The 72089-nt window shown below is 45.3% G+C and overlaps 1 protein-coding gene across 1 annotated transcript; it reads left to right on the top strand.

The window, feature by feature from the left end:
• Positions 1-35646: 35646 nt before the first annotated feature.
• LOC135906970 (arylsulfatase B-like) lies at positions 35647-71136 on the top strand. The gene is made up of 10 exons (XM_065438611.2): positions 35647-35813; positions 45033-45141; positions 45875-46034; positions 51040-51152; positions 54150-54260; positions 54940-55065; positions 56337-56463; positions 67730-68023; positions 68907-69343; positions 70448-71136. The coding sequence occupies exons 2-10, from the start codon at positions 45037-45039 to the stop codon at positions 70583-70585; spliced, it is 1611 nt and encodes a 536-aa protein (XP_065294683.1). The 5' UTR covers positions 35647-35813; positions 45033-45036; the 3' UTR covers positions 70586-71136.
• Positions 71137-72089: the final 953 nt, after the last annotated feature.

The raw sequence follows: 72089 nt of genomic DNA, 5'->3' as shown, positions 1-72089 counted from the left end.
AATGTCACCTCACCATGCTGCCCTGAGGCGAGATTCGCTCCCAACTCGGACGCACTCTTCGTTTGCCCCTTTAGCGTCCACAAGCGGCATTCCTTCCTGGCCTTCTAACCAAACCGCGCCGGAGGACCGCTTCCATCTACGTCACGAGCCCCGCCTCCTTTTCTTCTCTTGCTTTTTGCTGCGCGGCGCACCTCCAGGGGCGGTTTCGTGCGTGTGGCGTCGATTGATTTACCCAACGTCACATGCCCTAATTGGTGAAGTCGCAGGAAGTCCGTCTGACGTAGAGGGGTTTATGCGTGTGGCCTTCATTCTCTGGCAGGAAACGGGGCTGCCTCGAGAGGATGGGCGCACGCATAGAGCTTCCTACAAAAATTACTATAGGGAACTCTTGCACTCATGTCCGCGGGCAGCTGCAAACATGGCGCTGCAGACAGCATGGGAATGTGGTTAGTACGCTTGGTTGAGGTACATGGATTTGCCTAAAGTTTGCTCTTCTGGCTTCAAGCAGCTTTGTTATTTTGCAAATATTGCGTTGTAAATGCAAGAATCTACAGTAATTATGTATGCATGCCGATACTTTTTGCCTTCTATTTTTAGAAATGCAGGATTGCTTCAAATTCTAGGCAGATAAAGGCAGATAGAGCGCATTAAGTAAGGTTGCAAGATTGCTTCAAACCACATGTACGAAGATCAAAACTTATGCACTAACCATAATTCCCATTCTAGTCAAACGATTGCAACGCCAAAGCTCTTTCTAGCAATTTTAATAAAAATCTCTATGAGCGCACGGACTTTCCTTTGAAATTTCAGCTATCTTCGTGCAGTTTGCTGAGTGTAATACTTTGCAGACATGTGCTTGCGAGTTTGCTATGGCAAAACCTGGTAAGGGGCCCTTTAACGAGCCCTAAGACACTCGTTGTTTATGAATATTATTATTTACTAGCGTCCCTTTGAAACCGAATGGTGACAAATATACACCAAAATTAGTGCGGAGCACTCCCACCCCTGTAGTTTACAGTACAGCAGTTGGAAATTACACAACAAGTAACAAATTAATTATATTGGGCTGACTGCCTTGACAGCGTTTTCGGTTGGTGTCTTGCTGGTGAGGAGCGATATGTAATTAAATGTTACGATACTTTTGTACTGATGACAACCACGCATGTCGCAGGATTAAAAAAAAAAGCAGGTTTTCACCAGGACAAAACATTCTGCGCATTACAGGTGCTTTTCTCAGCTACACATCGCATCCAATTGCATTTGCTTCGATCTTACAGTACTGAGCCGCAGAGCCGACGAAAACGTAGTAATTTGCTCAGGCCGGTGTTTTAGGCAACACAGGCAACATTAGACGGAACAAGTCAGCTGCAGAGAGTTGAAGAGCTCGACAAATGTGGTAAAGGAAGCGAACGGAACAAAATGGGACCAGAGCCTTCACTGAACGAAGAACATTCAGTTACACAGAGGGTAAGAATTGGGCAACATGAAATTGAAGGAGTCGGCTAGAAGGTTATGAAAAAAAAATAAAAAAGAAACCAGCAACGAAGGCAGCCGAATGTTGAGCGAGGAATCTTGAGCTACAAAGAAGGAAAAAAGACGAGAAGTGGGGACATTTCAGTATACATAAAGAAACCTTTGCATATCACCGACTCTCACGTATGCGTGGGATTCGCCAATTATTTTGCCCCTCGCAAATCTCGATTGTTGCAATAGGGGCACGTTCAAGTAGTAACATCATACAGTATTTTATGTAACTGTAGCGCATCATGATGCTTTGCATTTCGGAGTGTGGTTTCTTATTATGTCGAGTTTCAGAGGAAATGAAATAAAGAAGTCTGTTGGGTTGTAACGACAAAAGGGATCGTTTCTGTGTACTCGTCAGCCAAATGACATTTCACCCCACGTATGCACATAACAACCTTAGGCTGAACTAATGTTCTAAATAAATTAGATGTTCAAACAGAAGGGTTGAAATCTGGGCCAGTTGGTACGTATTTGAACGAAAAGAACCAGTCAAGAACACAAAGGACAAGAGGAGAGGCTCCCACCACAACGACTGGTCTATCAACTGACCAGTTGATAGACCAGACCAGTGATCAACTTCAATTGATAGACCAGTCGTTGTTGTGTGAACCTCTCCTCTTGTCCTTTGTGTTTTTGACTGTTTTTTTCGTTCAAATAGATATTCAAAATTTTACGCAGCCATTTCGGACTTAGACATAGGCAAGTGAGTGACTCGGGTAAAAAGTCTGAAGCAGCGATTGAAATTGTCAAAATGGTACGTCCTGATGGGCATCCCTTGCAATATTCGTGCTGGTCAGGAGGACTGACCGGCTGGCCGCTCGTTATATTTGTAGTGAAAAGTGCAATACACTGTGAATGAAGAAGAAAATCGTGAGATGCCCTAGAGCCTAAAGTGGAACCCAGAAATAAAATAGAAAAAGAAGGAAGATCGCTTGAACAGAGAAAAAAAATTTACTCCCCATCCTGGCCTTGCGATAGTGGATGTCCAGTAACGTCGATGAAAACCACCACTACACCTGCTGAGGGGGCATGCAATGCTTTATTGCTTTAGAGTAACGGTAGTAATGGTAATCTTGGCAGCACGCCGCTGCTGACCGTATTGCTGTTCCTTTTATGCGTTGCATATTGCAATCACTCAGTTCAGCCCTTGGGCGCGGCCGGGCAGCCACCATTGACCTTGAGCGCAACCACGTGACGTGACGTCACGACAGCCGGAGGAAAAGCTGGGCCCCAACTCGCGCGGTCGCGCGCGGCCGCAGCCACCACCTGACTCCCGCTAGGGGCGCTGCGCCGGCGCGTGACGCGAACATCGAGTGCCGCCAAGCAATACCTCGCCCTCAAAAAAAAAAAAAAAGACCGCGCAATATGCAACGCATTCTTGGCTTAACCAAGCTAAGCCTGGCCATTTTTTTTCTTTGCTGCTTCTCGTATTCACGCTGCTCCTTGTGAGTGCTCACTATGCGTTGCTTACCCACAGGGTAGTTGCGACAACAATGAAATCAGTTTGTAGACTGGTTCTCCAACATATGAACAGCCAGTGACGTCACTCCTCCACGTGCCAAACTGCCGTCACCGCGGCCGCTGGTGCAACAGTAGTTTTTACCGTGAAACGTGTGCAGGGAGCGCTTTATCATCAATGATGTGGTTTGGATGCTTGTTTTGTCCTTGTTCTTTATTTAAACAAATGCTGTGCTGTATGTTCTACGCGTGATACCAAAGAATATATGCACTTTTTGTTTTAAACGCGGAATGTTTTTTACAGGGGAGCTATTTACCGCTACACTACAACGGCACAACCGTGTCAGCGGTTGTGCCACTGCAAAAGCTATCATCATCAGCAATAGCTCACACCGCTACCCCCCAACGGCACAAAAATCTACGCGCCCAGAGAAGTGAGAGCAAATACTATCGTCATCAGCAATGGCTTATACCCCCATAAGCAAGCAAAAAATGCCTCCTAGAGAACATGTCGAAAAATATGATCATCAATGGCTCATCGCGCGAAAGCAATAGCTCATACGCCCGTAAACGAGCAAAAAATGTAATGGCTCATAGGCGCGTATACCACAGTATATCACAGTAATAAGTTTATCCGAGTAATACGAAGAACGTTTGCCAAAGTTTACTGTTCGTAGGTGGTGGTTCCCCCACAGCTTCGCAGTCCAACCACCTCCTTCACAGGGTGGAATGGGCCCTAATGTCTTTTAATCGCTTAACGTATTTTTTTTCCTTAAGGACGCGCCGCGACTAATACCGACCAACCAGAGGATAACAGTTTCACTGTAATAGAAATAAGGATGGAAGACGGGCGCAGTGTTTTGGAAGATTATAATACGACGTGGTGTCTCTAACTAAGATCCCTGGATATCTGGCATTCATTGGTTTGCTTTCTTAAAAAAGCGTATGCAGGGACTTACCCCCGTATGCAGAGATGCAACTTAAGTCGAAGCATATGCTTGACTTGATTTAGATGACGCCTGGCGTTAACGTGCCCAAAGACGCTCACTGCGTTTCCTTCGGCGCGTTCCCGATAGGCGTCACTCGGATCAAGTCAAGCATGTGCTTCGACTTAAGTTGCATCTCTGCATACGGGGGTTAATCTCTTAGAAGAATTGGATTCTTGGCCTCTATTCAAGACACCTCCTATTAATTTTCTTTAAACCTTTATCGATATGTTGAGAGTTCGAATGAGTGAGATACTTCCTATTTGCTGTGATATTAATTCCTTTCAGATTCAGTTTTACGAATTTTTTTCTAGCAATGCAATGGTTCTATCCTACATTAGTAACATTTCGGTGAGCGCTAGTTGGTCCATATATAGAACTAATGTTGACCAGCCCGAATAAAACAAGAACACAAAGAAACAAATACCACATATCACATCTTTTGTCTGCGGCATTTGTTTCTTCGTGTCCTTGTTTTATTCGTGCCGTTTAACATCAGTTCTATCTTTTATCTTACTTAACCCACTGAGGATACCGGCAAATGTGGTTATTGCTACTGACACTTGCCAAAGTTAGGAAAATAATGCTGTTGGCGTGTTCTCCCTTATTTACGGATGGTCATTCTTCCTTCGCATTCCAGATATTGTACCCATATTTCCTGAACAATTGCGGCAGTATACTTCTATCTCTCAATGAGTCAAACCTATTAGTAGATTTCACAGCGGTCGTCATTGGTTTTTTGTCTTTGTGTAGTCCCCACTGCTTTTGGTGACACATGTGCTTTGCGAACGTTCAAATTATTAGTATATCCCAACTAATATCCGATTGGTAAGAGTGCCTGTGGATAAAAGCTTATTTTTGAAAGTAACTGCAGGTCCATTGGCAAAGGCGTCGCTAGGTGGTTCGTTTATTGTAAAACTCATTTAAATCAACTTTCATAATAGCGGAGAGATTTTCGAGACATATGATGTGGCTTAAATATTGTGTCCCGTCTTCTGTACACAAAACTAACTTCCTGATTTTAAACGCCCATTGAGTGCCTGAAAAACTGAAACAGACTCCACTGCAGTGGACACCGACGTAATGTGAAGCAGTGATGATTTGGTAGAGAACGGTTCGTATGATTCACTAAACTGTTCTGCAGCGAACGATAATGCATTTGCGACGAGTTGGGAACTGATGCGGAGTGCAACAGTTCGAAACAGAGCGCATGCACAGTTGCTTGTCATTCTTTTGATATTCAAGTTGACGTCAGTGAGGTTCACTGAAGAGCCGCACATGCCCATTGGAACGTACATGGATTGAATTGAATTTTGGGGTTTCACGCGCCCAAACCACGATTTGATTACGAGGCACGCCGTAGTGCGGAAGTCTGGATTAATTTTGACCAACGTGGGATCTTTAACGTGCCCCCACAGCACGGGGATACGGGCGTTTCCGCATTTCGCCCCCATCGGAAGGTGGCCTCCACGGCCGGGATTTGATCCAGTGACCTCGTGCTTAGCAGCGCTACACCATAGCCGTTAAGCCACCAAGGCGAGTCCAGGGGCCCTGGCGGCATGGTACATACATAGCGGAACGTAACCAAGTTGGCGTCAAAGCGGTTCGTTGAAGATCGGCAAGTACTCAGCGGCACATACCCAGTGACCCCTGAGGCGCGCAACGAGTGGCAAAGGCCCACGGGAACGGCCCACATAGTAGTTACAGAAGCCTGTGTTTAACTCCCAAGAATGGTTCGCATTAATGGTAAACTCCGCCATACAAAAAAAAAGAACATGAAGTAGACATCACTAGCCTACACTGTTGCACACATCCCATAAAATTTTACTTACCCTTGTCAGGATTGGGGGCTAAATCCCATCGTCCGTGGTCCTTTGCCAAGATTGGAGTACGGCATGAATTCGAACGTAGCTGGCGCATGCCGTCGTCCAACTTATTTACGCTGAGATCGTTGATGAAGTGAAGAACTGTTTCTCAGCGAGAACGAGGAAAAGGGTTTATTTACAGAAATTAAATCAGTCTAACATGACTGCTTGAGAAAAAGAGTATTAGTCCAACAGGACTGCATGAGAGAAGTGACTCAGTCTAACATGACTGCTCAAGAGAAGTGTCCAGCATGCCCACAACCACAGTTTTTATACACTCGATCCGCCGGTCCTACGACGCGGCGACCGCTCGTCCACTCATCACCAACGCGCCGCTGCTCTGCAGACCAGTTTACGTACACAAAGGCAACCGCGCTCTGTACACAGAGGCAACCGCGCGGGGTGCCGTTCCGGGAAACTATCGGCGCCGATCGAGGGTCGCTCGTTGTTCCGTGCTAGGCCGAAGCGTGAGACGCTCCAAAATACGTCGTCCCCACGGCAACTTGTCCATGCGTGTCAAATCAGCTCCGCGTTGGGGAACTCTGGAATCATTGTCCACACACCGAACTCGTCCCGTCACAATGTCGATGGGGCTGGAGGAAGGAAGCGGGTTTTCAGCACAAAGGCCGCTTCTTTGCACGCCTCCCAGCTGCAGCGACGGAGAGGGAGAGGTGCGCGTCTTGCACCCCTTGTCGTAATCGGGTGGCAAGGTGGCAATCTTGCTTAACGGCTCGCCATTCTTAACAGCGCCTCCATGGCCCGAAAAATCTCGACTGTCTAGCGCTGACAACCGCTAGGCAGGAAGAGAACGGCTGCTGGTCAGGGGGGGATTGATGTCTTGGCTCGCAGCGACCACTTGTGCATTGATGTCACCGCCCCAAAACATCCAACAAGGACAGGCAACTGCAAAATGAACCCCACAACACGGCTCTGCGCCGAGATGACGTGCATTGGCTCTCACTTTAGACTCGCTAGGCTTCAAAAAAACAACAACAACATAAGTGCAGAAACAAAAAAAATGCTGCATTTCACTATGCCAATTTCTGAAGCAAATTCCTGCTGACAAATTCAGCAATCATGGAGGGAATCCTGCTAAAAGAGAGGGGATTTTCTTCGCCTAAAGAAAAGCTAACACTAGTAACCCTAAAATTTAGGCGGGACCCTCAAACGCAGAATTCAAATTAGCCTGCTCAAACCATCCGCATTGCTATGCAACTTTCCCTTCTTATATCTAACAGAGAAGTTGTACTCTTGGAGAGTGAGGCTCCATCGGAGCAAGCGGCCGTTTTTGTGTGACATTTGATTGAGCCACGTCAGAGGACAGTGGTCGGTCTCGAAGATGAACTTCGCTCCGTACAAGTAACACGACAACTTCTGGGCGGCCCAAACCAAACAAGCGCATTCCTTCTCTGAAGCGCTGTAGGCTTCCTCTCTTACATTTAGTTTACGGCTGGCGTAGAGGATAGGATGCTCCTCGTTATCGTCGCCGACCTGACTAAGTACCACGCCCATACCTCTGTCGCTTGCGTCGCATTGAACTATGAATTCCTTTGTGTAGTCTGGCGCGCGAAGCACAGGGCGAGAAACCAATAGCGTTTTCAAACTTTGAAAAGCGTTCTCTTTGTCCTTATCCCAGTGTACGTTACTCGGTGCTCCCTTTCGGAGGGCGTCTGTTAATGGACTTGCCAATTGCGAGTAATTCGGAATGTACCGTTGATAGTACCCCACAAGTCCCAAAAATGAACGAAGGTCCGTTTTCGTGCGCGGCTGAGAAAATTCTCCAATCGTAGCTATTTTCAGCTCAGCCGGCCGTCTCATGCCCTGACCGACAACATGGCCCAGATAAGTAACCTGCGAACAACCAAACCTACACTTTTCCGCTTTCATCGTTAAGCCGGCTTCCCTCAACCGTGAGAACACCTGTTTGAGGTGCGATACGTGTTGTTCCCAGCTGTCCGAAAAAATGGCCACATCATCAAGATAAGGTAAGGCGAACTCCTGCAAGTCCTTTAGGACAATATCCATTAACTTAGAGAAGCTAAACGGCGCGTTCTTCAGCCCGAAGCTGAGTGCGAGAGGGCGAAAAGTGCCTACAGGCGAGATGAATGCGGCATAGCGGCTGGCACTTTCTGAAAGGGGAACTTGCCAGTACCCCCGCACGAGATCTATAGTTGAAATGTATTTAGCAGCGCTAACTCTTTCAATTCGTTCCTCAATGTTGGGTATCGGGTACAGCTGATCCCTAGTGATGGCATTTAACTTCCTGTAGTCAACACACGGACGAGGGTCCTTGTTAGGGGTTTCTACGAGTATTAGCGGTGACGTGTAGTCACTCTCAGCGGGCTCAATAACTCCCAACTCTAGCATGCGCTGTATCTCTGCCTCCATAATCTCTCTCTGTCTTGGAGACACCCTGTAAGGTTTTGATCTTACTGGTTCGGTAGAGGTCAGCTCAATTTCATGCGTTATCAGTTCGGTTCTACCCGGCCGATCGCTGAATCTGTCGAGATATTCCCCTAACACCCCTTTTAGCTCATCTAGCTGCTCGGGTTTTAGAGCGTGCGAGCTTACCGAGTGCTCTACTACTTCTGCTAGGCCGATTTCAGAGTTGGAGGTCGCCCTGTATTCGTCAAACTTGGTACTAGTGCCATCCGGATCTTTGACGGTATAGTTAACGACTCCGCTCCGCTCTACATACGGCTTCATCAAATTACAGTGATATATCCTCACTTCCTTCCTGCGACCGGGCATTCTCAAAGCATAGTTAGTATCTGAAAGTTTGTGCAACACTCTAACGGGCCCGTCCCAGTGAACTTCAAGCTTGTTCTTTCTTGAAGGTTTGAGGATCATTACCTGGTCTCCGGCGTTAAACGTACGAAGCCTCGCATTCTTGTCATAATAGAATTTGGCGTTCTTTTGAGCTAGTGCCATGTTCTTTCCGACTAGTTCTTGGGTTGCGCTTAGCCGCTCCAGTAAATTTAGCACGTATTCAACCACGGTTGGACTCTCCCCTCTTTCCTCCCACATCTCTCTTAACATTCTCAGTGGAGACCGGAGTGTCCTCCCATACACTAGTTCTGCTGGTGAGAGCCCTGTCGCCTCATGTGGAACCGTTCGCAAAGCAAACAAAGTTGCCGGCAGACAGTTCTCCCAGTCCTCCTTGTGCTCGTAACAGAGCGCACGCAAAACTCGCTTAAGCACCGAATGCCACCTCTCTACACTGTTTGACTGAGGGTGATAGACAGAACTGTGTATTAACTTTACCCCGCACTTTTGCAAGAACGTGGAAGTCAGTGCGCTCGTGAATACTGACCCTTGGTCTGCCTGAATTTCGGCTGGAAACCCAACTCGTGCAAACACTGTCAAAAGCGCGTCTACTACTTCGGTGGAGCTGAGCTCTTTCAAAGGGATTGCTTCTGGAAACTTGGTAGCCGGACACAGCATGGTAAACAAGTACCTGTAGCCTGATTTTGTTTTTGGAAGAGGCCCTACCGTGTCTATTACAAGCCGTCTGAAAGGCTCTGTTATTAAGGGCACTACCTTCAGTGGAGCTTTCCAAGTCTCTCCTGGTTTACCAGAACGCTGGCAGGCGTCGCATGATCTTACAAAGTTTTCTACATCTTTGAAACAGCCAGGCCAGTAGTATTCCATAAGCAATCTTTCCTTTGATTTGTTTATGCCTAGGTGGCCGGACCACCCATTTCCATGACAAAGACTCAAAAGGTCCTCCCTATACTTAGTAGGTATGACTAACTGATCTAAAATCTTACCCTTTCGATCTCTGTAATGCCGATACAACAATCCTCCTCTCTCATGTATCGTTACGTTGCGCCTAGCAATGCCTTCTTTAGCTGTGTCACGTAATTTAGCTAAGCTCTCATCATTCTTTTGCTCAGCTGCCAGTGACTCTCTATCCACGCGTAAGAGTTGATCGAAGTTCTTTGAGGCCGGTGATAATAACGACCCTGTCTCACTTGTGAGCGCGTCTGCTTGCTCTTCCTGCAGGCTAGAACTCTGACACTCTAGTGCTACGCTCTCATTGAGCTGGTCAGCTGGCAGGCTCTCGTCAACTGTTCTTTTGTCCCTCGGGCCTAGCTCGGATTCGGGTATTGAAGTTATGCCCTTTTCTGCTTCCGCTGGAGGAGCTTGAGCATTTTCAGCCGAAAGCGCCGCGATCTTACGAGCTTGGTCTCGGGTCAATGCCTGTACTATGCCCTCTCCCAGTTTGAGCCCTCTGTCACGCAGTAACTGATTCGAACGATTCGAAAAGATGTAGGGATACTGCAGTGACAAAAATTTGGAAACTGCAGCCTCAGTCTCTAGCTCCCCGAATGGTCCACTGATTTTGACTTTGGCCATGGGCAGACACACGCTGTGTTCTTCTACAACCTGTTTTATCCACGCTACTTCTCCGGTGAAGTCATCTACCATCACGTAAGACGGATGGACAATGTCCAGCGTGGCGGCACTGTCTCTTAGCACTCGGCATGGTTTTCCATTAACTTGCAGGTCGTGGAGATATGGACTTAAAAGTTCCATATTCTCATCTTTTTCCTCCACGTAGGAAAAAACTACGCTAGACTTCTCGCAGTTTACAGCTATATGTCCCAGTTTGTGGCATTTGTAACAGCGAATTGGTCTAAAAGATCCGAACTTTCTTTTCTGTTCTTGTGCGGTTTCTCCGTTAATTTTCTCCTCGCTCTTTTCTGCGGGCTTTTCCGCCATGTCTACAGGCTTCGATCGTCTAGTTTGCGCACCCTTTTTGAACGGAAATGGTTTCCGCGGTCCATTTCGACCGTCCCAGTTTCCCTCCTCGGCGTTCAACTTTCTACGGGTTGCGTACTCTTCGGCTAATTCAGCCGCCCTTTCCACAGTGTTTACATTACCTCTGTCTTGCACCCACAGTTTCACAGCTTGGGGGATGGTTTTGTAAAACTGCTCTAGACACATGCATTCAATGATCATGTCTCTGCTGTCGTACGCTTCCGCGCTTTTAAGCCACTCGACTAGGTTGGCCTTTAAGCTATACGCAAACTCCGGATAGCCCTCGCTATCTTTCTTGCCTGTGCTCCTAAACCTTTGCCGAAAAGCTTCGGCTGAAAGGCGGTATTTCTTCAGGAGACTAGCCTTAACTTTTGCATAATCATATGCATCCTGCACACTCAGTCTGGCGATTACTTCCGCCGCCTCACACGGCAACATAGACAGCAACCGCTGTGGCCATGTACTCGGGCCGAAGTTCATCTTCTCGCAAGTCCTTTCAAAATTGCTTAGGAACAAGCCTATGTCGGTCCCGACCTCAAATGGCTTTAATAGCCTGTCCATGCGGTACGATTCTGCCTCACTTGATCGACCCAGAGCGCCTTCACTTCCTTGAGGCAACTCCAAACGTTTGCTTTCAAGTTCAAGTTGCATTTTTCTTAACTGAAACTCGCGATCTTTATCGCGTTCCTCTCTCTCTCGTTTTTCTCTGTCCCGTTCTTCTCTTTCTTTTTCCCGTTTCTCTCTCTTTTTGAGAAGTTCCAATCCCATTTCAATATCTTCCTCACTGGCCCGATTGGAAATTAGCTCCAATAATTCCGATTTGAGCATTTCCTTGCGTACATCTTGGCCCAGTTCCTCACCAACAATCAACAACTCGTCTCTCAGCAGTGTCCTTAACTCCATGACTGCTGTTTTACTGCCTTGATTCTGCTCTCTAAATCAAGCTAGGTAAACACAACCTAGCTAACACACAACAATCTAGCTTCCCTACTGTTCTAAACAGAACAACCACAAAATGAAGCCTAGAGAGTCAAAGCAAAAACCAAGCACTCACCGCAGATACAGCACCATGTCGCAAAGTCCATCTCACCGCTGTCAGCCAGTTGTCAGGATTGGGGGCTCAATCCCATCGTCCGTGGTCCTTTGCCAAGATTGGAGTACGGCATGAATTCGAAGGTAGCTGGCCCATGCCGTCGTCCAACTTATTTACGCTGAGATCGTTGATGAAGTGAAGAACTGTTTCTCATCGAGAACGAGGAAAAGGGTTTATTTACAGAAATTAAATCAGTCTAACATGACTGCTTGAGAAAAAGAGTATTAGTCCAACAGGACTGCATGAGAGAAGTGACTCAGTCTAACATGACTGCTCAAGAGAAGTGTCCAGCATGCGCACAACCACAGTTTTTATACACTCGATCCGCCGGTCCTACGACGCGGCGACCGCTCGTCCACTCATCACCAACGCGCCGCTGCTCTGCAGACCAGTTTACGTACACAAAGGCAACCGCGCTCTGTACACAGAGGCAACCGCGCGGGGTGCCGTTCCGGGAAACTATCGGCGCCGATCGAGGGTCGCTCGTTGTTCCGTGCTAGGCCGAAGCGTGAGACGCTCCAAAATACGTCGTCCCCACGGCAACTTGTCCATGCGTGTCAAATCAGCTCCGCGTTGGGGAACTCTGGAATCATTGTCCACACACCGAACTCGTCCCGTCACAATGTCGATGGGGCTGGAGGAAGGAAGCGGGTTTTCAGCACAAAGGCCGCTTCTTTGCACGCCTCCCAGCTGCAGCGACGGAGAGGGAGAGGTGCGCGTCTTGCACCCCTTGTCGTAATCGGGTGGCAAGGTGGCAATCTTGCTTAGCGGCTCGCCATTCTTAACACCCTTCGAAGGCTTCACGTCATCAGTGCATGTTATCTTTTCTTTTTTTTTGGGGGGGGAGCAAGATGAAAGCACGGAACATTATATATTCTTTGTTGACGATGGCATATTGTACGAAAAAGAACGTTCCCGAAATAGCTTCGCCATCAAGGGCACCATTCAACCGTTCTTATTTCGCTATTCACGGGTGTCTCGTTTCTTGACCACATATTGGCAAGGTTTGCTCACCCATTCCACAATTTATTTCATGTGGTTTCCTTACTACAGTGAGACTAAGCTACTGTTCCTTTATTTTTAACTATATTAGGTTCGATTTTTATCCGTGCATTGAACATGGAATTATTTTGATACGTCGATAGTCTAATTTCAGAGATGGAAACCCCTACAGGATACCCAAGAGCGAATTTTTGGTTCTGGATAGTTCAGGAAACCAATCACTAATTAATTTATTAGAATAATACCACAGTTGCTACCTAAATGGCATTTCATTATTTTTGAAGAATTGTACTGTTCTTGGCAAGGAAGCAAAAGATGGGAAGTTATTTTCATTTTTCATTATGGGGAGCTGCGCTTCGTATTCACAGGCTGTACAACTTTTTCTGCATCAAGAAGCATTATACATGATGCGGGGCTCCCCCGCATAAAGCTCTCTTTACCGGCAAAAGGAGGAGCGAGAAAAAGCGAAAAGACAAGTAACTTTTTCCGGGTGCAAATCACAATAAAAAAATGAGTATCGAATCGAAATTGCGCGTAGCCCAAAAGCGAGCAGCTATAAATCCATAAGTATAAGCATCTAAAAGTAACATAGATTGTAGGTAATAGAAATCAACATCACAAACCAAAGAGCATATTAATTTTACATAGAAATGTAATATACGAAATTTAGTAAGCGTAACATAAGAATCCAAGTAATACAAATCATTATCGCACGGCAAACAACGTAATCACCAATAAGGATTAATAAACAAGCACACCATTGCATAACGACATTAAAAAAACAACAAGAAAACGCAATATTTATCAGTGCTACGGAATGCAAACTATAAGTTTGCATTCATTGCATTGCAAACTTTTTTTCCAGATAATGCAAGGGGCATTAAAAATAAATAAAGAACATTATGTGAAAGCGCCTCTAAAACGTGGTTCACGAAAAAACCATAGCAGGGTACTGCAACCTATTAACACACGTATGGATGTGTATCGGTATTCCTTTTTTCCTGATGTAATTGAACTATGGAACAAACTGCCAAGTGATGTTGTGGAGAGTATGAATGTGCAACAATTTGAGATGGGTGTCGATATGTTTTTGAGAAATGGTGTACAAATTTTGAATTCTGATTCATGATTGCTCATTGAAGTGTTTATGAAATGTATATGTTCTTCTTCCCTCCCTGTAACGACCCTCACTGGAGGGTTAACAGTATGACCAAATAAATAAATAAATAAGTTGTACTTCGAAAGCGTTATGCATTTCTCAAAAAGAGAAGAGCTCAATGCTCATTGCTTTACTCAGTAACGTATATAAGTGTCAAGAAAGTATGTTTTGTAACATTTGAATGCGGTGTGCTTTAATTCAACCCTTCAATTTGAACTTAAATCTATATTCGGAAATTTTTTTCTTCGTATTCTAACCAGCCTATACGCTACTGTTTGATTCATTTACATTTAAAGATACTCTAACTTCTTAGATTTGTCTTACCCAAGTTTTGGCCAATCCACCGGAGCGGGCAAGTCCCATTGACACAAGGAACTATTACACTACAACGTGGTGGCAATGCGCGTACAGGAAATAGACGTGACCCCAAGAGCGAAGGAAGCACACACACTTCGGAGAAGAGCAAGGTAGAAGGAAGGAGCGGCGGCACTCGCTTGCAGGCATCGACGAAGGCCGCAGGGTGCAGGCCTGGGTCCCGCCCCAGCAATGACAGCAGTTCAAAAGTCGACCAGCCTCACGACCCGGCTCGGCCAGGCCTCAATATTGATCACTTTTCACAGAGCGTTGCACATCGTGACCTGTTCCAGTGAAGGGACATCAAGCAAAGTTGACTGGACATTCGCTGAAGTTTGCATTCGCACCGAGCTTCCCAAGCCATCTCCAAGTGTGAGTTTTCGAGAGGAGTTTTTTTACGTGAAGCCATGAAGCCGCGAGAGCTATTTCTTGTCTGCAGCACACAAGTTGTTTTCAAAATTTTTCGAGAAGCTAAGACAATACGGCTGAGACCAATGTTCTGTATCTCCGCAACATTTCTGCGTTCTTACTTTGTTCGGTCATTATCCTTTGCTCGCTTCTGGGTAGTGCAATGATATGGTTCCCGTAAAACTAAAAAAAAAAACCGCCGTGGTAGCGTAGTGACCCCGACGTTGCGCTGTTATGGCTAAAGGCGCGGGAACAAATTCTGGCCGTGGCGGCCGCATTTCGCTTCGGGCGAAATGCAAAAATTCCCGTGTGCCGTGCATTGGGCTCACGTTAAATAATCAAGGTGGTCAAAATTATTTCAGATTGACTTATTACGGCGTGGCTCACAGTCATATCGTGGTTCTGGCACGCAAAACGCGATAACTTAATTAATTGTGCTGCTAAAATTATTGTGTTCATTTCATTCGATCAAGCAATGCAACGGCCAGCGTGACAAGCTTACTGTTTCGAAGTGGTTATTTTGTTCATTGTACCAAGGAAAACACAAAGCAAAGTAACACTCATGGTTGAGCGATGTAGCGTCCCAGTGCAGCGAGCAGGTATAGACGGTTTCACTCGCGCGATAACTGCAGCGAGAGTGCGCGCCCAAGAAGCTTCCGGCCACGGGTCTTATCAGTATACTTCCCGGGAACAGAAAGCGCGTTTTTAAGTTGTTTTACTATTGGAAAGTCTTTTTTTAAGTTTTCAAAGAAAAGACGCGCATTACGCTTCAAGACTGATACATAAAATTTTTTTTGTAACTTAGGGCGAGATTCACTTGTAAACGTGTACGTATGTACAGAGGAAAAGTGTTGAAAATCTGTGGACTTACACTTAAAAGCAATCTTGCTAGCCAATATCGCAACTAATGCCTTTCTTGATCGCTAAACTTAGCGGGCTTCGTCAAAGAGGAAAACCGAAAACCGTCCAGGACCTATGTTTACAAACAGTGAAAGGGTCCAGGAATAGCAGTGTTGTAAGTAAAGGTTACCGACACATGACTAAACTAGAAAGATATTATGCGGTTTTACCGGCCAAAACCACGATTTGATTATGATGTAGCGGGTAACTGCGGAATAATTTGGACCACCAGAGGCTGTTTAAAGCGCCCACCGAAATATGGCCACCGTGGCCTGGATTCGATGCCGCAACCTCATGCTTAGCAGCCCAGCACTATATCAACTAAGCAACCATGACTGGTGACAAAGCGGGAACGAGCAATGGGATCTAACCCCTACAGAAGAAGAAGAAGTGTATCTGTTCGGTCGCTGTTTTTATGTGGTGCTCTGAGTTTTCTGGTTTTTTGGATAGTTACGGTTACCTTTGACGACGATTGATTAACAAGACATCGGGTGAAGATTCGACGAGCCAGGCGCCTTACAGGTACGACATTTCTTTTTTGAAGACCTGTCTATTACCCGGCCGCTACGGTGGTCGGAAGCCGAGAACATCGTCACGAGCCTTATGCTCGTCCAAACGTAACAAGCCATATGAATGACGCTACGGGCCGTAATGAAAAGCCTGGAGCCTTGCAAGCGTCACAAAACTTCATAAAGCCGGCACGTTTGGTTCACCCCAACTCAGAATCAACTTCAGCGAATTCAGGAAGGATGGCTGATGGTGAAGCTGAGACCAAGAAACCTCGCCTAGAAGACGGCAAGTACGATGATAGAACATCGACTTATGAGCTAAGTGATGAAGAAGATATGGGTGAAGATGCACCATTTACTGTGGTCACGTATAAGAAAAAGCGAGCCGAAGGCATTCCGGTTGTCTTTCGCCCAACAAATGAAGGTACTACTTTTTGGCAAGTAAATCCAAACCGAGTGTCTGCCGAAATAGTTTCTGCTGCCAAAGAGAAAGTACAGTCTTTCAGGACGACCAGAGATGGAAGTTTCAGTGTTAGCGTTGCTTCCTTAGCATCGGCGAAACGCCTTTTGATGCTCTCAAGTGTAGGTGGCCTGGAAATCAAGCCATTCATCCCAGAGTCGTACACGCGAAACGTTGGGAAAATAAAACATGTGCCTCTGCAGTACACAGACGATCAACTCCTAGACTTCTTGAAAGACGCAGGAGTTATATCGGCACGCAGACAGATAAGGTATTCCCGCCAAGAAGATGGAGCAGTGAAGTCATATCCACTTCACACGGTAATCCTGACTTTCAGAGACGACCGGCCTCTTCCTAGAAGAATTTACTTGGGTTTCACCAGTCACCCTGTCGAGGAATACCTAGGACCCGCACTTCGCTGCTATAATTGCCAGAGATTCGGGCACATGGCGAAAACCTGCCGTAGCACACGTAGATGCAAAATCTGCTCAGAAGACCATGACCACAAGCAGTGAAAGTCACTTCTCCAACCTAAATGTGCGAACTGTGCGGGGAACCATGCCGACTCCTTCTCAGGCTGCCCACAGAAAAAAGCAGCGGCGCAAATGCGTCGACATGAACTAATTCATGGAAGACAACCGCGACGCAATGAACCCGCGCCAAACCTCGAGATTGTTCATCCAGTGCCAGATCACCCACCTCAGCGGGCACCGGAACCACCACAGCCAAGAGCACCAACAAGATATCCCTCCTCTAGAGAACAACCAACAGTGCAATCAAGAGACCAATCAAGAGGATCACAGTCAAGCGCCCAGTCCTATGCATCAGTACTACGGAAACCCAGAGGACAACAGGCAGAAAGTAATACACAAGAAAGCTCCTGTACTACCACACATTTCTCGCAGCGACCTCACGCATCTACTGCAGAAGTAACACTAGCTAATAGCGAACATACTACAGCATCGGTGACACAACTGATTTTGCCAATGCTTTTCGCAGCTCTTAAGGCAATCCTGTCTGCTTTGCCGGAAGCAAACAACCTACCAGAAGTAAAAGCCGTATTGCCTCTAGAAGCACTATCGTGTCAACAATCCGGGCCGCAACTGCGGCAGGCACTACATGAATAACCGCTACAAAAATGTCTCCATATTTCAGTGGAATGCCAACAGTCTTCGAAGAAAGTGCGCTGACTTTCGTAAACTGCTTGTGCAATACAACTTCCCAATACTTTGCATTCAAGAGGCGGGAATCACTGACGACTTTCGCCTCTCGAATTACGTGATATATAAGACTTCTCGTCAAGGTGCTGCTAGCAGAGTGCTCCTGTGCGTCAGAAAGGACCTACCATCTTATCAAATTCAGTCCAGTGATTCAGACTTCCCGGAATTCATCGCATGTAAAGTATCCTTTGGCAAGCTCTGTATAACAGTGATTAATCTATATCTACAACCTTCAAACCGGATTTCAGTAGAAGCGCTAGTGGATATATTCAAAATAGCTCATTCTAATGTATTTATATGTGGCGACTTCAACGCACACAACATCATCTGGGGCAGTGATCACTGTGATGCACGGGGTAATGTTATTGAATGCGCCATAGATAAATGCAACTTGACTGTTTTAAACGATGGGTCGCCAACATTCCTTCGTGGATATAATTACTCAAGCTGCATAGATGTTACCCTGTGTTCACATGATCTAGTGAATGGTGTGGGATGGACAACAGATATGGAAACGCGCGGAAGTGATCATTTTCCCATTCTTGTTAACCACTCTAGCATGCACTATGATATCAGGCGTTACAGCAGACTAACCAACTGGCAAGCTTTTCGATACCGCCTAACGGATCAAATTAACCAACATGCAACAGTGGAAAAATTTACAGAATTTTTGCAGGATAATATGAACATATGCACAAAGAAGGTCCCAATACCAAAAGACTATGCTGCAGTTGACGGAGAATATGAACACCTAAGAGCCATCCGACGCCGATCCGAAAGAGCTTACCGACGGAACGGAAGTTTAGAAGCATACAGAAACGCTCAGAAAATACACAATGTAATGCGCAGACGAATGGAAAGCTTAGGCAAACGGCGCTGGCGCGATTTCTGCGGCACGCTGTCTCCTCACACGGCTGTCCCACGAATTTTTCTAGTAATTCGTTCTTTAAGCGGACCTGTAACACAAAGCTTCCCATTTCGTGCTGTCGCTGTAGCCCGGGACACGTGTGAAATAATAGTTGCAGATGAATTTTGTGAGCTAATTTCCAGATCTGCCTTTTCATCACAATGTACAGAATTTGATATTTCAGTAGAGTTGGCTAAGCGAAAAATTACTGCTTGCTACTGGGCCCAACATCCTCAATTAGATCACACTTTCACATTAAACGAGCTCCAATGTGCAATTGCATCATGTCGCCAAAAGTCCGCTGCTGGGCTGGACGGCATTACGTACAATATGCTAAGAAACCTCGGACCGACAGGTACAAATGCGCTCTTAGACATCTATAATAACTTATGGATAGAGGAAACTGTACCTGACTCTTGGAAAGTCGCTCGAATCATACCAATTTTAAAGCCTGGTAAGACGCCCTTGTGCCTTGAATCCTTCCGCGCCGTTAGTTTGACAAGTTGTTTATGCAAAGTAATGGAGAAAATGATTGACGCGTGACTTCAATGGTGGTGTAATGAAACGAAGGTGCTGTCCAACTACTTAGTAGGTTTTAGAAAACATAGATGCACAATGGATGCAATATTAGATATAGTAACCTGTGTGGAGCACGAGCGCGCACGTGGAAACATGACGATAGCAGTATTCCTAGACATCAAGAGGGCATTTGACACCGTTAGTCACGTTCATGTTCTGCTAAGCATGTTGGAACTTGGTCTGTCTGGCAGGTCCTTGCGATGGATTTGTGGATTTTTATCAGGTCGCAATATATCTATTTGTTCAGACAGGTGAAGGAAAGACTGCTGAACATGTTGTGAAACAAGGAGTACCACAGGGAAGCGTACTCAGCCCCTTCCTTTTTAACTGCGTCATGGCTGATTTAACGCGAAGACTGCCATCACAGTTAAAGTTTTCACTGTATGCAGATGATGTGTGTATTTGGACATCTGGGTCTAAAGCTCAACTACTCCAGATGGCACTGCAAGACGGCATAAATATCATCAACCAATTTTTGAGAGAAAGAGGAATGGTACTATCACATGCAAAGACTGCTGTATTGCCCTTCACTCGGAGGGTGTTAAAAAATTTCACTCTTAATCTGGAAGGACACCCTCTAATGATTGTCACACAGCATCGATTTCTTGGCATAATACTTGATAGGCAGCTATCCTGGGCACCCCACTTAAAAAAACTCGAAAACGAGGTCAATGCCATAGTGACTGTACTTCGCAGGCTTGCAGGCACATCATGGGGCGGATCAGTATCGTCCATGCTGACTGTTTACAATGCATTAATACGACAAAAAATTGCATATTCCGCGCCCATCTTACACGGACTTTCCCACACGTCAGAAGAGAGACTTCAAAGACTTTTAGCTAGAGGACTACGCCTATGTCTAGGAGTTCCTCGAGCGACTTCGAGTTCTCTTGTAATAGCTGAGGCTCGCCAATCACCATTTCCAGTTATGCGAACTACAGAAACATGCCGGCATTATTTCCGCCTTCAAACCCAGCATAAAAACCACCCAGATAGAAGTTATGTTCATATAGAAATTCAAAAAAATCTTCACATATTGCCAGAAAATGAATTTTGGAGCTCAGATATCGAATATCCTCCATGGCTGCTTACAGTTCCAAAAATTGAATTGTCAGTAGAAGGGATATTCAGCAAAAGAGACATGTTCATTCAAGCTGCTCAACAACTAGCACTATACCAGATATATATGCGGTATTCAGGATACACACACGTCTATACAGACGGCTCCAGTACAGCAACCTCTTCAACTTCATCATTCATTATACCGCACCTCAACAAACAAGAATCATTTAGGTTATCTCGTGCGACTTCGTCCACAACGGCTGAACTGTTCGCAATCCTATGTGCGCTAAAATTTATATTGTCAGCAACAGAAGCGCAAAAATGGGTAATTTTCAGCGATTCACAGGCGGCTCTAACATCACTCTGCAGCACAAAGGGGAAAACATTCAGCGACAGTATAATATATGAAACACTTAAATACCTCACAAAGGCAAGCGAAGCAAAACATGCAATAGCATTCCAGTGGATACCAGGGCATTGCAACATTCCTGGCAACACAGCAGCCGATGAAGCAGCACGACAAGCGCACCTGAAAGATGATACGGCTCCACTCCCAATATCAAAGAATGAATTACGCTGCATTATAAGGACAACGTCTTTCAACATGTCTAGGAACACTTGGTTTGACCAGAATTCTAAGAGCTCTGACTTATATCATATTGATCCATTTATTGAATTCAAATTTTCATTGTCATTAGATAGAACTATGGAAACGCTTATTCATCGATTAAGGCTAGGCACTGCCTACACAAAGCATTTCTTACACAGAATTGGCCGAGCGGCAACCCCCGAATGTGATTGCGGATTTGTAGATGAAGATATATATCACCTCCTTCTAGATTGCCCACATCACGATACACCAAGATGCCGACTTAAATCAGCGCTAAGTAAATTAGACCGCAGACCTTTCAGTTTAAGGAAACTTTTGGGCCCTTGGCCAACAACGGCCTTGCAGAAGAGCGCTTTAAAAGCACTAAAGACTTTCTTTGAAGACAGCGGCATCGCTGGACGCTATTAGTGCTTTCATTGTTCTGTTCATTTCAATGTGACTCTATATATCCATCTGTTTGGGAATTATGTTATGTTGACTGCTTTGTTGTGACTGTATGTGCTAATATATTTATTATTAGGCAAGTGTTATTAGGCAACAGTATCGTTTGTACTTTTGAGACTTTCGACTTTGTTGTGACTGTATGTGTTAATATATTTATTATTAGGCAAGTGTTATTAGGCAACAGTATCGTTTGTACTTTTGAGACTTTCGACTACATAAGTGTGGAGACATTTGCCATGTATATTGTATGTACCCGCTGACCCGCTGACTAGAAAATGTGTTATTAGGCGACAGTATCGTTTCTACTTTTGAGACTTTCGACTACATAGGTGTGGAGACATTTGCCATAGTCTTTCTGTGGAAACGTTGCTTTATAAGTCCTGGTGCTTGTGTGAAATGATTATTTGATATGTAACCGTGAACCCTGAATGATGTATGACGGAACCACCCAAGAGATAAGGAGTAGCCGGCGCCTTAAATTGCGCGCCAACATCTCCTTATATCATATCAATAAAAAAAAAACCCCTACAGCAGAGCCGACACGCGAAACATTGCGCAGAGCGCTGCTCTGGATGCCGCAAAGTCTCGCGCCAAGGTATTTTGATGTTGGGCCACGCTCTGTTCACATATGGCTGGATTTGTGCCCGACATGGCAAACTTCCTGCAAGTTTGTCTTGTACTCGGCGCACAGTGCATGTTCTATAATGAAGCCCCCCCATCCACCCCCCGCCCCGCAGAAAAAAAAAGTATTACGAGAAAAAACAAAATATACGAGTCAACGGATGAGCCAATGAGTTTCTGTAGAATGCTTGCCTGAGTTAAATCTTCAAAACAGCGGGATGTACTTGTCCGGCTAGCATTATAGTAGATTGGTGCCGCGCACCTGAGCTGTGAGAGACAGTGCATGTGCGGCATTGCGGAGTTTGATTTTTTATTTCCCTGAAGGCGTAGGCTGCGTGTTTTGCTCGGAACACATTTTAATGCAATCGTACGTAGGATATAGCAGAATTCGACCTGTTCAGGCGGGCTGCCTGAAGAAGCAGAAATTATTTGGACGATAGGTCGCATTGTACAGTTATCTAATTAAAACATACAGTAGTCAAGTTTTTTTTTACTTTCCCACTGTGGAGCCATGTTGTAATAAGAGAATTAAAGCCTGAGAAATAGTGAAGTCATGTAGGCTTAGGAGAGATTATGACAAGCACCACATTCATGATATCCTTGAAATGTGTTACGATACATTGCGTTAAAGTGAGCAGTTTTCCAAAATCGCTTTTCTTCGAACTCGAGGTGATATGAAGCACCAAAGTAGTGCTAGTTTTACGATTACTGTTAAACAGACAGGACTTCACTACAGCACGGGTTCAATTTCGCTCTAACAACGGGCGCTTTATAAAGAATAATTATATAGAAATTCTTTAGTGAATGTGCAGGAATATCTACCTCAACATTGCCATTTGTCATGGAGGTAGTTTCTGACTGTTCAGCACACTGACCGCGAAAGCGAGAAAGCGCTACCTGTCACAGGCGATCTCTAGAAGGTGTACGAGCTAAAAAGAGAAGAAAAATAAAGAACAGACTGTACATTGTAAAGCAGAACTTTTGGAATGAAACAACAAGAACAAAGAAAAAAAGCAACGTGGTGACTAGGAACGCACCAACCAATCGTCAAAGCAAAAGCCCCGTTCAGTGCAACCGTAGAGCAGCTGTAAAGTCGAGGCGCTCATTAAACTAAAAAAAATAAACTGAGCGACGTCGATACAGGTTTTCTTCGGAATGCTGAGCACGTATGTTTCGATAACGTGTTGTTGCCGGTAGGAAGTCTCGAGACGCCGTTAAGGTATGGCGCCCAATAAACATTAACTTATTCGTAATAAATCGTGGCGGGTGACGCAGTTATTACGGACAAACCTTCAGCAGATGCTTTTAACACGCATTTCGTAAACTCGTTACAAGCATGTGCACTTGCCGTTCTTACCAGCATCTAAACTAACTATCCTGTTTTAATTCGACAAGCCTGTCTTCATTATCCGTTGGTGCGAAGTGCCTGTGAATTTGCATGGCCCCTCGGTACCTCTTCTTCTCGTTCAACCGATTTTAAGGCTCGTTCGGCGTTTATTGTGAGTGGTAAAGGCAGAGTTACTGATGGAATCGAGATTCAATTAATTTGTCTCACAAAGTGTTATATCTGTGTTCAAATACATTTTTGACGGTCTGGCCTGCGGAACATTTCCTAATGGTATGATTACGCCAAAGTTGTAGTTCTGTACAAATCTGGCAATGAAAACTGCTAGCACAATTCCGATCAGTTTCAGGGTTGCCTGTATTTTCCAAGGGGTCTGAAAAAAATATTTCTACGCGTAAAAATTCTTGATCTGAGAAACCGTTCTCGATACTGCCTTTTCAATGGGGTTTCAGGGATATATCGTCCAAAAACTGCTAGAGCAAAGGGGAACTCTTATTAGCTATTTTGAAGACAGAGAATCCATTCTGGGGAATTTGTGGAGTTTTCGAATGTTTTCGGTGCAATAAATCGTCAAACATAATTGAGAAGATTAGAGCTTTACATATTTCCGTGGCCTAGCCTTTAATTTTCTGACCTAATACGTTACCAACCGAGAGCAAGCGGAAAAATGATGAATTTTCCGTGATAAAATTTTATAGGTGTGTGTGGTTCAGAACAGTGCGTTAGGACCGTTATTATTTAGTTTGTATGTTAATAATATTATATAAATAACAGATCAGGCCTAATTCGTAATTTTCGCTGATGATAACGAATATTTTTCATTTTCCGATAGCGCTGACAAGCTCTGCTAGCGCAAACATTACTCTTGAGAAATTGATCATAAGTATGTATACTACACTTTAATATTAAAATCGGTCTACACAATGATGAATTATTCTAAGATGTTGAAGTGCTTTGCATAACACTTAACAAACGCTTGCTCTGAAGGACTCAAATTAAATAGCTTATTCTAACTGTGTCTGGAAATGTTGAGGTGCGGTGTAACGTCCGATAAGTATTACTTGGGGGTACTGAAGTTTTTAACGCTGAGGTCACTATTTTTTCTGCCCAGGTAAACTACAGCTCGTTATTCTGGGATATGATGTCACACAAAAATATAGACGTGACTTGCAAGCTACAAAAGAAAGATCGTAATCAAAGAGCAAACTTTTCCTGGGATGTATTGTCACACCAGTCATTACGTACGAAATATTACCTTCCAATAACTAAGCACAATTACTATCCCGATATAAAATGACCTTAAAGTAGAATTACATATCATTTGTTTCAATTCGCAACCTAAAGAGCGCTCCAGAAAGAGTGTACTGTTTTCGAAAGACAACCTGGCTGGGTACGTTTCTGTAAGCCAAATTATGGCTACAACAGCATAGAAAAGTAAAATTTGGCTGAAATAATTTATCCCAGGATAAATGATCTAGACATGAGGCAAACTGGTCTCAATGTATGTTTTTAAGAACTTTTCTACTTCATACTATGGTATCATCTACTTTGGCTAATTTCTATAAGACTTGTGAAAAGTGAAAGCATCTTATTTTTATTTGAATACATCCCTTTATTAGAAGTGCATACTTTTCGTATTTCGTAAGTGATATGTTTTTGCCTTTTTGTTAGTACCAACTTTTCATGCTTTCCCAATTGTTTAATTACTATTAGACGCAAGGGTCGTGCTACGAATTACTGTCTGTGAGGGTACAGACGCCGTCAATATGTCGATTGACAAGCATTTTGTCCTGGCTCCTTCGAGTTCTCGTGTACGAAATGCAGAGATGAATGCTGTAATATTGCTGTAATACGTGTGCAGGCGGTGACAGTGTTTTAGGCAAATTTTTCTGTTTTGTATGTTTGCACTGGTGCTGCAGCCTGTAGGATCAGTTTTCCTGCTAGACACCGGCTTCGGCTAGTGAGTTTCATCATGCTTCAGCGTTTCGCTGTAGTTGCAGTTGTTACAACGTTGGAAATAAGGTTGAGCCCATCTTTGCAAAGACGAGCTGCTTTGGTGGCAACCAATTTAACTATGATTCTGGCTACGATTGGGCCTGAACCCCGGCATTTTAAGGTATAAGGCGCGGAAGGCGACTTCTAACCCGATGCAGCGTTTAGAAGTTTCTCATCTGTACTGTCCTCCTGGGTTGGAAGTACCCTAACTATGTGCTTTTTCGTATTGTAAACCCAGTGTTCTCGGCCAAGCTTAATGGTCTGTCTCTACTGGTGGGATGCATGAATATGCTTACCTCTTTTTTTGTGCAAGCTCTCTTTGCTCGTAGCACTCCTGTGAAAAAGACCGCTCTGGAATTAGACTCGGGCGATCCCAACACGTTCCGTAATCTGGTTCGCGGGAATCAGCATCAAAATAGTGTTGCACATGGCTGATGGGCTCTGCTAAAGAGGCTGCGGGAAATAGTTGACACTCCACAGGAAGTGTTGGGCATAATATGTTTTGGCATAGATAGATGGAGCAACTTTACTTCTTGGCTGACGGCAAACTAGTTCAAGTAAAACTCTTGCTTGGGCTAGTTGGTTCATTCTTGAATTAGTAAAGGCAAGGCTCAGAAGACCAGGATTCAAGATAAAACAGGACCGACAGGACCGGCGCCAGAGTCGTTTGGGCTTCATCTTCAGTCCTGGTCTTCTGCGCCTTGCTTTGATTAATTCAAGCTAGTTCACCGCGACATTATTGCAGTGTTCAAATGATGGAGGGATCACGATCTCTTTCGAGTGTACGTGGAAATAAAAGAAACGTGAAATGTTTTTTTAAATATTAGGACTGACGCATACTGTAGTATTTAACATTTGAGCTAAAGTACGGATGAATGGACTCGCTGCCACAAAAGCGATAAAGAATACTTCTAAACGCGACAAACAAGAATGAGATAGCTGAATAACATATTGGCTGCAATTTAGACATCATTTTTATTATTTCTTTGTGGCCAACCAAGATGTATGCAAAACATGCAAGTTGTCCCGAGTGAGATCTCGAAACCTTAACTGCATCGAACATTTATCTCTTCAGTACTTGCATGACGTACGGATTCTCTCTTTAATAGGTGTAGACGGAAGGTGGCATAAGTAATTCCAAGCGGCTGGGTTCGCCACCCTTGTCCAATCTCCTCGTTTTTGACGCACTACCCGCAAAAAAGCACGCAGTGCACATATGAAACTACAGATGGGCGAGATTGGAAACAGGTTTTGTGCTTGTGGACTATATCTCACGCACGCACGCGTACACACACATGCACACGCCCACCCTCCCCATATGCGCGCGCGCGCACACACACACAAACACAAACACACACACACACACACACACACAAACACAAACACACACACACACACACACACACACATCTCGTACAAACTAAAAGCTTTGTAAATGCGGCCACAGCACTTCGGCGCATCTGGTTGAGAAGCGTATTGTTTCTGGCTTTTTCAATGCCAGACAACTTTTCTGACCATGGATACGATTTCGCAATTCACGATAAGGATTATGTGAACCGACGGGCTCGGCTTTAGTCATGTGACTTCTATACGAAGTTAACAGATGCCGTGGCCGAGCTAAAGTTAGCGAAATGACAAGTGTTTTAAAGCAAATAGCTTTCTTTGACTTTTTCAGCCGCTTTAATGGCGGGTCGATTTGGCAAACTAACCATGAAAAATGTTCGTTCGTTCATTCGTTCATTCGTTTTATTCGTTCATTTGTTCATTTTATTCGTTCATTTTATTCGCTTGCATTGACAATCATCGTCAATGGTCCCTGCCGAATTCTTTAATTTGACTGCAAACCAATATTAGAGGAATGACAAAGTAGCGTTCATTTACGTCTGCAAGAACTCGACGTGAAATAAAAGAAGAAAAGAAAGCAGGCTCACAGCCAGCTGGTAGGCGGCGAGCGCTGGTGGGAGCCAAGTGCACAACTGTAGGCGGATGGCATTCGCAGCGGGTACACAGATAACACACCTGGAGCAAATGGAAAACGATGGTTCTGCGCACAAAACAGGAAGAACTAACGAAACCTTTTTAGCGCTGTACCTTTCGCCATAGCAGTGGTCATTTCAGACAGAAAATGAAGCTCGCTCACATCGTTTACAATAGGTGCATTTTTTGGAAACACTATTTCATTTTCACTGCTCACGCAGCTGCGAAGACATCATCATCACCACTGGCAATTATTGTATAGGGGGAACCACGCGCCTGCAGAAGAAACTTCTGCATGAAGTTTAGCGAACGTGAGACTATCTACCGGACTACATAATATGTCTTATGCCACCTACAACTAAATTCGCTACGTCGCATGCTGCAGGAGATTGTACCTGTGTGAGTCGGTGCGTTTGTGATGCTGAAGGTGGTGAAGCTCCATAATATTTTAGCTTCCAATTGTTAAAGTCTTATCCTCGAATGCACGCGATGCTCCTACCAGGCATAGTGAAATGGGGGGGGGGGGTATTAATTGTAAAAGAAAAAGTGGAAAACGGAAAATCAACAGGAGCTTACGGATGCTGGCTATCACATTTATAGAGAAAACACTTGAAAAAAAATTGGAGAGGGTAGAGTGCTACAGTTTTGGCGATGAGCGTCATAGACAACGTGGAGCTGTTATATCGCAGGCAGCAGTGATAACAATTACGTAATTACATTGGCATTGAAATGTCTTGAGCAGATTACAACGTAACAAGCCTCACCTAGTATCAATAAATTTTGTAAGAATGGGGTTTACTGGCTGACACTTTGATATACGCTTCAGCGGCAACTGCAGCTACATTTCCCTACTAATTCATTTTTTGAAACAATATAGCAGAGTGGGGGTGTACGCCATTTGGTGATTCATGATATGGGAAGTTACCGCAAGGAATAAACGACACGTAGAAAGGGACCAACACGAAGCAGTACTCACAACTGATGATTTAATGAAAAGAACGCCAAACTTATATAGATCAGACACACATGTGTATCACATGAAAAGAAACGAAAGTTCTTTCTCAGAAACACCAACTGACGGCGAGCTAACGTAATCAACATCTTTAAAGCGTCGCATGGCCACTGCTTCTACAATCTCTTTTTCCAAATGACCATTTTGTCTGACGATAATCTAGTTCTTTTATAACGAAGGAGTGTATGCCAAGCAGCTACGGCAATAAATAGCTAAGTTCAACCCTCCAACAGAACACAGGGAACGCTCATGCTCACGCAAGTGAATGTTAATGTGCCTACTACTTTGTCCTATATAGCATCTGCCACACGTGTGATTTATAAGATTCCAATTAAGTGCGGCAGATGCTATATTAAAGAAATGGACAGGTGCATTGACATTCGCATAATATCAAAGACTGATATTATCGGCAGAAAAAATGATCGGCTGGAAATAGAGACTGTAGAGGCAGTGATGCTTGAATGATGGTGATTGCGTTAGCTCGCCTTCCGTTGCTCTTTCTCAGGAAGAACTTTTGTTTCTTTCCATGTGATACACACGTGTTCAGTGCCTCAGTAGTCTTCAGCGTTTATCTTAGCATTCGTGTCGCACACCTGTTGAAGGTCGCTCTGTATTTTTTATTGTTTTCTTTCCGCTGGTTTTCGGGTGCTCACGTGTGTATGATCTATATAAGCTAGGTGTTAGTTGCATTAAACCATCAGCGGTTAGTACCGCTTCGTGTTATCGCTTTCTTCGCCTCGTGTGTTCCGTGTGGTAACTTCTCAAATCATGTTTTACATGAGAAGCATTTCTTGGCGAACTTTTGCCAGTTTGACAGCATTTATCTAGCGACCTACATCTTGGTGCTCTCGCTGTCGTTTGGTTAACTTGGTATGTACCAAACAGGGCCTAGTATCACAAGAGTATAGAACGAACACAAATGATAGGTCATGACATGATTGTCATGAAACAGCCGCCTATGTCTTGATTTTCTCATGGTCGTTTCGTTAACTTGGTACATACTTATATACCAACATTGGCATAGTATGACAAGTGTGTACGACCAACCTAACTGATAGGTCATCACATAAATCTCACAAGATGCATGTCATCTATGTCTTGCAACAGTCACCTACGTCTTTGTGCTCTCATGGTCGTTTCGTTAACTTGGTAGGCTCCCCGCACACTGCTTCGCATAACATCGATTCCCACAGGGCTTGGGATCTGCCGGATGTTTTACATTGGATAGAACCGATTCGACGTCACAACCTCGCGCAAGAACCGTAAAATTGTGTAACGGGGGCCAGTGAAAAAAAAATCAGGCATAGCAACAGTTAACATGCTTTAAAAAAACAACACAGAAAAGCGACTCTTTCGTCTCTTATCAATATCAAACAGGATACAACTTGCTGAAGAAACAAGTCACCCAACGATAGACCCCCACTTTTTACTCGACGAAACAAATTTGTCCTTGATGTTCGCTCCCACGTAGAGAACCAGTTAAACGTGGCAAAGATGCGGTGAAATCTTTCAAAGCGCTTACCTGTGCAATACATTGGCTGCAGAAGATGCATACTTTTTGCAGGCATAAAAGCATTACAAATAGTGGCACGTCAAAAAATCGACAATTCACGGCCACCCCATGCTTCAGCCATGGCACGCATTTATTCCGTTTTTTCCGAGCCAGATTGACTCGTTCTCACGATACATATCCAAAGGAACCCCCAGGTAAGTGCTAGGTGTCGTGAGCCACTGGATATGTTCAAGTACACCGGGCGTGGCATTCCAATGGCCATGCCAGAGAATAATATTGTTTTGCTTAACGACTTGACTGCCGCTTTTCTCGCAAAACCTAGCTAACACTCTCCCTCTCAGCAGCAAATAGGAGAACGTCATCAGCATAAGCGACAACACGCACTTCACACGATGCTACCTTAAGCCCTTTAATTTCTGTACTATTAACTATTAACTATTTTTCTACAGAACGGACTACGCCACACCACGGACGCATGCATCGACAAGCTGCATTGTGAATTTCTTGCCTGCAAGTTCAGACGCTTCGCACGTTTCAATTTGGACACCTCGACAAGTTGAGTGGCTAATGTGTTCGCAGAGCATTCCACAGACGCGCAAACGAAAAGCCCCCCCCCCCCCCTCCCTAAGAAAAAGATGAAAGCCAAATAAAGCCCGCAGATTCCACGCCCTGTGGGAATCGATTTCTACCAAGTTAACGAAACGACCAGGAGCGCACCCAAACACAGGCGGCTGTTTCATGATCTACATGCCACACATGTTCTGACATTCATATCGTGACCTGTCATTTATGTTTGTCATTAACTCTTGTCAATGCCAATTTTGATTGAAGAAATTGCGGTCACTGACCAAGTCAAGGTGAAAATAACAGAGACGTTTCGGGACCCGTACGGGTTCCTTGATCAAACGTCTCTGTGTTATTTTCAGCTTGACTTGGTCAGTGACCGCAATTTCTTCAATCATCATGTTACCTGACCAGACGAATTTTCGTCGAACTCTTGACTATATATGCCAATTTTGATACATAGCAAATTAACGAAACGACCATGAAAGCACCATGACGTAGGCCGCTGCTTCATGACCTACATTACGCACATGTCACGACATTGACATATTATGTTCGTTAAACGCTCTTGTCATACTATGCCAATTTTGGTACATACCAAGTTAACGAAACGACCATGAGAGCAGCAAGACGTAGGCGGCTGTTTCATGACCTTCATGACGCGCACGTCATGACCTGTTATTAATGTTTGTCATACACTCTTGTCATACTATGCCAATTTTGGTGCATGCCAAGACGTAGGCGGCTGTTTCATGACCTACATGACACGCATGTCGCGACATTCACTCCACGACTTCTGATTTATGTTCGTAATACACTCTCGTCGTACTACGTCAATTTTGGTAGATACCAACTTAACGAAACAACCATGAGAGCACCAAAACGTAGGCCGCTGCTTCATGACCTACGTTACGCACATGTCACGACGTTGATATATTATGTTCGTTAAACGCTCTTGTCATATTATGCCAATTTTGGTACATACCAAGTTAACGAAACGACCATGAGAGCAGCAAGACGTAGGCGGCTGTTTCATGACCTTCATGACGCGCACGTCATGACCTATCATTTATGTTGGTCATACACTCTTCATACTATGCAAATTTTGGTGCATGCCAAGACGTAGACGGCTGTTTCATGACCCACTTGACATTCATGTCATGAGCTGTCATTTATGTTCGTCATTCACTCTTGTCTGAGTATGCAATTTTTTGGTACATACCAAGATGTAGGTGACTGTTTCATGACCTACATGACACGCATGTCACGGCATTGACTCCATGACTTCTGATTTATGTTCGTAATACACTCTCGTCCTACTACGTCAATTTTGGTACATACCAAGTTAACGAAACAGCCATGAGAGCACCAAAACGTAGGCGGCTAGGAAGATAGATACTGTCAAAGTGGTAGATGTTCGTCAAGAATATCCGGAGGATGCTTAAGCTTCACCTTTACGAGTGAAACGCGAAATCATTCAAAGATCTTCAACTTCTTCTCATGTTTCCTGCCAACTACAGACTACATAACCGCAATGTTTAGCGGGAAACGCTGGCGGTGAGCGCTATGCACGAAGGCGACCTTTCAAGTAGAAACATGACCTCTGGCGTGGGCTGCGGATGTGCGGAGGCGAGCGCCATCTGGATGGTGTTGCAACGAACCGGGTGCGACGCTCTATGAATGCTAGGAACGTTGGAAAAGGGTTTCATGTTTGAGTTTACGCGTAACAGAATTATCTTTTCTCGTATATTCAAATTACAATCCGACGCTATCATGTCTGTGGGTTGTGTGCAAATCGTACTTTACGATTTATCTGACGCATTTTGCTTCAATAAATTCAGCTACGTCAGTAACGTATCTGCGCTACACAGAGAGCCTGCGTGGTGGGTTATGAGTGGTTCGGTATGATATTTACTAACAAGGCGGTCGACTATGGACGAGGGACACCGACAGCGGATTTTCTTCGACATGGAGCTCCTAATGCTTCGCGTTAATAAGTGATCTGTTACACTCGATGGTGTGCTTCGTCGGTTTACAGCTTTGCTGGTAGCTCACATTGATAGAGAAGACAAGCTGCGATTTTTTGCTTCAGAAAATAAATTATGGGGCAGTCAGTGCCAAAAGTCGCGGTCCAATTATGAGGCACGCCGTAGTGGGAAACATCGGAGTAATTTTGACCACCTGGGCTTCTTCAACGGGCAGATAATCGAAGTATACCAGCAACCTTCCTTTCGCCCCCGTCGAAACGCGGGCCCAGTTTCTTTCTTTTCGCTTGCATCTTTGCTGACCGAATATTAGGACTGCCTCGTAAACTGTGACGTCAAAACACTACCGGTGTTCCATGAGGCATTGCGGCATGTAGCACTCGCGTTTAGTCGAGGATGTCACAGCTTTATCATGCATTGTTATTTTAACAAATGTGTAAGCAAATTAAGAAAATAACGCTATACGGCAAAGTTGGCAAGGTTCTGTCTCTATACTTACATCAAGGAACCTGATATTGACTGCATGGATTGATGACGAAATACTTTTTCGATGTTTGGTATTGCCTTTCTGTGTGTTTGACTTCTTTTTTTTTCATTTTAAACATCGCTTAATTTTTTCATCCATAGACTTTTCGCACTGTTGTTGTACTGGTATAAATCCTATTACTGTGGCAGCAATTAATGGCTTGGAAACTTGGTTTTCTGGGTACATGCGTTCTTTCCATCTCATGCTTTATAGCGTAAGTCTAATGCGACTGCTTCGGCTGTCTAGAACAGAAACTGTACAAAAATAAAAAAAAGAACATTCATTGTGTCATTACCCAACATAAATGGCAAGCTTAACAAAAGTGTGACCAGTGTCAATGAAAATATTAACTCTAGAGGCATCCCCACACCGAGACATTGTTGGTAAAACCAGCAGAGGGCACCTTGAAAAAAAAATAAATTATTAGACTGCATCATTGTCTTGTTAAATAAGTGCTTGCTCGATGGAAAATTGATGCATTCTGCAATTGTAACATCTTAAGGTTGGACTGAAACTGCATGAAGTGCGAAGTAATTCATTAGACTTTTTTAAAGGAAAGCGATGACCTGAAATCGCGACACCAAGTGACAAAACAGAAACGTAATTTCAAAATAAACTAGAACGAACCAACTAGCGCGAATATTGCTCTGTTGAACTTGATTTGGCCTTGGCGTAACAGCTCACGTATGAAGCGGCCGGTACACAATAGACGGCAACAGTTTATGCATGGTCTTTAAGAGCATCACTTTAATAATTTTAACCCTGTATATCTTGGTTCAGAACAAAATGTAAATTCTGGGTTTTTACATGCGTCTAGCACGATATGATTATGAGGGATGCCGTAGGGGCTCCACATTAATTTTGCCCAATTGAGTGCTCTTTAATAACGTGCACTTAATGAACGGCAAAGGCACGTTTTAATGCGAAAGTATTATATGTCCCACGAGACCGAAACTCCGGCGTGATCACGTGATTGTTAGGAAAATATCGCTGATGGCGCAGAGAATAGAAACACGTCAGAAATGCTCAGATTGACCTCAAATTCCTCACAGAGGTTCCTGTAAACAAAGTAAATTAATGGCTTAGAAAATGAAATTTGGCACGTTTGGGTCTGGGTGGGAATTAAACCCGGGTCGCCAAAGCTACTGCACGGTTCTGAGTGACTAAGAGTGTGCCCAGTGCATGCGTCATTGCAGACGTCACAACCAGCTGCGAGGTGAGAGCGGGTTAATGTCAATTAAGGTTGGTACAAAAGTAATGTGGATGAAGGTAGGGCTGCGAAGGACAGGTGACAATGTATGATGTCACGTATCATGGACGTAGGCAAGTGATTAAGTCATAATGCTTTCGCATTCAAATAACGTAAGGATAATTAGGTGATTGTCAATTTTTTAGCATTTCGCCTCCATCGAAATGCGGCCGCCATGGCCGGGATTCGATCCCGCCCCCCTCGGGCTTAGCAGCGCAACACCACAGCGACTACGCCACCAGGGGGGGGGGGAGGCGGGGTGCTGGTTCAGACCACAATACTCGAGGGAAGTGATTTTGAACTTTCGAATAGAGTAATACAGTTCGACACGCAAATGTTAGATTCAAATTGGAATATTACAATTATCGATACTCTCGAGTATTCACGCTCGTCCATCAACAAATACACGTTCATTAGAAGCGGTGTTATCAAAAATGCCTTGCGAAGAATTTGCTTGAACAATCGAAGATGGTGATCCTCCCAATAAGGTTCGTAATTTTGACATATTTAGTTGGTGCAGGTTGCTTCAATTTCGTTTCCTGGGCTGTCAACGTCGACTATACAATATAGCCTGGTGTCTGTTAAATATATTAATGACAAGTTTCAAATAAAAGCTTGCAAGCATTTAATATAGTTGCAGCTCTTTCCCACCTTCTAGACCGATTTTATAGCACTCATGTTTATATATACTGTGGCCATACTAATGCGGCATCAGGTGCGGCTGCTCAATAAGCGTAATGTTCCGCAACTTAGCAGTAAGTGACGTGTTCAACCCTCTGATACAGCAAGAAAAGTCTTTTATGAAAGCGAAATTTAAAAACCCAGATGCGTTCAAAATTAATCCAAGATCACCAACTACGACGTTCGTCATAGATAACGCGCCGCTTTGGCATACGCAAAGCTATCGCCAGTTATTTTTGGCACCTGTATGACACTTTAACCTACAAAAAGAGCAAGCTAGAAACGTACCTTGCGCTAGGTAGCGTAAATAAAGCATTGATAAGAGGCAACAGGTGATATACCACCCTTTTGAAATACACCGGACCCGCCGTGGTTGCTCAGTGGCTATGGTGTTGGGCTGCTGAGCACGAGGTCGCGGGATCGAATCCCGGCCACGGCGGCCGCATTTCGATGGGGGCGAAATGCGAAAACACCCGTGTGCTTAGATTTAGGTGCACGTTAAAGAACCCCAGGTGGTCGAAATTTCCGGAGTCCTCCACTACGGCGTGCCTCATAATCAGAAAGTGGTTTTGGCACGTAAAACCCCAAATATATATATAAATACACCGGAACCACGGCACATGCCCCTACAGAGCAGCAAGAGGGCTCCATAATAAGCTCGTCTTGCAGCGCATTGCGCTCTAATTAATCTCGGCGCGCATAGCCCACGCGGAAGTTTGATCGATGCGCATGCGCTGCTGCCGACGACCATGGATGACACATTCAGCTAACCTTTAGCGCAATCTGCGACCTAGGGGTGGCTTTTGTTATGTTTTTTTTTCTTCTGGCTTCCTGCGATGTTTTCACAGACAACATATCTAACGAAAGTCTGGTATAAGAAGGCATTTGCCGACCTAACACAGCGGTGTTTTCCCTGAATCGTTGCGTTGGTGCACTTCGTAGTCACCCCAGTGCTGTATGTGATGCTGCATCGTTGCCACAACGCATGTCTGGAGCTTGAAAGGACGTTTACGGGCCTCGCCGGATCCCTGTGTGCTCTCGGTAAGTGCGAGATTCCAAGCTAGGATCATGTGTCCCCGAAATAACCGGTTGAAAGCTGCTTTCAAGCACAGGTAGAAAGCCTTAAGTGGTTCATAACACCCAATGGCCTTGAAGAATAGACGCGTCATCTGGTCCCATGGTACAAAAACTGCCATCATCACCAATGGCTCATATCCAAGGAAAAAAGCAAGCAATGGCTCATCGGTTTCGTAATGCAGAGGCTACAAGCACAGAGCAAAGTGAAGCGAACAGTGCATAGATTAATTGAAATCACCCATACAACACGCAGAACAGAATACGTTTCAGTATCGTGCTGAGAGGATGCAACGTACGTCGAAAATTCGTTGGCGCGAGTCTAACCCCGCTATACGAGCGCGCGAAGCCGCAGCTAAGCGTCGAAAACGAGCCGAAGGAGCCGAACTGCGAAAGCAGCACCGCGATGATGTGAGACGGCTCGTTACCAAGTATGCAGCAGACTTTCGCCTTCACGTGTTACAAGAGTGCAGCATGCTGCTGAACATTTATTTAGTATTTCCGGGATCCAGGTGATGAAATAAGTATAGTTTTCGCAAATATCTCTTGTCCGACCCCCCTCCCCGTTTCCAAGAAGAAAATAAAATGCAGCACACGGATTTGCTCGCTTGAAAGGAGTTCAGAGCAAAATTGGTCTTTGTTATTTCTACGGGAAGTGGTAATGGTTCACAGAGTTACATCCCAAAGGCGCTCGAGATTGCAGGAAGGTTCAGCTCACCTTACAAACGAGTCCAAGTCAATTTCTTGGCAGTGGTCAGTTGCCATACTACCTCTTGTGATTGTTCAATCCCATTGAATGGTGGATGGCAGTTGCAGCTATTGTGTGCAATAATAATCACAATTATACGCCTTAAGCAATCCGGGCACAAGTGACAGTATAAAATTCTGCTATGCATCCGGTGAACAACTCCAGTCACTAATGTTTCAGTGTTCTCTTCGCTGGTCGAAGCCGCAGCATTGCTTAGGCTGTTGCATTCGCTTTGAGACACCCGGCCATTGCACCCCCAAAATGTCCAGTGTTTCACGGTGCGCGGAACGACGAAGCACAAAGGTACTGAACTGCTTGACGCCTTGAAAACACGCAAAAGCCATTGCGCACACGCAATGGCAGCGACTCAGGCAAGTATTCCGGAACATCATCCGATGGTTATACGTAACCACTATCACTGTTTTATTCTTGAGGGGTTCGCGAAGCCGATAAAAAAGAAATTGCACACTTTCTGCCGGTGAAGTGCAAAACGCGGTGCCCCACAGGCAGGTGCAGCACTTTGCACACGCTTTTAGATCGATCGATTGCAGTGTAAGTCATGTCGTCTGTTTGACCGAATCGCTCGGTGACCTGGGGTGTGCGGCCATTCTACTGCGATATCGAGGCGTCGACGTTGTAAGGCTCGAAAGTGCAAGCTCGGCCCGTGTACGGAGGGTTAGAGTGTGGGTCTTCAGAGACGCGGAGTGTGTTCGGCTGCGAAAACTGCGAAGCGAATGAAACGCACCACACAATCAAGCGTCTTTCCTTTCTTCAGATCGCTATCGCCGCCAATGCTTAGTTCAGTCGCCTCGGTGGCGGAACTAGAACAAACTATCGCTTATATTCAAGCGGCGCGACTTTGTGACATTGTAAACAGGCACCAGCGTTCCTGTTCAACTACCATTTATACATGCACTGGTAAGTAGAGTGGGCAGTGAACATGATGCTAACATTATCTCATATTTCACGGGGAGCTGACAAACGCCGACAGTTTCCTGGTAGTCTCATCTCGGGTACCGTCGAGCTGCTGCGCATCGCGCCAGCGTTGTGAGATGCCTGGTAGTTGCCAGGGAGAAGGAATTTGCCTGCTGCATCACGCTGATATGTTGCATCTGCGTATAGCTAGAACTCAGCCGAGTGCCTGTGATGCCCATTATACGTCCCTGTGCTTGTTATATTGTGCTGCCGTCACTGTATCATGGAACCGTCCGAGGGGTTCAATTGCGACGCTTCTGGGAAGCCAGTCAAGACGCAAACACAAAAGTCGGGCGGTGACGGACCTTTTCGGTTGCTGTGCGAGCACGTCGCGACGCCATGTGCGTATTTTGAATACGCGGGCCTAGTCCATTTTTATCAGTAAAAATGGACAACGCTTTGTTTAAAAGGAAGCTAAAGCCTGATCTTGGCAAATTTCAAGAGCCTTTACGTAGCGACACTGACGTAAATAAGAAATTTGAAGGACCCTTAAGCTTCGCCTTTAAGAGTGGAACGCGATAGCATTCAAAGATCCCTGACAGCTTCTTACACTTCCAGGCAACTGCAACTTATGTAACTGTAATGTTTATCGGGGGGAACGCTGGCGGCGAACGCTATGCATGAAGGTGACTTTTCTGGTAGAAACGTAACGTCTTACGCATAGAGTTTCCTACAAAAATTACTAGAGGGAACTCTGGCGCTGCAGTCGTTGTCCTGAATGATGGGAAGTACATGGATTTGTCTGATCTTCGTGCTTATGGCTTCAGACATTCTTGTGGCTTTGTATATTACGCTATATAAATCTTATTGTCGTACATTTCAGCGCAATCTTTATTCTTCGAAGTGCAGAAGACGCCGGGAACGCGTATAATTGCTATTAATTGCAACGATTGAGCTTGTCTATGTGCCCAAATCGAAACGCACCAAGCGTCTCAAAGCACTGGCATGCCCTCGATAAATTCATAAGTGCGTTTCATTCGCTTGTCGGTACATGCATCTGTGGCTTAATGGTTTCAATATAGGGCTTCTTTACTAGAGTCCCTGTGTTCGAATCCTGCCGTCGGGTAATTTTAATGATGTTCATTTATGGCTAGTTCATTTCCCCCACTCCCTGATCGCCCTTAGAAAAGAGGGCTTACCGGTGAAGTCCTCCAGTTTTTTGGTCGCCAAACATAATATTTCCCCTTTTCATGTGATTCATTCTGAAACACCAGACAAGCCAGTGTGAAAAATTTCACCACTCTCTGTTTCAAAGTCTATTACCGAAGTCTTTGGTACAGGTTATGAAACATCGAGGATAGCAAGCGGCAATCTCCTTATGGAACTCCGTGACCAGAAACAGTATGACATACTGCCCAATCTAGTATCATTTGGGGATGCACAAGTGACAGTAACCCCACACCTTATCATGAATACCCCCCATCGAGTTCTCAGATGATGATCCGTTGGAGCTACGTTAAGCTGAACTCCTCAAGGGTTATAGGGAGCAGAACTTCATCAGCGTTAAACGAATTAAGATGCGTGACAGCAAGGAAATGCAGACCAAGTACTTGATGCTTACATTCGGTTCAGGCATTCTGACCGAGTCTATCGAGGCCGGGTACATCAAGCTCCGTGTTAGGCCATACGTGCCATATGCCCTCAGATGTTTCAAATGCCAGAATTTCGGCCACAGTTCACAGAACTGCCGAGGCTGCCGAAATTGTACGAAATGCAGTACCCATGAACACACTTCTGAATCTTGCGAGAATTCTCCCCACTGTGTAAACTGTGATAGGGAACACGCCGCATATTCGAGGTCGTGCCCAGCATGGAAAAAAGAAAAGAAAATGCAGTTTAAAATTGATCTAACGAAACACGATTTTACGAAGTTCCGATATAGCGAAGAAATTCAAATTATCGGGCAGGTACCGACCGGGTTCAATGTCATCAACCCGAATTAACGAACCTAACATGGCCGAACTCGATTTCACGAAGGTATTCCTGAAACAAATGAGTAGAAGAAAGCGGTGATTCCTTTCTCATTTTGACGCAGACCGGTTTTTCTTCGCGCGTGCGCTCTAAGCTCACGCTTTAAAACATCTAGGCGCTGTAGTCACGGCCCTAGCTTCATTTTGACGAGGATGCACGCCACGCCCATAGACGAAAAAGCGGACTCCACGCCGCTTTGGTAGGGGTGGCGGTGGTTGCGTTTGTTATGGCATGGTTTATGCAGCAACAGATCGCTGGATTAGCGGCAAATATACGATGCTGCGGTAGCTTTTGCGTGTCGCGGTTACAATTTTAGATTTCGGAGGGTCGTAAAATTTATTTCTCGATTTGACGAACTTGCAGATTTAACGAAATAATTGGAGCCCGGTCATCACTTCGTTAAATCAAGTTTCAACTGTAGTAACAGTTGAAACTCGAGTGCAGCCTCAGCCTAAGTACAGCTGTTCAGAGTTTTACAGATGCTTCAAAGTCGCAACCCATCCTCTCTTATGCCGCTGTCGGCCCATCGTTCTCGGAATCCGATGTTCTACACCCTGAAACCAGCATCTTCCCGAGAGATGTTTATGCATTACTGTCGGTGACTAAACACATTAGAAAAACAAAGCTTCCAAAGGCCATTATATTCGCAAATTCCTTAAGTGTCGTCAAAACTTCACAATCGCTACGAAAAGACAGAAATCACGTACTATACACCCTTTATTCATTGCTCTCCGAAACGTATACATCCAACCAACCGGTTGTAATATGTCGGGTGCCTGGGCACAGGTGTATAGAGGGTAACGAGCTTGCAGATAAAATAGCAACTACGATAGCAACAAAACCTAGAAATCTGACCGTTCTCTATCCTGCCACAGACTTGAAGCCATTCTTAGACAATAAGCTCTGCAACTATTGGCAACACGTGTGGGATGAGAGCACATTGAATAAGCTCCATCTAATTGAGCCAGTTCTAGGGAACTGGCCATCATTAACAAAGTCACGACAATCTTAAGTTCTGTTTCGCTGCCTCCAAATAGGGCATACATATGCTAGACATTCATACATTTTAACTGGCGCTAGCAGATGTGGCGAAAGGCTTACCGCACTTCAGGTTTTGCTGGAGTGCCGGGACACAGAAGAGCGAAGACGGCACTTTCCTTTGGCATACAAACAACGTATCCCCTTACGTTCGACGCTGTTTCTTGGCCCCGAACCTCTATTTGAAACCAAGGCAGTGGATAACTTTTAAATGATGTTGTGTTGCATGTTGTGGCCTGAGGTTCGTAGCCCTCCCTTTATCTGGAGGGCTTTGCTGCGAGGTTAGTGTTTAGTAGGGCACGTGCCTCCAGACCCTCGTGCTCAAGGCTCTTAGCGAGGTGGCAGTGCTGCTGAAATCGACATTTTTTTTGCGTTCTTTCATTTTAGAATATCTTATATGGTCATCGCTCACATTATTTCTGTTTGACATTAATTTAGTACTTGTATATTTTACGTACCTTACCGCGCATATTTTATGCAGCCTCGATACATCTGACTGTTGTAACTCACCATATCATCGACGCTCCCAGACCATTTCTTGGCGTTCCTTGGCCCTTGCACCCCCCCCCCCACACACACAAACACAAACAAACAAACAAACAAACCTATGCATCATCATCATCATCCACCCAAATCAATGTTTTGACCTGCTACTCGGCGTTGAAGGTAGGGGAATGGGTTTAGAAAGAAAGAATAGAGAGTACGTTGATTATAAGGATGCAGATGGTAGTGAAAAATCTTGCACGCTCCACGACTCAGTCTCTTATCCGGTCCGCTATCATACAAAAATTTGCTGCGAGCCTTCAGACTATCAGGCTGATGACGTGGATGCGGCGAAGGTAACAATAGAACATTTTCAGTCAATGGTGCAATAACAAATTTTGACAAGATGCCTGTCAGAGATTTTATCTGTACGTCAAGTCATGGCCAGATGCACAAGACTTGCTCTGTCGTCTCAGAAAACCGCATTCCTTACAATTCGGACTATCGTACCGGCCGGTCAGATGCCGGTAGCGCCGGGTGAAAGCCACACCTAATCGTAATCTGAGCAACAAGCTTGCATTTTCATTGTGGGTGGTACCAGTAGTTTCATCTTTGGGTCGAGTTCATGAAGGCGGTGAGGATGATGACCTTGAGAGGCCGAATATAGTGCAGTATTATCACGCAGATGTCTATACACTAGGGCATTATTGTCTAGCCGTGAAAATGGGATAGACTCTGGTGCGGCATTAATGTGGGTCATCTTTGCCTCCACGTCGGCGAGCTCATTTCCATGTAAGCCAGTGTCCCGGAATCCACTGAAACCTTATGCAATGACCAGCTGTTAGGGCAACCTTTTGATACGAGCACCTCTTGAGCAAGGACATAGTAAGGTCCTCGTTAAAGTGTAGAACCGATCACACGAAGTGCCGGCTTGAAATCGCAAAACGTAGTCCAAGTCTGATGCAGCTTCACCGATGTATAACGAATTGCCTCCCGAATGGCAAGAATCTCTGCTGCCGTTAATGAAGTTTGGTGGTCGAGATGGAAACGCTTACTGATCTTCATATTCGGTATTGCGAATGCCGCGCTTGAAGTGGTTGTTGACACCAACCCGTCAGTACATATATGTATGGACACGCTTGTATATACTAAGAAAGAAATGTTACAAATGTTATGAGCTATACAAATATATTACCATCATATAGGCACCATCTCCGAAAAAATCTAACTTTTTCATTGATGGTTATTCCACTACAAAAATGTCCCTGCAAGCACTATAGTTGTGTGCGCCATGCGGCGAAACAGTTCTTCGATGTAAAACACAGCGGAACGTTGCGTGTCTTGCAGTAAACTCTTGTTTTCGGCGCGGATTTCCTGTCGTTGTAGCATCACTTGAAGTTTCTACAAGTCGCCACCTTGGCAGGCTCTCAAGCACTCCAACCTACAACAAAGAAAAAAATGTAATTATAGGATTTTACGCGCTAAAACCACGACCTGATTATGAGGCACGCCGTAGGGGGGGACTCCGGTCATTGGGACCGCCTGCGCTTTTTGAACGTGCACCTGAAGCTAATTAGTGCGATGAGTACGATGAGTCATACATAAATAGCCGGCGCCGCAACCAACCCGCAGGTGACATTTGGGCGACTGTTTAATTAAATTCTGGAGTTCACGTGCCAGAACCACGATCTCATTATGAGGCACGACGTAATGAGGGACTCCGCATTATTTTGACTCCCTGCGCCCTTTTAACGTGCACCTATCTCTAAATGCACAGGCGCTTTAGCATTTCGTCCCCATCGAAATGCGGCAGCTGGGCCCGAGGTTGAACTTGTGAATTCGAGCCTAGCAGCGCAATGTCACAGCCACTAGCCTATAACTGCGGGTGCATCGACGACTGTGCTCGACGCTGTCGCTGTGCTTTGAGTCGCATGTATTTCCTGGGCAGAATGCTCTCCCTATGCAGAGTTACATTCGCGACCAAACATTTTGGTACTTTGTAGTTCTGTCCCGTCCTACAGCGTGAAAACTCATCTTAACTAGTTTGTCGGTTACCTCCCTTTGACCCCCCCCCCCCCCCCCGCTACCGCAGGTTAGCAAACCGATTATTACAACCTGGTTAACCTCCCTGCCTTCGCCTTTATTCATCTCTTCAGTTTAATCTCTGATTCACATTTACAATGTTGATGCAGATGTAATAAACTTATTGCTTTCATTTATTTACTGGTACAAAGTGAAAAGTTTGGCTTCTGAAGAGTATACGCTTTTTCAATATTGTAACAATGCTAAAGAGAGCTTTAAAAACGTTTTGAAAAAGCTTTAAGAACAATAAGCTTCAAAGAATCCTGTATCTGCCCTAACGCCAAAAGGCTGTGATCAGGGTGGATCAGTTGCCGGCATACTTTTGAATACTAGGCCAGACTGCAGGCTACAAGCTTTTTTTCTTCTGCTCGTTCTATACTTGCGGCTAACTTTCTGTGGCTATGAAGGGAAAGCGCGCACAAGTGAGAGCGCTTCTGAAAAGAGTCCCGTGTTTCAATCCATAATAGTTTAGGCTGGGGAGACAGAACATAAACACCTTATTAGGAACAGTTAAGACACAATACGCTACTGAGTGTAAACGTTTACTTGTTTGGCAGCTTTTTTCTTTCGCGTCTGGGGAAACTTGAAACCCTCGCATGTGGAAGCTGCGTCGATTCAGTGTCTGTTCCGACCAACCAAAAGCACTGTCAAACGCTGCCGCACTACTTGGCGCGGTAGCAGATGTGCAACAGCCACGCTCCCGCAGCTTTCCCTTCATAGCCACACAATGTTGAAAGGATTTATACTTGCAAACACAGAACGTTGAACTAGTGAAACGCAGCTGGTGGCACCGAGCATATGCCATCATGTGCGCATGGCACACGGCTGTTAGCCAGATGTCGGTCCGCTGGTGGACCTGGCCACGTGATGCTAACGTTGCGAGAACACTCAATTCGCACGCTCGGCGCGCAAAGCAGGTACGTGGAAAGCGCGTTGGCCGCGATGCGCGAAGCCTCGACTAGTATCTGTATATTGATACGTGTACTTGTTTATCCTCCTTTTGGGGACTGAATTTCACCCGCTGACAACTGAAAGCTACCGCTTGGCACAAGACGCGCCCAGATGACTTGGAACTACTCGACTGTTATCGTTGATTCCATCTGTTGCGTATCTTCTCGCTTAACTTTTTATGATGAGATTGTGTACACGATGTAGTATTCTGTAGTATACTGTCTGGAAGGCACGCGGGCACCAGCGATTACGCTGGGACATTCGACGACTCATCTATAAAGCGGACGCGCTTGACCCGATGATCAGATTTCGAAAATCGCTACCTGTGCTCGTCGCCATCGTTGTGCTTTAGTGTAGCCTGCTTTGTGGCTACATAGCGGCTCGATAAGTTAGTTTCGTGATACAGCTTTGCTATACTGTATTCTTCAAAGTCACTAGAACGTGACAATGCCGTATAATTATTTCCCGTGGCAGTTCAATAGCGTTCGCGCACTGTCCTCCCTGTGTAGAGCCATTTCTACAACCACTAAAATCTCAAATAAAAAGAAAGTGAGAGTGAAAAGAAAGAAAAGAAGGGGGCGGGAGGAAGCGAGAACAAAGAATTCGAGCATTTTTACGATTCTTTTAGGGTACAGGGCCTTACGGGGAACCGCAACGAATAATGTTGAAACAAAGACTATTAAAAAGTTATTATCTTCATATATTACTTCTCCTTCTAACCCGCAAAAATGAACTTGCGAGTTAGAAATAGCGGACCCTAGAAACAGGCTGTGTACAGACTGGGCGTTGCTCGGTGTGTTAGTCGTGAGGAAGCACTTAGTGACATAACATTCCGACTGGGGGTCGGAGCAAACATCAAGATACAGAATCGGATCGACGAATTTGATTCCGATGCTGCGAATGGCTTGATAAGACAACCCCTTTTCCCTCTTTTACAGCACAATGACAGCCATGCTGCCTTGTTTGTGTCTGCTGCTTTCCCTCCTGTCAGCATCGCAATGTTTCAGGAGGCAGCCTCACATTGTGTTCATCCTAGCCGACGATATGGTAAGCTCGATCGTTGTGTACACGTTACGGATGCATATTGTTACCACTCCACATTATTTTGTACTTGCAGGGGCATGCATACAGAGATTAAAGGCCTCTCATTCCAGAAATTCGAGCAATGTGGGGGTGCTACGAGCATGTGTAACCGAATGAAAAAAGCAAATGCTTCTGTGTCAGCATTGTTTACTAATTTCGGCCACGGTGATTCGGAAATGTAACAGAATGGTATCTGCTAAACGAAATGAAAGCGCTTACATAAAATTTGCTTCACTGCAATTAAAATACATCCAGTAAGTGTCCTGCAAAGAAAAAAATAAAGACTTTTAAGCTTCGGCTTTAAGAGTGGAACGCAATAGTATTCAAAGATCCCTGACTGTTTCCCACGCTTCCCGGCAACTGCAGCTTATCTAAACGTAATATTTAATGGGAAACGCTGGCGGCGAACGCTATGCACGAAGGCGAGCTTTCTCGTAAAAGCGCGGCCTCTTTCGTGGGCCAATCGTGGCACAGTCACGCAAAAAAAAAAAAAAAATCTACACATTTGTTCAGTTTTCCGTTATTGTTTCACAGTTTTAATACTTAATTTTGAGAAGATTTAACAGAAAAGGCATACGATCTGGCGTACGGTGCGGAGGTGAGGCAGGCGTTAAGCTCTCCCCATGCGTGGGCCGATCCCGAAGATTTTTCGATACGCGCTTCTGTTCACGAGCTTACTCATATGTGCACGTTGCAGGGTTGGGACGACGTCAGCTTTCACGGGTCTCCTCAGATACCCACGCCAAACATGGACGCCCTGGCAGCAGACGGCGTAATACTTAACAACTTCCACGCACAACCGGCCTGCACTCCTTCTAGGGCAGCACTCATGACTGGACTGTATCCGATACGAACAGGTGAGCTGATTGTAACGAGGAACCAAATTTACACCCTTCCACACCATTCCTCCCAAATATATTTTGTAAAGGTGTCATCCTATTTGGGAATGGGTAAACCTCGTTTCTCTGCATTGGTCTGCATTTCACCTCAGCTTGTGCTGGAACCGTATCATATCGCTGTCATGCCACTGTGTTCTCGCTGCTGAGTAATCTCATGTCATCAGTGCTACAAACAGTCAATTTTTAATGAGAAAGTATTATATGCCCCATTACGTGAAAATTCATCGGCGTGACCGAAAGAGGGTACCAAAAATGGCCGATGACGCGAAGAGTAAATACTCGTAAAGAAATGCTCGGCTTGACATTAAATTTCTCAGCGCTGTTCCTGTAAACAAAGTAAATTAATTGCTTTAAAAAGAAAATTTTGTAAATTTTTGTTTGGGTTTCGCCACGGTTGCGGCGGATACACGGTTTTGGCTAACTAATGGCGGGCTTAATGACTGCGCCATACTATATGTCACGTCGAAGCCATATGACTGACCAAAGGTGTGGCGTAGTGCGTGCATAATTGGGCACATAACGGCATAGTCAATGGGGAGGAGGTGGCGCATGTGATGAGCGTATGAAATGAGTATAAAATAAGAAAAAAACGCTAAGCCAGTTTCCCGCAGTGAAAGCTGTCAACACAGCGAAGCTGGTGGTCGTTTTCGCAAGTTTGACCTCGTGTTTAGCGCGATTTTCACGAAAGTCTTTTGTCTCGTTATCATCGTTTTTGCTAGATCGGAGCTTCGGTTCCGGATTGCGCACACTCTTTAGTTGAGTGAGGTTGTGATGAAACCCCAGTCCATCACACACCTGGCAGCTGTGGAGAAATTGTCATGAACCGTCCATCGGCACCCTCCACGGAAGGAATCTGCGCCGACGCCTCAGACTCCTACTCTTAAAGTTTGGGGTTCGCTTGCCTCTGCTGGCACTTGGCTTAAGTTGCCTTATCTTGAAAGTAGGGGTTAGCTTGCCTCCACCGGTACTTGACTTGCGCTTCCCGTCCTCGGTCCTCGGCGGTAGCGGCTTCCCTCCGTTGGCGCTACCCTTTCGCTTTTCGCTCTCGAAGCTCAGGATTTACGCAACGTCGGCGCTTACCTTTATAAATTAAATTCATTATACTTTGTCGCCAACTCTCTGGTATGATTCTATCTTTTAAAGTTTTTTCACTGCTTTCACCAGAGCTTCCTTACTTTTTGGTCCTAGTTCATTAATCAGCCTAACGGGAACCTCGTCTTGCCCTGTGGCTGTGCGCTTAGGAATTTTCTCTTCGGCTTTCTGCCAGTTGAAATTTGTCAGCACCAGCTCCTTTTACATCTGGTTCTCTCATGTTTTTTTTTTTTTCAAATACAATCTGATCACTGCCTTGGGAAAATTCGGCGGTTACTTTTCGGATGTAATTTAGTGCCGCTTCGCCTTCCAGTTTGTTTCCATCTTCCTCCAGGATATGTTGTATTGTTGTTGACTTCCTGCCTAATAATTTTATGTGGTTCCAAAGTAAAATAAGCGCGGCCTTCTTTTTCTCACGTACTTCTGACAACCAACGTTCACTTTCACATTTTATCTTTTCTCGCACCAGTATTTGAACCATAGACTTTTTCTTTCGGTATATTTCCCATTTACTGCTTACTTCATCCTGCGGCAGCTGCGCCTTCTTTGCCAGCATGTGCTCTGGGGATGCTTTCTGTCGTTCGGCGATGGCTTCTCGTATCACCCTGTTCCACCCGCTTTTCGTTTCTCTTTCATGTTTCTCTTTCCATATTTCTGTCGTTATTACACTTAAAAGCTCACTATATTCCCACTCTTTATTTGGCCATTTGCCAAGTTTTTCCTCGACTCTAGTGGCTGTATTTGCTGTTTGTTCAGCGTTCAAATTCGGACTGGCCATTTTGCACTCTTTTTCTCTTTCCCACCTACATATTCCATTTTCAAAATTATGCGTTTATGGTCACTCCCTATGCTGCTACACCCTTCCTCATCAATGACCATTTCTCTCAACTTATCCTGAATTCCTTCTGTCATCAGACATTAATCAATGGTTGATTGTCGGTTTCCCACTTCCCACGTGATGTTCCTTTCACACTAAGGCTCTGTATTCGCGACAACGAGATTATGTTGCTCACAAAGGTCTAAAATTGACTTCCCGTTGTTGTCGGTATTGCCATCTAAATCTTGTATGTGGGAATTCATGTCACCTAATAGGATAATTTTGGCATCATTTCCGAAACCCTTAATATCAGCACGTATGCATTCCACTAGCTCTTGATTCTTTTCTGTGCAATTATTTCCGGTCCACAAATACGTTACGTCCAGCCAAGCTTTTTTTCCCCACTCATTGTACCTGATCACCAAAGATGCTCTTGGCATTTTGAATTGACTCTTTTCCATTTGGCTCCGCGATGGAGGAACATCCTGACTTCCCCTCCCTTTATTTCCGACTTTGTTCCGTTGCACCCTTCCCAAATGTAATTCTCAATCACTGGAGGCTCTTCCGAGTCCCTAAGGTGCGTTTCCTAACCGCGTGCACCCCTATTTCTTCTCTATTCAACAGCTCCTCAGTCTCTGCCCGCTTTTCCTTCCTTCTGCCGCCCTGCATGTTGATGTTAGCCTATTGTACGGCGAGCTCTCTTTATGGTTTTCCTCTTTTTTTCTGTTATTGACGGCGACGCTATACTGAGGTGTCCTTAAGGGCCTTCTTTACTTCTTACTCTGGCCTCCTGAGCGCCCGTGGGCCCTCTAAAAAAGCAACAGCGCGACCACCGAGTCGCCAGCCCACTTCTTGTGCCAGCCTGTAATTGAAGTGGATCCAGTCTCGTTTAAAGCCACCACACCTTCTCACTTCCCTGTTTACTTCGACAACCTCGAAGCCTTTCTCTCGGCTCCTATTCCATATCGCCTCATTAGCAGCCACTACGGCTCTTTGTGCGTGACTGTCACGCACAGCACCTCCGCTACCGTGCACACCACGATCTGCACCTGAGAGGATAGCTTGCGCAAGTCATCCACCCCATTCGCCAAGCGCTGGCTTAGTCCTGTCCCTTTCCTGTTTAAGGTGTCATTTAGCCCCCCTGCTACTATGACAAGGTCCCTACCGCCACTATTTTATCTCCTTATACCCTCTCCCCAAATGTTTCGGAGCACCTGTCCAGGTTTGAGACGCCCGCGATAATCACCATTTCACTCTCTCCTACCTCTCCCTGCTTCCCTTTGTCCCCTTCCGCGTGATTCGGACTTTACAAGGGGCATTGACCCATGCGCTCCTGTTTCTTCCGCGTGGCGGCCTCAAGGAAGGTCCGCTCTTTCCAGCTATCCCCTCACCACGGTGAATGCATTCCAATTACTTTGCTGGCACTCCCTATCCTGTCCAGTCAGGGCACTGCGTTCTATTGTCACGACCATTTTCGTTCACAATGATGGCCCTGTTCAGCTTTTTCTCTGTTGCTTCAAGTCTTTTTTTCACTACCTTCCATGCATCACGCACACTATTTAGCTCATTTTTGAGCTCTTCAACCTGTTTGACAAGCTCTTCCTGGAAAGCCTCCATTTTCTCCAGCCTAGCATTGTGTGTGCCGATTGACTTGGTTCCCTCTCCATTCTCATTCGTCCCCTCATCTGCTCATCTGCCTTGAGGGACCCCCGCGCACTGTCTGCACTCCCGGCTTTCTTGCCATGAAGTGCACGGCTTTTTCTAATGTGTGTGTGTGTGTGTGTGTGTGTGTGTGTGTGTATATATATATATATATATATATATATATATATATATATATATATATATATACACATATATATAATGTCACTATATAGTGACAAGACTACCAGAAAAGTCGCTGAAGCATTTCATATCACCAGAAAATCTAATAATAATAATATTTGGGGTTTTACGTGCCAAAACCACTTTCTGATTATGAGGCACGCCGTAGTGGAGGACTCCGGAAATTTTGACCACCTGGGGTTCTTTAACGTGCACCTAAATCTAAGCACACGGGTGTTTTCGCATTTCGCCCCCATCGAAATGCGGCCGCCGTGGCCGGGATTCGATCCCGCGACCTCGTGCTCAGCAGCCCAACACCATAGCCACTGAGCAACCACGGCGGGTCACCAGAAAATCTCATAGTTGCGTTAGCAAAACATCTTTAATCTTGTCGGTGAAAGAAATGGCATTTCTGCATAAAGGATAGATTGCTAGGCAGGTACAACGCGTGCGAATGTTTGCTGTCCGGAGTTTGTATGTGATCATTGATGTATTGACCGGGCGCATGCGTGCCCAGTTTTCTACGTATAAATGTTCGACTTCCTACTTCAAATAAATCAGTTGTAAGTTCAGCGCCGTGTTTGTCTCCTCCTCATTCTGGTCCCATCGTTTATGCGCTGTTTGAGTTTTTATTGTTACTATGCAACACCAACTCGCCCAATCCGCTGCCCTTCTATGGATGTCAACCTGCTACTTCAAGTATATGGCGTGCGTACCAGGTGGTGAAGTGAAAAAAAAAAGAAAAAAAGGAAAGCATGGCCTTTTCTGTTATTTGCTACGGTGTCTTTAGCTTTTTACCACTGGCTTCGTTTGTATTGCTCCATGTCAGTGCTGTTTTGTAGATCAGCTGCCAATTTTCAGTAAATCGTAGCACGTCCGCCACAATTGCGCATGTGGTTATTTCTTTAGGCGCATTTCTTTCTGGTGTAGCATTGGGACTGGTGAAATATTAGGCGCAGTAAGTACTGCAGTCTTTCATGCAGTATCGGTTCAACTAAACATACGCAGGCGGATACAAAACAGTTTTCCATCCATACGTAGACAGCATTTATTGCGGTGGTGGCGCACCTCGGTCGTAAGGTAGAGAAACACTACTAGCAGCGTACAGCAGGCGTCAATATCTCTTTCAGATCCATCTAAAACGCTCTGTAGCCAGAAATATGCACATTATCTTTCTTTTGACCCTTAAATTTTGAATCGCTTGCTCGGCTCTCTGCACTTGTCGTCCAGGAATGCAAGGGCCGGCGCTTGACGTGGCCGATCCATGGGGGTTGCCGTCGGACGTACGGATACTGCCTCAATACCTCAAAGACCTGGGATACGACACTCATCTCGTTGGAAAGGTGTGGCTTCCTTATAACTGCGCCACCGACGGCGTTTTCCAAATTTCCGGCGGTTGAAACCTACCACCCGGAGATCATTGCACTTTTACAGTTGGCGTGTTATCGCAGCTGCACCCGTGCATAATAAACACACATTGGAAACAAGTGGCGCAACCTTTTGTGAGGAAACGACATGCCATGCCCAAGCACGGAATAGCAGCTGGGTGGTTCATTTCGTACACATCGTGCACGCGTTCGCAGCTCGCACAATTTCAAAACCCCGATGATAGCAGCGGATACGAGCTTCCTCATTATCTTACTGGTATCTAAATATATCTTCCATTTGGTAATCAACGTTGCGCTGTCACCGGACTTGCTTCTCCCCTTCTCCCATGACAGTACGCAACTTCACAGGTACCGAGTCGGAGTGGGTTATCACAGAACAGTAAATAAGCACTTAGAATAGTTGTCAAGACAGGTTTGCTCGGTTTCAGAGTAAATGCCGATCCACCAGCGCAAGCGGTGGCTCAGTTTACTTCATTGCCAAGCGTCATAGCACGCCTTTGTTTATCTTGTATTGGTTTGTTTGGAACTTGCACATTGTTCTTAATAGAGTGTTTGCAGCGCGATTAGAGAAGAAATATGAAGTCATCGATATCCTGTATATTCGCGCAGCAGACACTCGGTTTTCATGAGAAGTTTACCACATAATGGGTGATTACGCATTGGATAGCCTCACAGGGTGTCGCGACGCTCCCGTAATCAACAAATTGCGAACTGTCTGCTTTATGACTCCCCCCACCTCCACCCCAATGGATGCCTGTGCTAAAGGAAACGATTGGCAGTAATACCACATAATATTCAAGCAAACTTTTCCACAGTTCCAAACGTACCACATGTTCTCCTGGAAACTGGAAGCACGCTAACATTTTTGCATTTGAAGGCATTTGAACCCATACGAATCGAATAAGATCTCACTCGGCTGAACTCGTTATAGTTCTGACTCTGGAGCTGAATGTGAACTAAACAGACAAACGTGGCTGTGAACCCAAACCGATCCAACCCCCGCCCCCTCCCTCCCCCAAATTTCGCCTCTGCACTCTGCAGGAAACACTGAAGTGTTCATTATTCGTTAACATTGACAAAGTCTAGCCTTCGACAATGAGAGAGTGCAAACAATGAAAGTTTAGATATGAGCCCTTGTTCTGCGTATAAAACTTCACCAATAGCCAAAATTGGGATATGAAAATGTTTTCCTTCCCTTTCATAACTCTGAAGTATTTATACTTACCTTCAATGAAGCATTCTCGGTAGTCTAGCTTTAGGATCCATCGTGGATCGTGAATTGTCATTTTTTGTTATTCGCATATTCATTAACACTGAACATTAACCACAGTATACAGAAAACGAAGTGCTGAGCTTTAAGGGAACCTCGTGTGAAAACATTCCAGGAAGCTTCGAATCAAGTGCCAGAGAAAATAGAACATAAAAACGAAGTTTGATTTTAAGCACTAGAAGCGATACCTTTAGTGTTACACATAACAATGGAGTATAAATGCACAGCCCAACAAAATATAAACGTAGTCTCTCAATACCGAAAGTAAAAGGCATCGTACAGGCCCAAGTTAATATAAAACAATTTACCCTCTATTTGCTGCTCATTGTCTGTGTGGTTCGAAAGCTTGTCAGTGTTTGAGCTAAGCAACTGGCACCACTGGTTATGCTTTTAGGCGGCATGAACAGCGTAGGTTAGAGCCTGCCAAACGTTCCGACTTCATGACCCACCGGGATAAACATGCCTGGTCGGGAAAAGTTCGGCCAGGTTGAAGCTTGCGCTGCCATCTGCCAGAGCATGCGGCATATATATCAAATGGTTCTTCAGTTTTAATTGCGCTTCGAACAATCACGTACTTGCATGTTTATTTTCAACAATTACTTCGGAGTTGTCCAAGTGAACAGCTGTTGCGCTTGCAACAGCTGTTCACTTGGACTTTAATGCAGCTGTTCACAACAATAAAGTGCCCAAAGGCTCTTCATGACAGCAAGACAGTCAGCATAAAGGAAGGGAAACAGTACATATTATAATGCATAGAATATATAAAAGGATTTGCACGTATTAGAATTCACTTGCGTGAAGGAAACACCACTAGTATCGCAAAATTAACCAGATGAAAAAATTCAGGCAAGCACACTCCCATTTTATACCACGACTAAGCAAAGAAACACATTAGGTTTATGAAAGGCGCAATACCACAAAATTGTAGGACTGTATAGCATTAATGAGAATCCATACACAAGTTAGCACGTACAGGCTCGAACGAAAAACACTTCCCGTGGAATCTAAGTGCAGATCTAACATATTTTGACTTAGTTTCACTAATATAGTCCCTATTTACCGTTGCCGGCATGTGTTCAAACAGTATTGGCCAATTGTTTCCGCGATATTAGGAATTCTTATGCCATTGTGCTTCAGAATGTAACGTTCACAGGTCGTGTTGAATCCGCCTATTTGTGCAACATCCTCTTTAACTCATGTCTAGACAGACAGACTTGTGCCTCCTGTACAGCTAGTCTGCTAGTTAGTGTGTTATCAGCGCCGACGCTACGGCTACGTGTAATTAAAGATTGTAATATCATCACACCACATCACACCTCCTTCTGGCCTCCGATGCGCAGGTATCGCGCAGCAAGAGAAAAGAAAGAAAAGAAATAAGAGAACTGTGGGCTTTATGACGCCTTATACATTCATCTACAGTCACCTTGAGCATTGAGAACAATTACCAGTACTCTAAGACGCATATTTTTCTTTACTCGTCTGTAGATAGAATACAGTTTCCAAGCATGCATATAGTGTAACTAAGAATAAGCCGAAATTCGTTTATTGATAAAATAGCCATTTCAATTGACTTGCAAACAGTATCCACCGTTCATAAAACGCAGCAGCAAAGTCGAGTGCAATCTTTCATAACGCTGTTTTTTCAGTACCAGTTGTACAGCACGCTCATTTTTTGTGCGCAGTGGGCTCTTGGCTACTACAAGACAAGCTTAACTCCGACTTGCCGGGGTTTCGACAGCTTCTACGGCTATTACAGCGGAGAAGAAGACTACTACACCCACAGCGTAACATATGTACGTATGCTTCGGAATGTTGCACGTAGCCGAGCCGAGCACATTAAGGCGACGCTTTCGTTGCGAACTCTCCCGGACTGACCGGAACTGGGTGATGCTGTCTTGCCCATTAGCTCATACGCAGGACATAACTATCATTTGTTGCAACCATCGCAGATTCCTGGTTTACTTGTGCTGTTTTCTACGGAATTACGCAGAGGTAAACAAATGATGCCTTAGTATCCTCGTTACAACAAATATACGTCATCAAGCGCACAATTCCTTTAATAAAGTAAACGAGCTTAAGGTTTGGGATCTCGATTGGCTGGTGTTTCGCCGAGTAAAGTTCACGTGACCGTAACGTTTCAGTGCCTCCAGGATCGGCGCGCCGACCCTGTATACAGAGTCATACCTGAAGGGTTCAATCTCCCGGATACCGTACAATGCACAGCACATGGGTCGCATGGGGGGGGGGTCTCCGTGTCTTCACTGGCAGGCAGCTAATGCCTACTGTGGAAAACAATGCGCAGAAGATAACCAGTCGCATGCCATTTATTTACCCGCTTCGCGAAGACTTCGCTTCTCATATTACAGCAGGTGGGTTGGACCTGCATATTTTTTTCGTGCTGAATACAAGTCATACGTGAGTACTCGGCAAACTATGCAGAAATTGTAGTGCCATATGCATTTTTCTTTCCAGAAAAACCACACCGGTCAGGATTTCTGGCTCAACATGGATCCTTTATGGTCTGCAAACGGCTCCTATTCTACGACGCTGTACACGCAAAGAGCAAAGCATCTCATCCATAGCCGAAATAAGTCAAAGGTAAGCGTATGTAGATTAGATTTAGCTGGGGGATCAAATGGAGTGGTTGAAAACGCTTGCTTCCGATTGCTGCATTTGACTGATATGTCACCTACGGCTTAATGGGTGCCAGCAATGAGTTGAAAAAAAGATGCTGATCGCCATGGGAAAAAATAAACGACCTAGTAGAGGACCTAATCGATCATACTTAGGCGCAAAGCATAAAACGTTGTGTAGTCATGTGACGTTCATACGACACAAGAAAACGGAGTAAGCTAATTAAACAACCTTAAGTTTATCGTGAGACCATAACTAAATACTGGGTAATCGTACGAAATGTTGAAACGTCTACGGGGAAGGCACCAACCTCCGGGAAAAGCATTCCCGTTGCCTTGTTATGAGTGCATGTCAGTCGTGCCCTGCATGCTAGCGCTTCTTCTAACATAGGCAGCGAGTGATATTTCTCGTGCCAAGGAATTATTATTATATTTCACTGTAATGATGAAGAGATAAACTCTGCAGATGTCTGAAGGGTTACGAGATGGGGACAACCTCAGGATGGAGACAGGAACATCGGGAAATCTGCCAGTCCGCCTGACAGATAGCGATTTCGGTTTGTTATCCTAAACACAAGAAAACTGGCAAAGCGAAATATTTTCATTTCAAGTTTTTCATTCCAGCGATATGGGTTTGCACGTCTGAAATAAATACGAAGTCAGTTTCTAGGTGTTGAATGGTTCCTAGAGTGGCTATATATGCAATGATGCGTCTTCATACAGCATCATGAGCGAGAAATAGTGTTTTGTTCAGTTGTTTTAACGCTATGATGCTTAGCTTTCTTTGGTCCCCATGGTTGCCTGCCAAACGCAAGTTGTTCACCAATTTGCAGACGCTTGTAATGTTTTAATTGAAAAGAAAGATTGTAGAACAAGGAATGGTCGCTGGAGCAAATGTTTCAACAAAGGTACTTACCTGCCTTCTTCAGGGCAGTAACTGAAGTCCCCCTTCCCGTAACTGGGCTCCAGCGACATTTCTTTTTATACAACTGTTTATTACTTCAAGCCTCCATCGACTTGTGAACTTCTGTTTTCTGTGACGTTGGAACCGCAAAACACCACATTCATTATCATTTGTTTTGTGTGGATTACGTGGAACATGTAACTCCTAATTCATCATGCAATGAACTAAGCACTATGTGGTTGCATACACCTGAGATGTGCTACAATTTCCCGCCGTCGATTGTGCGATGCACGCTCCCACATTGCGTGCCGTTTTCGTTGTCCCATTCGCAGCCGCTCTTTCTGCTGCTGAGTCATCACTCCCCGCACGGAGCAGGAGAGCCTGAGCCATTTCAGGCGCCGCAGGAAAATGTTGACAAGTTTCCTTACATTGGAGAAAGGAATAGAACAATTTACGCAGGTAAGAGACTGAATTATGCAGTGAGAAAGTAAGCAACGAATCGGCTGGTGGTGTCCGCGGTACGTGGTGCGTCCGTGGTGAAGTGTCTGTAGGGCTCAAAGTTGAAAGATGCAGAAATCAAGTACACGGGACAATGTAATGTACGGAATGAGCATTGCGAAAACAGTTTACTTACGCTATTGGATACCTGTAATACCATTAACACCTGAAAGGTCATCGTGTATCGTACCCCAGGACAATGAACGTAATGAAACAAAGCAAAAGCAAGCCACCAGGAATGCATTATAGTACTGGGATAATTCAAGTAGAACAAAGATAGTGGGACTAGCCAAATAAATTGCTTTGGTTATACCTATACAATGAATTCGCTGACTGTCAAAGGCGAGGATTGTTAATTAAACTATTGGGAGTTATTCTACACAAGTGATCTCTCCCATATGTTCTCTCAGGAACTTGCACATCTGCGCAACAACCGCAGTTCGCGTCCTGCAGAGTTGTTCAGAAGAATATGTACTTGCATTGCCCTTTCTCGCTTGCAAGTCTTATCCCTCATAGTATGGGGGTGTAATGTAGCATAATACCTGTCTACTTTGTAGCCTTTCTCGTAAAGTTAACAGATTTCAGCTCTTTCTACTATATTGCGAATATTGCGTCACATTCTACGAGTAATTTTGTTCGTGGAAAGCTTTCGCTCATCGATATCTGGTGCCATTTTTTGGAAATCTTCTGATTGTGAAGACACCGGAGCGACACTTGCTTCGACCAAGGTTATTCAGAGAAGTTCGCACAGCAGGCAGGTTCGCACATCAGTCTGTGGTCGCCCACGTCAATTCCTGCTTATGTACGGCGTCACAAAGTAAATTGTCGTTAATAAAGTGCGTTTGTATCCGTCAAAAGATGTCTGCCCACGGCAAAAAGAAATTGTAATTTCCTTTCCTCGTGGGGTGCTGGGGGACAAGGGAGCTGGTCGTGTCTGGAATATTTAGGAATAATAAGGTTCAGAGGTTGGAAGGTATAGTAGTATGCTTACAATATTGATAGTATCAGCGACTTACGTTCAACGTAAGAAGCGATGTAGGCGGTTATTTGTTGGTACGTTTCTGCACGTAGGAGCTTATGACAATGTTACTTATACATGGTGCCATACTTGATGCTCTTGAATCGGTTGATCTTGGTTGTAGAGTGCACCATGGAACCCGCAGATACTTGCACATGGCGCCTTCTTTTAAGAGCAATAGCGGTCCGACCTCCTTACACCTCACACACCATGGTGTTCCTCAAGGTGACATCTTGAGCATTGCCATTTGTTGGGCGTGTTGGTAAACTGACTTGGAAAGCATATTTAGCGCCAGCAAACAAGGACAGAAGGGAGACGTCTCTTCTGTCCTTGTTTCCTGGCGCTAAATATGCTTTCCAAGACATCTTGAGTCCCGCGCTATTCAACCTTGTTCTTCAGTCTCGTTGAACGCTTACTAAGTGAAACGCATCCAAATGCCAATGTACGACGATGACGAATGCATGTGGACGCGAGGTGTAACACGTCCTCAGGTACGCGCGAGCTTTCAAAGAGCCAAGTCGTCAATATCGGCGTGTCTTAGCCAAAACGACCTCTGAATTCCAGCTGAGAAAGGTGCGCTTGTCGCGTTTACGCCGGAGCCAAGAACGCCGTACGCCATAACTGTCAATAAGCAAAAGCTTTGTTACAGCAGGTCGAACAGTTTCTTAGGAGACATCATTGATCGAGAGCTTAGCTGGAGCCCTCAGCATTTGGCCTACCCGAAGAAAAGACAAACAGCCACTTCCACCTTTTCAAATTCTTTACAGGAAAAAACATGCGGTACGTCAGTACATGTGACGTTAAAACTCTACAGGGTGCTGTTTCCCAGATATGCGAGATACAGCTTACTTGGAGTGACCAATTCTGTAAGAAGTAACATTCGCACAATCGAAGGCATTTAAGTGCAAGCACTCAGGGTTTCTTTTGGATTGCCACGCTGCACATCAACAGCGGAAATAGTTGCCATAGCCAAGGATTGCCCAGTGACAACCCATATGATATTGGAAGCGCTCGGAGCAAACATTAGGCACATTGGCAGCGCCCCTTCCTATCACAACGCCTACCTGCCAGAAGGCTGGTCCATGCGTCCTTTTGCCAGAAGATATTGGCGCACCATGACTGCCACCGCAAAGATTATACGCCTGCCAAACGAGTGTTGCCACCTGATTGATGCTTGGCTCGGCCACAAGTTCGACTCTGGGATCCAGGAATTTAGAGGAAAGCAGGAGTCTCGTCGCCAGCACACAAGCAGCTATTTAGGCTCATGCTGCACGGCACACACAAGGCGCATCTTCAGAAGCACCATCTTCAGCTTCACACTGATGGCCCGACAACTGGGGCGGATGTGCAGGAGCCGCGATCTTCGCGCCAAAGCCGCGATCTTCGCGCCAAAGCCGCGATCTTCGCGCCAAAGCCGCGATCTTCGCGCCAAAGCCGTGATCTTCGCGCCAAAGCCGTGACCATTAGGATTAAAAACTCTCACCTGACTGTGTCTCCTGCTGAGGAGGTTATCGCACTTCGCAGCCCATTTCGCGTGATTCGTATAGAGCTATCGCGAAAGGGGGGCATATCACGAAAAGGGGGCATATATATCTCTGCAATGCCTGATATCCGCTCTACGTTGTACACCACAAAGCCAAGTAGTGCTGCAAATAAGAGAGCTACGTCACCAAATTGCCCAGAACAGACATGACATCATTTCAGTGCTTCAAGCAGCTTCCGCATTATGGGCAACGAGCATGCCGATAAACTGCTAAGAGGGCTCACGAAGATGCCATGAAGGCACCCATCTCGATATCGGGAACCGATGCAGTGACAAAACGTCGCGTACTCACATGTGATGTCACACGATCCATGTGTAACACGCCAGGTTCCTGTCATAGGCGTTTGTACCGCTACCGCCTGGACCCATCCCTCTGACTCCGCAATCCATATCGTCTATCCAGATTCGAGACATCTGTTGTTTGCCAATTCTGACTTGGAGTATCTTTTACGACTGCACTTGCTTGGCGTTTCGGAATGGCTGAGAGTGCTTTTGTGACAGTTGCGGCACCAAGGAAACCGTCGAATATGTCTTCTTCGTTACCGCGCTAGAGGTCCCAGATACATTCACTCGTGATGGCGTTGGCAGACCTCCACTATCGGCCGCTTTCTGCGCACACAATCTTGGAATGCCTACTGATACGGTCATCACGCCACAGGGTGATGAAGGTGCTGCTACAATTCCTCCTACAAAGGACCTAGTTGAACGACTGTGACATTACCGCATCCCTTTGCGTGCGTTGGTGTCTTTCTTTTTCATCACCTTCCGTTGCTCTGGGTGTGCTTTTCTTCTTTATCCTTCTTTTCCCCTTTCTTCAGTGCAGGGTACCAACTGGATAGTTACCTTCCGGCTAACCTAGCTGCATATCACATCACAAATCACATCACATTTATCTGTCTGTCTGCTCATAGTATACCTGTAATGCACAAACACTGGGCCTACGCGAGAAAATTGCACCGCGAGCACAGTGGTCATGAGCGAGCTACCCTTTGTTCGAAACTTTTATTGCGAAAGCAATATTGCTCGAGGTTTCCGCTCTTGGCCGTCGTCCCGGAGAATCCACCATTGACCTTTAGCGTGACCTATCTGTGACGTCATACCAGCTGTGGAAAAGCGGGGCCCCAACTCGGCTCGTCGCGATCGTCCCAGCGAATCCTCCACGCGCCGCTGCCGTGGGGGAGGCACTCGCTCTGCGTGACGTCATGCCAGCTGTGGAAAAGCGGCCCCCCAACTCGGCTCGTCGCAGTCGTCCCAGCGAATCCTCCATGGTATGTCGGATGATGTGTATAAGGTGAAGCTGCAACGATGTGCTGCAGCTGCAGCTAAGAAGCTATGCCTAAGGGCATGCTTTCAAATTAAAAAAAAAAAGAAGCGGCGGCGTGCGGAAGAAACGGATGAAGAGCGGGAACAATGTTTAGCTAAACGGCGTGCATATTATGCAGCCAGGCGAATGCGTTCAACATGTCTTAATCTGGGTGCATCTACAAGTATCATGCATGCTCTCAATGCTGACGCCACTTTGGCGACACCTGATCGTTTGACAGCAAGCCTTATGGATGCTTTAAATGGCGACGAGACTGCATCTACACGTTCGATGAGCAGTATGGAACTCTACAACCTGAACAGAAGATTGCTTTCGCAATCCACTAAGCTTAGCCAAGCTAAACCTCTGCCAATTTTTTTTCATTTCCTCTCGCCGTTTCTCCCTGCACTCATTTCCTATTTTTCTACGCACTACCCCCCTCCCACACCACCATTGTTGTCCAACACGAGCTTGTACAATTTCTGCACTAGTCTTTTTGCCAATTTGTCATTTGAATTTTCACATGGCAGGCCCATGTTGCTTCATCTTATCCAGGAAAGGCTTCTGCGAGAAATCTCAGTGGCCGAATTTCTCAACAGACGTTAGGCTGCTCGACGATAGCCCCATTTTTCGCTTGTAGACTGCTACAAGGAGGCAATAGGTAGTGGTGAAGTGCACGCAATTCGACAAGTTACTCTTTCTTTGATCGGATCCGCTTGTGGTCAAGCTTCTGGTGCTATCGTAACTTCTTGCTGCGGTCACGTTCAGTAGCCTGAGCACTCCGAGAATCATAGTCAGCGTTGACAAACTCTTGTGTGTAAGGATGAAAATTGCGCAGCTCTGACAACTTGGTGACAATGTCTCAGCAAAAGTATTCAATACCTTTAGAAAAGTATTCGCGCTGCACACGACCAACCGAAAAGCCTTGACGTCTTTGACCTGCAAATTTACATACCCTAACGGTGGTACTTGGAAGCTTTCGTAGGTTGCCGAACTTCGTTAAAGAGGCCCTGAACCACTTTCTTTTCGAAGTGGAGAAATGCATTTGAAGGTAAAATAGGCTATTTGAGAAATACCTTGCCACAAAATGTACTTCAATGCGTTCAGCAGACGCGGAATTATTGGCAATTAAACACGTCCTTCGCGGTTCTTACGCTCCTTCTTCAATGTCTTGCACTGCGAAGGCTACAGTGGAGCGGGGCGTGACGACAATGCTGCACCTGCTGAAAGTCACTGTGGCGTGCAGTTGAACTTCGATTTTGGATGTTAACGAAGACGCCACTACTTCCGATTTTGGTGTCTATGACGCGTCATACCAAAGCCGAATGCGGTTGTCCTCACTCAGCCGCACTCCGCTTAGCCAGTCGCGGCCCCCTGCGATCGCCGCGGTATCTACACTATGCAGCAGACCGCGGCTACATGCAACTGTAGTGCGTTTGCGCAGCGTATGCTTCGTGCACGAAGGGCTTGACTGCGTGCTCAAGCTCATGTGCTCGTCTGAGTGTACTACATCGTACGGACTGGCTTTGTGATGCACCAGCTTGACCGACGGGCAGTAGCCACAGCCAACTTGCGCTTTTTGAAGCGCTATCAATAAGTCTTTCAAGGCGTCTAACCAGGAGTGGCCAGGAGTGAGCGCGCGCTGGCAAGCATGTGTGCTTAAGTTTCGCGGGATTCGAGGCTAGTTTAGCGTTCAAAACTAGTCGAAATTAGAGAGACCCGACGTTTACGACACCGATAAGCAGGGCGGGCAAAGTTTAATTGCTACGCGGGCCGCCGCGGCCGACCTTACGCAGATAATAGTCGACTTCTTCCGGAAGTATGTAATGGTTATCGATATTCAACAGAAGATTTACGCTTAATACTTTCGCGTGTTTATTAAACTTCTTGAATAAAGATACACATTAACACTAGGAATAAGCCCACTGATCAAAATACTCTTCTTGATTAATTTCTGCTGTTGGCCAATAGCAGCTGCGTATGGGAATACGCATTATTACGAAAAAGCGCGTCCAGAAAAGAGCGAGGAGCAGGCTTCTGTTGAAAAGAGAGCTTGAGAGAAAGGCGACTTCGCACTCCGCTTGCAAGCGCATGGCTGCAAAACTTGGCTGACATGTTCACAGCAGCGTATGCAATTTTTTCACCAAGCCCGAGGACCCTCTTTAGCCAAGCGTGTCAAGATTGTTTTGCACTTGAAGCAGGACATATGCCGTGCCACACTCCATCACCATGTTGAACTGCAGGTGCCCGTCTGCGTCTGCAGATGATGCCTGCAACACTACATAATGCTTGGTAGACGGAGAGTTCTTACAGCTTCCTGACGTGGCATGTGCTAAACAGTCCGATCCCTGAGAGGACTGTTTAGGAGAGGACTGTGATTCCTAAGGAGTATTACCACGTCGCCGAGTGCCAGGCATTAGGGGACGAGCGTATCATAGGATCCACTAAGTATTTATAGATTGATAACCTCTTCGCCAGTTTCTGTAGGAAAGTGAGTGTCATTGCATGGTGGTTGACATGTAGGGCTATTAGTTCTTTCCGCTCGGCGTGTTGACTGCAGCTAACCACTTATGGAAGATCATGACAGGAGAGGTTGTACGGGGTGAGAAAATTGCAGGATTGGTCACAGGCAATTGAGCGTTCGGGTCTGACTCGTCAGTGTTCCTGGACTGCACCGTATTCAAACGCGGCGCTGGCTCGCCATGCTGGCGAAAAAGCCTCGGAGGTGTTTCATCACTGAAGAGCACCTCTGTATTCTGCGAGAAAATTCGGCAACGAAGTAGTTTGGAGATAACTTGAAGAGGAACACCGCGATCAAGAACTTGAAGGGAACGCACAGATCTTTTCACAGTTCCACCATCCTTGTTCGACACCTGGTGCAGCAAAGCGCTCCACTCTAGTGTTCCTGTATATGCTCCCTAGGAACACTACTCCGCTCCACCGAGCGAGAAATCGTGAAGCTAAAGCTCTTCGGCGCTTCTCTGTCGGCTCCGCGCGCCCGCTGGGACCATTGGCACGTAAACGCGTTCAGCTATAACTCTCTAATAACCGAAATTGAAGTAGCGCTGAAGGTTTGACCATCCTCGTGACTACGCGAAGCCATGAACAGCTCGGATTCTGCCGAGTCTTCTGCGCATGAGACCCTGTACACTGCGCAGGCACGATTGACGTGTTTAATGGCTGCCGTAGAAACACAGCGGCAGCACATCGATGTGCTGCCGTCGAAAGAACAAAGAATTTCGTGTCAACAACCGTGATGCGGCGTTCACTTGCTTACAGAAAGTGGTGAATGCATTATTGATGTATAAAGGGCTACTGAATCGATATGACTATATATATATTACACAAGTGGTTATACATTGATAACCTCTTCGCCAGTTTCTGTGCGTGAGTGTGTGTGTGTGTGTGTGTGTGTGTGTAGATATATATATATATATATATATATATATATATATATATATATATATATATATATATATATATATATATATATATATATATATATATTAGTGAGAGAGAGTGAGTGAGTGTGTCTGTATGTATTACACACACACACTATGTTCCTTTATTCTAACAAAGACGGATGTTCCACTGCTTCCAGTGGTGACTTATGGAATTGCATACCAATTGGTAGCCACGTATTTTTCTTTCTTTTCATAATTTCGAAGATTCTCACATCCCTGGTTTCCCTTTTTTTCTTTTTAGGCTCCCATAATCCGAAGGCTTGTATGGGCATATCTACATGAGCTGTCTAGCTGACGTAATGAGGATGAAGTTAGAAGAATGTTGATTGCTTGCAATGCCTGCTTCATGGCTAATCCCCCATAGTGGGTACGCGCCACTGTCTGGGACACAAGACAAGACAAGACGTTAGCCGAAAAATGATGCCCGTGTTTGCGCTCGACAAGTTGGGCAGCAGATTTAGATGCGAGAAATGCAGTGATTAATGGACCGACCTTTAAGCCGATATCGCGTTCACTGCAGGAGTGTTCCGCGCTGAAATCTGGAGAGTTTTTATGCTATCGGGTGCGCTGTTGTAAGGACAAGATGTTCGCATGTGCAGTGGACGAGATACCATCCCCGACAAAAGCTGAATCACCCGAAGCTGGCAAGGCAGTGGTATGCGAAGTGGTCTACTGAAGTCAACATACGCAACCGTAAACAGACCTTCCTTTCATGGCATCTTGAGAATGGTGCTATATTGCTGTAGTACCCTGGAGCGAGGTGGCCACTTTAGCAAGACGGGGATAGCTACCTACCGGAGTCTTCACACCCATTTGCTTCATTTAATGTATTCTTTATTTTTCCCCAGTCTCAAATAGAATATCGAAGAATTTCGCCACAGAATTGGAGTGCACGTTCCTGGAAACTGCGGTGAAGCAGATTTTTTTCTGGTAACCTGATTGTGCATCATTACTGTTCGTGTTCAATTTTCCTACTGCGCCCTGGGTGAATGATAACAAAAAAAAAATATCACCGACGATTACGATACTCCCCAATACAAAATTTGAGCGCCGTTCTACACGTGTTCGCGCAGACAATCTGTCTCGTGCGGTACTTTGCAAACGGAGCGAAATTTGGCGCAACTGCCTCGCTATAGCCGCAAGATCGCGAGAGGCAGTGCGTGAGTGACGCATGGACTCGATTCACAACAGATGCAGTAGACAGACCTACACTCATGCAGCACTTCGTTTTCATATATGGTATCGGTGGACGCGCTCGCCACATGCCTTATTGATGTCGTCATCGGCGAACAGACTACGCGCGCTACTCTGGCGGCATCTCGTAGGGATAGCCACTGTAGAACATGTCTTGCGCGGTACTGCGCTTTTCTTCTCACGCTTTAGCCATACACTATGCCTATACTTTACTCCTTATGGTGCCGCTGCACACTCCTCCTCCGCTTTCTTCCTCGAACTCTCTTCTTTATCGCCATCTCTCATCCTTCGCTGTGCTCTTTCGCTCTGTTACGCCGAGGGGCACAGAGGTACGCCGAGGGAGGCGCACGTTCAACGCGGCAGCGGGCGCCAAAGTGCAACGCTAGTAAAGCTAGTAGCTAGTAAAGCATGGCTAATTACCTAATTACTCCGTTAGGCAGGATACCAGTAAACTATCGCAGGAGACGAAAGATCTCATCAGGAAACGCCAGTGTATGAAAGCCTCTAACCCTACAGCTAGAATAGAACTGGCAGAACTTTCGAAGTTAATCAACAAGCGTAAGACAGCTGACATAAGGAAGTATAATATGGATAGAATTGAACATGCTCTCAGGAACGGAGGAAGCCTAAAAACAGTGAAGAAGAAACTAGGAATTGGCAAGAATCAGATGTATGCGTTAAGAGACAAAGCCGGCAATATCATTACTAATATGGATGAGATAGTACAAGTGGCTGAGGAGTTCTATAGAGATTTATACAGTACCAGTGCCACCCACGACAATAATGAAAGAGAAAATAGTCTAGAGGAATTCGAAATCCCACAGGTAACGCCGGAAGAAGTAAAGAAAGCCTTGGGAGATATGCAAAGGGGGAAGGCAGCTGGGGAGGATCAGGTAACAGCAGATTTACTGAAGGATGGTGGGCAGATTGTTCTAGAGAAACTGGCCACCCTGTATACGCAATGCCTCATGACGTCGAGCGTACCGGAATCTTGGAAAAACGCTAACATAATCCTAATCCATAAGAAAGGGGACGCCAAAGACTTGAAAAATTATAGACCGATCAGCTTACTGTCCGTTGCCTACAAACTATTTACTAAGGTAATCGCAAATAGAATCAGGAACACCTTAGACTTCTGTCAAGCAAAGGACCAGGCAGGATTCCGTAAAGGCTACTCAACAATAGATCATATTCACACTATCAATCAGGTGATAGAGAAATGTGCGGAATACAACCAACCCTTATATATAGCTTTCATTGATTACGAGAAAGCATTTGATTCTGTCGAAACCTCAGCAGTCATGGAGGCATTGCGGAATCAGGGTGTAGACGAGCCATATGTAAAAATACTGAAAAATATCTATAGCGGCTCCACAGCCACCGTAGTCCTCCATAAAGAAAGCAACAAAATCCCAATAAAGAAAGGCGTCAGGCAGGGAGATACGATCTCTCCAATGCTATTCACAGCGTGTTTACAGGAGGTATTCAGAGATCTGGATTGGGAAGAAATAGGGATAAAAGTTAATGGAGAATACCTTAGTAACTTGCGATTCGCTGATGATATTGCCTTGCTTAGTAACTCAGGGGTCCAACTGCAATGCATGCTCACTGACCTGGAGAGGCAAAGCAGAAGAGTGGGTCTAAAAATTAATCTGCAGAAAACTAAAGTAATGTTTAACAGTCTCGTAAGAGAACAGCAGTTTACAATATGCAGCGATGCACTGGAAGTCGTAAGGGAATACATCTACTTAGGGCAGGTAGTGACTGCGGATCCGGATGATGAGACAGAAATAATCAGAAGAATAAGAATGGGCTGGGGTGCGTTTGGCAGGCATTCTCAGATCATGAACAGCAGGTTGCCATTATCCCTCAAAAGAAAAGTGTATAATAGCTGTGTCTTACCAGCACTCACCTACGGGGCAGAAACCTGGAGGCTTATGAAAAGGGTTCTACTCAAATTGAGGACGACACAACGAGCTATGGAAAGAAGAATGATAGGTGTAACGTTAAGGGATAAGAAAAGAGCAGATTGGGCGAGGTAACAAACGCGAGTTAATGACATCTTAGTTGAAATCAAGAAAACGAAATGGGCATGGGCAGGACATGTAATGAGGAGGGAAGATAACCGATGGTCATTAAGGGTTACGGACTGGATTCCAAGGGAAGGGAAGCGTAGCAGGGGACGGCAGAAAGTTAGGTGGGCGGATGAGATTAAGAAATTTGCAGGGACGGCATGGCCACAATTAGTACATGACCGGGGTTGTTGGAGAAATATGGGAGAGGACTTTGCCCTGCAGTGCGCGTAACCAGGCTGATGATGATGATGATGAATTACCTAAGGTTACGTTTATTGGTCATGCTAGTAATGTCCGCCTCTTCAACCAATACAGTTGATGCAATTGATGCAACGTCACCCTGTGCTCCTGAAACTTTTATCTCGTCGTTAAATCATGCATGTGCTATAAATTATTGTAGTCATCTGAAGAGCGTCATGACATCGGTACTTCTATTTCATGTTCTTGATACGCACGCCGTGGAATGCGACGACTTTAAGGGAGCTCACGGTTTGCGAGAGCCAGTGTCTGTGAGCAGCTTGTCTAGCACTCCTGCACAGTTCTAGATGTATACAACACGTGCGACACGTCTGAGCACATCGAGGTGTTTAATGTAGCTGCGAAGTAACAACTTTTTTTTCTCGTTTACAGGCATGGTGGACACACTGGACCAGTCCGTCGGCGAAGTGGTCAAGGCCCTGAGTGACGCTCGCATGTTGCAAAACACCGTCATCATCTTCTGCAGTGACAACGGCGGACAACCCTGGGGTACGCACACAACCCGCAGCATCAACTGGCCGCTACGCGGATCCAAAGGCACGGTCTGGGAAGGAGGCACCAGAGTTCCCGCTTTTGTCTGGAGTCCTCTCTTGTTCCGCTCTCGAAGAGTGTCCCATCAGCTTATGCACATTACGGACTGGCTACCTACGTTATATGCAATTGGAGGTTGGTTTGTTATACTTTTTCTATGGTATATTACTTAGAAGATCGAAGGGATATAATGGACTAATTAGACGTTTCACGTGTTCAGAGAAACCAATGGGTATTGAAGAAGTATGGGAAGTAGAAGTGTAAATTATTTGATCTGTACAAGGACATTATTTTCGTGCTCTTGATAAGATTACATACAGAAACAAAGTTGCAGTTTGAAATGCCGCATGTCTGAAGCAAGCTCACCCTCCCTCTCTTCTTCCAACAAATGAAATACTTGACTGCACCAACGACTAACGACGCCTCACTTCAACCTGTTTTCAACTGACATCAATTAGCGATAACTTTCTTGCGCTACAATAGTAAGCAACCCAAGCTATCAACAACCCAATGGGGATTTTGCCAGGTGGAGTGCACAAGAGTTCTACTTTGCAGAAATTATGTAAACCAGCTAGCCCAACCACTTACCGTTCTAACCCAATAAGGGGTTACGAGTAGAAAAAAACGCTATTTATGTACAAAAGAATCAGTTTTATTTCTGTTTTTTGTTCAGGATGCACAATCGACAATAATGCGAGTTAATAAGAAACACGTTCGTCCTGCTTATCATTTACATGTTTTCTCGTTATATTGCGCAAGTGTTTTATTTGTTACCTTGCTTGTTTTAGTGCCAATTTTCGTTAGCGTGTGCAACATGAAGCATAACAAGATGGTACTTTTGCTGAAACCATCTCTTCGCGAGTAGGGGGGAAAGAGTTAGCAAGCACAAGGCCGTATGCATTAAGCACGATTCCCTCATCATCACGAACGCTAAACCAGCTTAACAAGAGATGCTCATTTGTGTGGTGGGCTCGCCATGTAACGCTCTTACTTTTTGCATTGCGGCGTGCGCTTTCAGGAGGCGACGTACAGACGCTTGGCAAGCTCGACGGCTACGATATGTGGCTGCACCTGTGCTACGGACTGAGCTCTCCTCGAGTAGAGATGCTTTATAACATCGACTACAGGTTCTTCAACGCCTCGGCATTGCGACTCTGGCGCTACAAGTTAGTACTCGATGGCACAGGGTTCATGAGCGAGCGGTACCCGAGACCTGGCGGAAGCCGCCCCAGCCGCGACCTCGACAAATTGCTCGACCAGTCAACGGCCGCCAAAGTTCTGCGTGGCTTTTACAAAACAGACCGGCTGAGACTTCCTAAGTATTGGCGGGAAAGTGCAACGTTGAAATGTCGTGTGTCACCATGGGACCACTTCCAGCCCAAGGACTCCGTCCACCTTTTCGATATCGTCACGGATCCGTGCGAACTGAACAATGTGGCCAGCTCGCACCCTGAGGTCAGTATCGACAGTTCGGTCACTTAAGTCACAAACAAAGGTCTGAATGATGCCAAGACTGGTGCTTCATCGGAAAGAAATGAGTCTTAAATGCTTCTTGGGCCATAGCGGGGAATAGTGCTTCAAACTCTTGAGTTTGTTGCTTACAATTTTTGGAGACCAGCAGCACCACCAGCCAGTATAAAGTAGAGCGTGTAGCGTACTTCCACGTATGAGAATTTCTACGTTCCAAATGTCTGCTAGCAAAGGCTGCTGTGTTCATGTTTTGTGCGGCAGTATAATAATTTTCGTTCAAAGTACAGTGGGCATTGAACTTGTCTAGAATGATCGAGTGGCCGGCTACGGACTGCGTCACCTAGCGGTAGCCCTGGAATACATATATTGGTTACGAGCGCTTGACCCTCGCATGCGGCACGACCATGCGAGGACTTATTTTGGTGTCGGCCAGCACTTTCTTCGCGAGCAACAATTAAGCACCGAATAAGGCACTTGACCACACTAAACGACTGATTCACACTGCCTAACCTCCTTTCTTCGAGATGCACCGCTGTCTCGCGCGTTGAAATATTGTACATGTGATGCCTCTCAAATTTTACCTCATAGGAATTCATATTTCCCAAGTCAAACGAGCAGGAGCAACTATTCGCAAGGGGTAACACTTTATCTTTCATGACAAAGCACGGAATAACTGATGTCAGATGAATAATGAATTCGATGCAATTCTTATGATACTTTGGGAATTTGCTCTAGAAAAAACATTCGAAGACAGCAAGGAATAATCGAAATACAGGACGGCTAAAACCGACTGCTTGCCTGTATACTGTATACTCATGTGCATGCCTAACGTCTTTGTTTTCCCCCTAGTTCCGAATTATTCCCTGCGATGTGAAACAAAAAAACTTAGTCCACATTTACGTGGTAAATATGTATTTAAAGTGTCCAGGGGTGCTATTTATTTTTGTCACCATTGATGAGTGTTTCGTGTTGGCTGCACTGCAGAATTTGCAGATCATACCCCATCCAAGTGCTAGCATCTTCTCATCCATCGATAGTTTGGGCTGATAGAAAAGGTACACACGTTAATTATGCCGTTCATGCCTACAGATCGTGGCAATCATGAAGAAGCGCATTGACGCCTACGAAGCTATGGCGATGCCAGTGCAGTTTGAAGAGAAGGATCCCGCAGGCTTTCCTGAGAACCACAATGGAACTTGGGCACCATGGGCAGGGACGACGTGCTAATATTTATTCCTTTTTATTCGAACTGGCTATTCGACCGGACGCGTAGCCAGTTTTCGTGTGATGGTGGGACATTTCCAGAGAACACGACTGACAGGCAACATGTCACGAAAAAGTGCCAGTGACGGCGCCTGTTAAGCGACGTATGATTTCGCGTTTGTACTAAGCTCTTATTCGCATTCGTAGATAAAAGGCTACCGTCAAGCCTCTTTTGACGATTCCTTTTAGCCAGCTTCTTGGACAGCGGGAGGCATTCTGTAGCGATGAATGTTTTAAAGCGATATTATTTATATATATTCTAACACGTGTGCGTCGGTACGTGCCAGATATTTATAAGAACGAAGCAACGACAGTTGCAAATAGGACAGGTAATTTCAAATCGCAACAAGAACTGCCTCGTTGAGCTGACTGTTTGGTGGAAATGATTGTTTCTCGGAGAAATATACTAGAGTAAGAGAAGAGAGAACTGCTGAATCTACATGAATTACAACGTATTTATTTCAAGACCATGGTGCGCTGTACAAAGAGAATAAATTTTATTTTTCGAAGATATATTCCGCATGTTTGTTGTCTCTCAATGTCGGCGCTTCGCCATATATCTCACCAACTATAGTCGCAATATGGCCGTAATTATGGCCGGCAAGATCGTAGAGGCTTTGCCCATTCAATGCAGAGTAGGGGCGTCAGTTTGCCCTGGAAGAGTGTGAGTTTTTTTGTTTTTGACGGGAGAAATGGTAATACTGTGAGGGATTAAGAAACAAGCGACGAGAAAACTGGCAGGAAATCGCAAGAAAGCTATGAGAGTAGAAGATATCCACTTTCCTTAGTGCTTCAATCGCCATGAATTGAGAACGTTTGCGACGTTCTTCATAAGTGCCCAAAGTACATCATAAGAAGAGCGTTAACAAGAACAAAACAAGAACAAAAACGAAGTCGTGTCGTGTTCTACAGACTTCAAATACAGCATTCAATGGAGGTCACCTTTGGCGCACGAACTAGGGGTGGGGGACAGTAGATCGCACACGCGAACGCTTTGTGTCTGCTTCCTATCATGAAAGGCTACAAACTATCCCCGACCAGTACCCTGCTCATTAAAAAAGTAGAGCAAGTTCATAACACATGCAGTTAACGTGCATTGTAGAAAACATTTTTTGTTATCTTAACCAGGCACACCGCTGCGAAATCGGTGTCATCACCACGCATAGTTTTCGCCCTCGAAGCTTACCTGTGTGGGGACGTTGTGCATCAGTGCCGACATCGCGAACTTGATAATCTGTGGACATGTATTGACTTCGCGCGCCAGTTACAGAAGACCTGCTTGAAGCAATTTAAGCAACCACGGACCAGGTTAGTCATTTCGCGATGTTTTTGCTGCGTGAGGTTTACATAGTTACTGCCAAGCTGGATTACTCGGCGAGAGTGCGGCAAGCTTACACCTATACAACGTTTCATCTGGTTTCTGCCTACTTAGCCACTGCCCAGTGTAAGCTCTCGTAATACTACATAA

This window comes from Dermacentor albipictus, chromosome 1 (assembly GCF_038994185.2).
Source record: "Dermacentor albipictus isolate Rhodes 1998 colony chromosome 1, USDA_Dalb.pri_finalv2, whole genome shotgun sequence".
Lineage (NCBI taxonomy): Eukaryota > Metazoa > Arthropoda > Arachnida > Ixodida > Ixodidae > Dermacentor > Dermacentor albipictus.
The sequence above is the reverse complement of the archived record's forward strand: the minus strand, read 5'-3'. Positions and strand labels throughout refer to the sequence as shown.

Coding starts and splice junctions, on each gene's coding strand:
- LOC135906970 (XM_065438611.2), top strand. CDS start 45,037: ATGACAGCCATGCTGCCTTGTTTGTGTCTGCTGCTTTCCCTCCTGTCA. Junction 55,066..56,336: donor ATAGCCGAAATAAGTCAAAG/GTAAGCGTATGT, acceptor TCCCATTCGCAG/CCGCTCTTTCTGCTGCTGAG. Junction 68,024..68,906: donor TACGTTATATGCAATTGGAG/GTTGGTTTGTTA, acceptor GTGCGCTTTCAG/GAGGCGACGTACAGACGCTT.